General features: G+C 37.7%; 3 protein-coding genes across 3 annotated transcripts; 2 read left to right on the top strand and 1 right to left on the bottom strand.

Annotated features, from left to right (window-relative positions):
* The first annotated feature begins 1,401 nt into the window (after positions 1–1,401).
* LOC132559798 (uncharacterized) lies at positions 1,402–9,340 on the top strand. The gene is given in 7 exon segments (XM_060224425.1): positions 1,402–2,083; positions 2,917–3,498; positions 3,985–4,127; positions 4,351–4,774; positions 4,916–8,339; positions 8,749–8,965; positions 9,161–9,340. Coding segments are annotated over 7 exon segments (5,652 nt in total).
* A 1,483-nt stretch (positions 9,341–10,823) lies between these two features.
* LOC132559802 (DDB1- and CUL4-associated factor 13-like) lies at positions 10,824–24,649 on the top strand. Its single transcript, XM_060224429.1, has 12 exons — positions 10,824–10,945; positions 11,251–11,450; positions 11,695–11,802; positions 12,479–12,565; positions 16,841–16,996; positions 19,772–19,849; positions 20,489–20,571; positions 21,366–21,433; positions 21,856–21,952; positions 23,031–23,166; positions 23,711–23,874; positions 24,424–24,649. The coding sequence occupies exons 1-12, from the start codon at positions 10,864–10,866 to the stop codon at positions 24,509–24,511; spliced, it is 1,347 nt and encodes a 448-aa protein (XP_060080412.1). The 5' UTR covers positions 10,824–10,863; the 3' UTR covers positions 24,512–24,649.
* Positions 24,650–27,358: 2,709 nt separating this feature from the next.
* On the bottom strand, positions 27,359–40,946 carry LOC132559797 (RING finger protein 32-like). The gene is made up of 10 exons (XM_060224424.1): positions 40,935–40,946; positions 40,111–40,170; positions 39,190–39,364; positions 33,816–33,902; positions 32,985–33,127; positions 30,904–30,936; positions 30,399–30,523; positions 29,611–29,719; positions 28,196–28,360; positions 27,359–27,849 (listed from the first exon to the last, which is right to left on the bottom strand). The coding sequence occupies exons 1-10, from the start codon at positions 40,944–40,946 to the stop codon at positions 27,463–27,465; spliced, it is 1,296 nt and encodes a 431-aa protein (XP_060080407.1). The 3' UTR covers positions 27,359–27,462.
* Between the last annotated feature and the right edge of the window lie 18,681 nt (positions 40,947–59,627).

Raw genomic sequence — 59,627 nt, 5'->3', positions numbered from 1 at the left:
GATGAGAAACGTGGTCAGGTAATGCTACCCAAATTGGAACACTTTTTGAGGAAAATTGTTAAAAAAAAAAAAAAAAAACTGTACCTATCCGAAGCCATTTCATGAATATTACATAATTGTTCCCTACCTCTGTTGTTCAGTCAGATCACCAGTAAGGCCTATAATCTATTGTTTAATTAAGATATCAATACCATGTTTGGTTCGTTCGTATCCTTAATTTTCCAAGAAATATTGAAAGTGAAAATGCTATCGCATTTCTGGCATCCAAGAAGTACAAGCAATGGGCGATAGACACAAGTTTATTTCGTCACGAAACATTAGTTTCTGGTATCTTTGGAAGTTCGTTGTACAAAAATGTATATTTCTAGAGGATCTGTTCAGTTTTGGTTATTGCTATGTTTGAAGAAATGCAGTTGCGTTCGCTGATTCTGTGCGTCACTTTCGATTATATGGACAATTGTGATGTTCTGACCCAATCTCGGCATGTTTTCAGTACCTGTTAAGAACAGGAAAATTGTTTGTTGTAAATTGATGGTCTGATAAAAGTTAGAAATACAAGTGAATCGTACCAGTCCTAGTGTGGTAGACAGGATCGTCTCCACCAGTTCCCTTTCAGTATATAGGTCGGTAAGGAAGCCTCCTCCAGTCGTTGATTTGTATTAGTTGTCCCTCCCATTCCAATTTGATAGGCAGGCTTTTCTCCTCAAGCCCCTTTCGGTAGGTATGTTGGTGAGTTTGTATCCAGCCCCTTTTGTATTGGTTGTCCCATCTAAGCCAATTTGATAGGCAGGTTTTTCTCCTCCAGCCCCTTTCGGTAGGCATGTTGGTGAGTTTGTATCCAGCCCCTTTTGTATTGGTTGTCCCATCTAAGCCAATTTGATAGGCAGGTTTTTCTCCTCCAGCCCCTTTCGGTAGGCATGTTGGTGAGTTTGTATCCAGCCCCTTTTGTATTGGTTGTCTGCTTTAGCCCAATTTGGTAGGCAGGGTTTCCTCCTGTTTTTTGGTGGTAGGATCGTATCTTCCTGTCACGTACATGGTTTAGATGAAATACGTTTACACGTCTCACGGACTGTCAAGTACAAAACGGCAGAGAAAAATCCAAAGGTATAAGATGTCCATGTTACTAATTTTCTAACTCATTTGTCTTACTGGCCGAGACGTTGATAGTAGTTCATAATTTAAACGTGGTTAAATCAGCATAAACATGTTTGCAAGTTTATCACACGATTTATTCTATTTTAAGAGTTGTCTAATTTTTCACAGATATTCTTGTATTTTTAGGTGTCCGGATTTTTTCACAGACAGTTATGTATTACATGAAGACAGCAAGATTCGGTAATGTCTCCTAAGGACGTAATTTGCGCACATGCTTGTTGAAATTTTGTGACCAGGAAAATGAACATGGAATGTAAAAAGAAACCACCAGACAGAATTGTTCCAAAAAAACCATCACAGCACAAATCAACACCATCCAACCGCGGAAAAGAATTCAGGAATAATATCTTATCACAACAAGAACCGACATTATCCAATCGAGATAAAGCATGCAGGAATAAGATCATATCATCGCAAAAACCGACGTCATTCAACCGAGACCAAGAATGCAGGAATAGTCTCGTATCACAGCAAAAACCAACGTTGTCCAACAGAGACCAAAAATTCAGAAATAACCTGGCATCGAAATATATCGATCACATGCCCTATGTCAATGACTCTAATACTCGACTTTCGGCCTGGTGCGATATTAAGGAGGTCCTCTTTCCGTCCTGCTCCGATCCTAACTGTGACATTGTGCTAAACGCTCTCAAGGTCGTGAGTAGATATCCGTGGGAAGGGAGCAAAATGCAACCATGCACTCCCAAACAGCAAATGATCTTTCTCAGGAATTTCCGGTTGGTGCCTTCCGGTACACTTCTTGTGGATCTCCAGTTTGTAAAGGACAACATCAATGACCTTTGGGAGATGGTCTGGCTCAAACACGGTACTTCACTCGACGCCTGTAGCAGGAGATGCCATTATGCAACTACACAGTTGATGCGCCCCGCCGACAATGATCAGACTTTCTTCGACAAGAGTATGCAGTGTAACATAGTATAAACATAGAATTTATTAATATGGCTGTAAAAAGTTCCAGAATAGTTTATCCTATATTAAACATGATGTTACAGGTTCTAATGTTAAGTGCGTTAGACAGTAAGTCTTCTGCATTTGGTTAATTCATACCGGCCTGTATATTACCCTAAACATATTCGAAAGTCGGTTATAATTATTGTGACGTCTTTGCAATTGCAATTTCTTTATCATATCAACTTTAACATAAAGGTAGTGAAATGTAGTCTCTAGTAAGAATGTACAAAACACACACGTGAATAGCATCTTTAAATAATTTAGATACAGTAGAGCCAAACAATGAAACGGCATCATACACCCGTCTCGTCAATGTAAGACTCGTCAGTGATGCTAAAGTTTAAAGGCGACATTTTGGAAAATCAAAAGCTATCAAATAAAAAGTCAAAATCTATATGGGGAGGTTCAGCAGCATCATGATTAAATAAATTTCGTAATTTTCATACATCAGATAATTTTAGAACAGCGTCAATGTGTATCTCCTGAACCGTGCCGCTATTCACATGAATTAAGGCCGTGCGTAATTTATCTCTTTAACATTCTTGTCTTAATTACAGATAAATAATTAAAGAATACACCATATGAAAAATTTGTTTCAATTTGCGCTGCCATTTTATCAAAAAACATTTTCATAATGCTATGAGAACTATAACATTTTTTGCCATTTGGTACCATGTTTTATAAGTAGTAACCCCAACAATACAACTGTCGCAGCAGGCTTCATGCAATATGCTAAAAACTAAAAGATGGCTCATAATTTGGTTGACTCTATTTAACTTTTGTTTACAGAGAAACAAAATAATACCCAAGCATGTAAAACCAGCTTGAACGGATCTGATGTTAAAGTAGAGGAATCTTACACTGAGACATCGAAATTCCTGGATAATGAATGCAGTACTCAAGGAGATACCACCAATACAGATGTTCATCAGATAAATAATGTCAATATGAAACAGAGCCTATATCAATTGGACAACGATTGCCTCACTGACAACAGGACACAGCAAACTTCGACTGAAGCAAAATCTAAGATGGACAAATCATTTCCAGAATATCGGTATCCAACTATAGAGACATTGAAATTAATACCAAGGAGAGTTGACACGTCCAACAGCATATCTATAAATACCAAACATGTGGGATACACGGTAATACCTGTTGTGAAGTCCTGTGACAAGGATACTGACGACCTTTCATTTTGCTCAGGTGCAGAAGTTTCGGCTACATTCCCTCAGCTTCATGATTACCTAGACAGACTCTCTAGTGAATTTGTAGCTGGTCATACTGACTCTGCCAAAAACAAAATCAGGCGGAGTACAAATATTGAAGGACGATGCTTTACGAACTGGAAGATCAGAAGACATGGATGGAGTAAGTACTACTGTAGGGGTTATCTCAAGTTAAAACACGAGAATGTCCAGGTTTAAAGACTGTACATGGTTGTATCATAATAGTTGGTGGGCAAAACATTGAATTTGTAAATGTCAAATACCATGGGCGCCATGGTAGCCTTGATAACATTACAACTTTATATAGTAAAACATTCATACATCACCCAAGAATTATCCTTCTGATGTTTATAGAATATTCCTACCTAGAAGATAATAAAAGGTCTACAGTGTTTCTGTGTTGTGGACGACATTCACGGGACATTCTAGACCATACTAGTAGTAATGGTTGCTTAAATTGGATAGTTAGAGTTCTATAGCAACGCTAGGTCATCCACGACTACAAATCACATGATGAACGATGTACATATGAAAACGTGGAAATGGCGAATAATGTATATCGCGTTTCATTGGAAAAATGTGATTACTATGCTGTTAAAAACAAATGTGTCTTTTGGTACTTTTTCAGACGTGCCTTGGCAACACATGACATCAAAAGACATTGTCGTTGCTTGGAATTCAGTGGTAAACGAGCTTCAACGTCTCGCGGGAAAGGCAGTTGATGGAAATGACATTTTACCTGTGCCAAATTCCGGTCCGATTAATTACAAGGTGATACATTCCTTTTTGCCTGTGCCTAGCAACATACATTGTAGATAAAGCACGATTTAATAAGATGATATAATTTCTACATCATCTTTACATTTTTCAGAAAAAGTCCTGATGTATTAATTTTCTGCTACAAATTTCAAAGAGCGCGTGAATATTCCAGTAAATGTGTTGACGATAATGTTTTTAAATTATAATTAGTTAAATTACAGACCTTTAATTGCAGGAAAATTTTTCACATCTGGTTTGCGACAGGAATTTTTCAAATTGGATGTCAACGAGCAATTGTCGAAAGCAAGTTTACCCTCCAAATAAAGAGAATCATGTACACAATATCACACTTGCGAAACAGAAGCCAGATCAATCGATAAATCCAAAGACATTGTACGAACTTTGTCAGGGGCAGGTAAAGAGAAATGGTGAACGGAAATACGTCATCCCAGGGGAAAAACCTAATGGTATGGAAAGGAAGTCTTTTCCTAATGTTAACAGACGTGTTCAAGAAAGAAGAAATGCAGACCTTATCATTTCTATGAAAGTTCGAGATAGTTCTGAAGCTGCCACAACGGTGAAGGAAGTCATGCCAGTGAATCAGATTACATGTGTTACAGAAAATGGGAACAAATTTGATAGTGTCTGCAAGAAACCGGGTGTAATCGGCCCCCACGCAGAACAGCGATTTGATAGGTTACAAATATATATTGGAAAGTACAAACAAAATGCACATAATAGGTTACCCGGAGGCACGGACACCAGCACCCAAACAGGAAAATATATAGCAACAAACGTAGGAAATGTTGATAAAACAACACATCCAAAGAAAAGACAAAGAGTGAAAAGTCCAACAGAAGCACTGACGCTGGACGCTATAAAAAGCGTAGATGTTAGTCTTAACAAAAACCAGAACGCATTGGATAGTAGTGATAAGGATGGTCCAACACTGGCACAATTGCTGTCACATCAAACCCCGATACAGAGATTACCAACTACTTCATGTTTATCGTATATAAATGACGAACATAGCTCCATAAACCAAAACGCATTACATCGCAACAAAGATGATGTACCACAGTTATCAAATGTATATATTGGTAGGGTGTCAGAGTTATCTCAACAACCTGCACAACGGTCTAGACTATTTCAATACCCAACTTCCCTATCAATGGATCCTTTTGACAGAACCAAGTGCCAGACTGAAAATTCAACAAATGATCAGACTTTTCACCACTTGCGAAAATGTGAATCATTTCCAAAGAAAACCTTTGAAAAGTACAGCGGTATTTGGAATAGAATAGCAGATGCTTCAAATGAGCAGTTGGCCGGCAGGCTCCAAAATACATCATCTCATCCAACAAATACATCCAAAGGGACCACTGCCTCTACGTCCATGTTAAAGTCCAAACCACAGTGGAACATCGATCAAATTATCAAAGACCATCCTCGACAAATAAAAGGCGACTCATTGTATGGAATCAGTATTAATAAAACACAAGCTCACTACGCATCACAACTACGTAACACTTCCAACAAATCCGGCGCCAAAACGCAGCAGAGCAAGCCGCACTCTGGATGTTTTCAAAGACAAAGTACCAATGAAGTACTTCCAAGTGTAGTAAAGGCAAAAGGTTTGATGCTATCAACGCCTTCCGGCAAACCGACAGACACTAAGAAATATCACCAGAAGAAGAAAGAAATATGGTATAGAAATGAGTCGATCAGCAAGCCCAAGTGCAATATACATGCAAACAATCTGCTTGAAATGGTGTCAGCCAATCCGTTCAATCAGACTATCGAATCCATGATCGCTCTTCGACGATTTAACTGTGACTTTGATGCTGTAAATGGAAGCCTTCCTAATGCGACCATTGGACCAAGGATGTCTCCGTTGCCAAAGATCGATCCAGGCAAAGTATCTACGTCTCAAAGAGTCAGATCTGGGAAACTTGATAACAGTTTGCACCATCAGGATAACCTGATCTGTGATCACCCTATCTCAATGACTAGTGAATCGGAAAAAACTGAATCATCTTCATCAACGAAAAGCCAGATAAGTAAAAAGGGTACAAGAACCTCATTTTTCATTCAGAATGAAGAGAAATACTTTCCTGCCAAACCAAAAACAGTCAGGTCCGTAAAAGAAGACGGAATGGAAAACAAACGAATTCATTCAAAGCATCAGAAAACCATAGCAGTCGAGAAAAGCTCACTACAGGAAGAAAAGACTGTAACTGAAATAGGCACTAGAAATCATTCAGATGAACTGCCAAAGTTGTCAAAAAGTGAAAACTGCCTCAAATCAAAGGATTTTTACAAAGAAAATACATCTGTTTTCAAAAGTGCATCATCTCCAGGTCTCCTATCAAATAAGTACAAAGTCGAGGTGAACGATTTAACCTTGAGGTTTATACGGTTAAAAGGAAAGGAAGATATGGAAAAGAAAATGCCTTGTCAAAATCAAAAACAAGCTACTGAAAAAGTTCAGGCAAAATCTGTTCAATGTGGAAAAGAGTCTCAGGCTGAGAGCAAGACTGTAGATAGTGAGGAAACCTGTATACCTGGAGTCATAAATACAACAAAAGCAGCAAAAATTGGTTTTCAAAATCAAGAGACGGTTCCGGTGGAAGACAAACGAAAAAACGTATATAATGATCACCCTGTCGGCAGAAATTCTAGCGAAAAAACGAAGTCGTGTTGTCAAAGTAACAGATGTCATTGCCAAATGATTAACGTGGATGATATGAACGCAATGAAATCAAACATCAATATTGAGGCTAGGATGGACAATGGCGTTGGAAATTCCAGTAGACCTGTTCAGTATTTGCATAATAAAAAACGATGGTTGATTGAATACAATCAGAACACCGGCAGTACAATTGATGAAATCAACGAAAAAAATCCATCGACTCAACTTTCAAAGGTTGATACCATGCTTGGTTCATTTTCCGATAAACATCCTGAAAGCACGGAGTCGGAGTCAGATTTCCAAAACGTAAATGTACTCCCAAGTGGCAGTTCAGAGGATGGAAATGAAATCCTGTCGGAAAATGAAGAAAAGATCCTTTCATGTATACCACCATTGGATGAAGAAAGTCACACATACATAGTGTTAGACAATCTGGATGATGCATGGTGTATTTCTAGGGATACTACGCATTCTGAAGTAACTGATATTTCTATTCCAACAATATCTGACGAAATTCTACTCGTTGATGAGAATGAACTAGGATTGGTGGAAGAGGTCGTTGATCATGTCGATCATGTTTCGGTGACCGATGTCTTGAAACCTAAAGACCACACACAATCAACTATAGACGAGAAAAATGAAAAACATCATCAGAACCAAAATGGTGTAAATATGAAGAAGACGATAGAGACGAGTGTTAAAGCGTCTAGTGTTGGGAGTGATACCGAAACTCCATTTGAAGGCTCGGTGTATGTTTTTGATGATAGTAAGAAAAACGGTTCCAGAAAAGGTTCAAAGAGTGGTGTGAATATAATTCGTAGGAGTGTTCGACAACATCTCAGCCCAAGGAAATCCATGGCAGAGGTTTCAGAGAAGTCAATATATAGTGGGTCAGAAAGGACAGCGTCTAAGAATGCGAAAAAGACAAAGGGCAATAAGTCCGCGAAAACAAAATCTGCTTCAAAGCTGAAAACACAGACTTCAAGAGAAGATTCAGCAAAGAATTCGACAGAGAACAAAGGCCAATCGTCTGTCTGTAGATCGTATTTTGACGCAGAGAGCTTCCCCAGAAGCAAAGTTATAAGTGATACTGCAGTCACAGATGCAGATAAATGCTTGGAGGACTTTGATACTAACCTTGATACTGTTTTCATGGATAAAAATAAAGTTTCACCAGACACACTTGCAGACACAAATACAGCTGTAAAGAGTACAGGTAGAATCAAGGACGATACAATAGAGAAAATAGAAGATATTGCATCATCTTCAATTTCTTGCACGGAGAGAAAATGTTCTGGACATACAAGAATTAGCGTCAAATGTCCAAATAAAGTAAAGCAGAAAAACATCACTCAACACGACATGAATACTGCCAACAAAACCATACAACACTTGGCTGCAGAACAGAGAAGAATGCTAGACATCATCAAACAGTCTTCATCGTCGCGATCATTACCGTCGCCTGCCGCTTACCCGCCACGAACAACAACAAATCAAACGGACAGTTTGACCATCGGTTCTTCCTCATTCAGGTTAGTGACATAGAACATTGGCATTGTAATCCAGTATTCTTCTAAATTTTAATGACCTCATATTATAAAGAAAAGACGATATTTTAGCTATTTTGATAAAACTGTTTTATATGTAAGGGGAGTATAGTGTTACCTAAATCCGTCCGTCCTGTCCTCTCGAATCAGTTTCATATCTTGATAACCATTTAACAGATTTAATTCATATTTACCCGATAGTGTCATAGCATCAACTATCAAGGTGAAAATGTCAAATTAATTTGCCAACTTCTGTATCATTATCAAACATTGATATTTATATGTCTGGGAGGTGAGGTTATCTGTTAATTAAAATTATAAATTCGTGGTAGAATGTGACATTTAGTGATTCATAGTTTCTCTAATACACGAAGGAAATGTTGTTTTCTTGTAGTTTTGTCCCTGTGTACATGAAAGACCAGGCATGTAAAGGAGGATATGCTCACATGGAAGGTGTGACATGTCCGTACGTCATCATGGACGGCTATAAATTTGTTGCTTTCCAAGATGTCCTTCAAATGTTCCCCAAATGTGACAAGGCTTGTAAAGTGATAAGAAATGTCCTCACCCAACACAGGAGTTTGTCACGTACTTTCTGCGACTGGGACCAGGTAGGATAGAGAATACATGTACATAGCGATTGTCTCAGATATCAGCTGTAACTACGAGACTAGGTTGTGTAATCATTTTTTATGTAATTGACATTAGTATGCGGTCCTAGTTATCATTTAATTCATTTGCATGAGAAAAATGTGACTTATTTTCATTGGATAGATAACCTTACAATCTTTCTGGATCTGTTTCAGGTTTACCTGCTGGACCAATTGTTTATTCAGAAGGGTAGATCTGTGACGACGGGGGATACATTGATTAGGGTCGACTCCCTCGTCAAACACCTCCCGTCCATCAGGGATAGCATCAGGGAGGAGCATTTCAAACTCCATCGAAAAGGAAGGACTAATCTACAGTGTGTTCGGCAATATTGAATGTTCGCTGTCCATCCTACCTACCTTTCAGTGTAGAATTCCACGAAACAGAAGACAACAACGAATTTCATTAACATAATGATTACTTGTAAATAAAGTTTTTTTTATAGTTGTTGACATTCACGTCATTATTACAGAAAAGGGCGGTGTTGACCTTCACGTCATCATTACAGTAAAGGGCGGTGTTGACCTTCACGTCATCATTACAGTAAAGTGTGGTGTTGACCTTCACGTCATCATTACAGTAAAGGGCGGTGTTGACCTTCACGTCATCATTACAGTAAAGTGTGGTGTTGACTTTCACGTCATCATTACAGTAGAGGGTGGTGTTGACCTCCATGTCATCATTAAAGTAAAGGGTGGCGTTGATCTACACGTCATCATTACAGTAAAGGGTGGTGTTGATCTTCACGTCATCATTACAGTAAAGGGCGGTGTTGACCTTCATGTCATCACAGTAAAGGGCGGTGTTGACCGTCACGTCATCATTACAGTAAAGGCTGGTGTTGACCTTCACGTCATCATTACAGTAAAGAGCGGTGTTGACCTTCACGTCATCATTACAGTAAATGGCGGTGTTGTCCTTCACGTCATCATTACAGTAAAGAATAGTGTTATTCACTAACTTTTACTGTCCATCCCTTACTATTTACTGTAAGGATTGATTTTCTAATTAGTTCGGGATATCGCATGCGATGAACGCTGATACATGGAATGATTGTATATTTTATAACTATTACCAGGGACGTATATAATATGTATTATACGTCCCTGTTATTACAATTGTGATTGGTATTACAAAAGATACAGAATTACAACGAAACTGTAGATATGTATTGAAATATCGGGCGTAATTTCACAGTGTTTTTTTTTATATTTCATTAGTATATTATACAATGGGAGAAAACAATAATTCTAAGGAATACACGTTCATAGTATGTTTACAAGAGAAAATCTTTGTCAGTATATAAATAAGCACACAAGGCGGAGATGAACAGACAACCCCAGTGAATTAGACTTGGTGGTAACAAATGAAGAACATATTATTGAAAACTGGATGACTACTGGAATGGGCAGGAAATAAAGCACGACGACTACAAGCAAAAATACGTATAACAACCGGAAGTGAAAATCTAAAATTACAATAACAATTTTTATGAGTCCAGCGAAGAGGATCCTTAACGAACCTGTGCTGGAAAATATCATTAAGCATTATTAAGTATTCTATTACACGGGATAAGACGTTTAGCGTTGTTCCTGCTAATGGATAGAAATAGTTATATCTCATGGAAAACCACAACACAAACTCCCATTGTGTAACCATACGGCTCCTAATGTAAAGATCATAGGGATTTTTCTGAAACCTCACATAGCCTACATGAGAAAATTGAAGTGACGTTCTCCATTAATCTGAATTCGTTTCCGCTATCATCACGAGTTATGTCCCTTTAAAAATGGCTGCTCCCATGTGTGAACACGCGATGTTTTTAGTATGACAATGAATGTCCCGATAACGAGGAAAGATGAGCTCAAAATTGAAAATCAAAGTTCTTTCTAGAAATCCAGATGAATACATAAGGGAGACAAAGCGAGATATTCATAAAGGTAAGTGTTATATTTCATCTATAAAAATACACGGCTTGTGGAATAGCCGAAACGTAAACAAATGGCATAGGCCTATATGGTATAGTTATCATTCCATCGGCAATCCTCGTGATGAAATAATATGTATGTATCAGCATTTATAACATCGGAAGGGGCAAGACCTTATATATAATTCTAAACATTGAGGTGATCGCACCACAAGATTCGACGTTCTATATAGAACATCCTGAGATCACATACAAAAATTAAGTAAAGCCATATGTGTTCAGTGTAAAGCATGTTTAAATGTTATTTTAATATTTCAGTTCCAAGAAACTACGACCCAAGTCTTCATCCATTTGAAAATCCGCGTGAATATGTACGTGCATTGAATGCGACCAAGCTTGAACGGGTATTTGCTAAGCCATTTGTTGGTGCCCTTGATGGCCATAAAGACGGTCTGAACACCTTATGCAAGCACCCAACCAGTTTGAGTCATTTGTTGTCTGGCGCCTGTGATGGAGAGGTATGTTAAGCTCCTTAACTGTTGATGTATAATCATAGGAAACAGAGGTATTGTATGTAACCATAGAAATGATACTGAAATAACAACGGAGTCCTACATTTAAAAGTTCAAAGATATACAGGAATCCTGCTCTTTGAGTAACATAACTGTTATTTCACACATGGAAACGTCCTTTTCTATGGCTTAATTCTCACTGTTTTTGATTCAATTTTAGTCAGTCATAATATTTCACACTGATTTGTAGGTACGTGTCTGGAATCTAGCTCGCCGACAGTGTGTGAGTGACATCCAAGCTCACGATGGCATGGTGCAGGGCCTGACCTTTCATCCAACAGGAAAAACCTTCCTCACAGTATGTACAACAGGACATATTGATTAGAATAATTTATCTTTTTGAGTCAGTGAGTCTTTAATTTTTTTTTTAACAAATGTTTTCAGCAAAAAGAGAGTGATTTTCAGTGAAATTATAAAACAAATACAGATTTCTGTATTAAATTTTTTTCTCAATGTGTTATCGGTTTTTAACAATTGTTTAATTCTGACAAAAAGCGAATAATACAGAACACCTTAAAAATAACAACATGTAAAGTTTGTGTTTTTTTTTTTTGCTGGTTACAGGTTTTCCATCTCCTTGGCTGGCCTTATTTATTTGTAGACAATGTCTCACCAACAAACGTCAGTGTTCTGATGATGTTGATAGTATGTTCTACCATGGTTACATACTAGTCTGTGATTCTACGTGATACAATTTTGATTTGAATAATAGTTGTCTCCCTTATCCACTTTACCTTTGATCTGTTACAGAATATTTTTATTGATTCTTTCTACCAATTGCGACTGAGGAGCATTACCAACAAATACTATTTAAATATGTTCATCCTCTGGCTTTGTATTCCTGATATTCTTTAAATGTGTTTCAACACACGCCCTCCCTTTTCTGTGTTTTGTTTTTGTTTCTTTGCTATATTAATGATTACCACATGACACAGTAATACACCATACTTGAACTAATGTGCTTTTTACTTCAGTGTGGTAGTGACAAAGTAATAAAACAATGGATCATAGATGAAGAAGGTCAGATAGAAAAAGAACCAAGGACTACCATCCTTGGCAAGGTATAATGATTTTAGTTTGACTAAACTAATCCTGTAACAAACATTTTTTCCCAGATTTAGTGATGTTTTATTTTAACTCTCAAAAACAAGTTTCACAAACCTTAAAAAAAAAAGAAAAGATGGCAAAATTCTCTTTACTAAAGATTACTGAGGTACATTGTAAGGTGTCATAAATATTCCCGAAAAGTGAACGAAGTTACAAGTGTATAATTTGAAGTGGCCATGTACTGTTATTTATTTTTACAAATGTGAAAATTTGAAATGGCCATATATTGGTATTTAATTTCGCATTTTGTCATAAATACTTCAATAAATACAACTGATGGGAAAAAACAGAGTCCTTACAATTTTACAAACCTTATTAACACTTTGACCAGACAGGATTTCTCCTTGTGACCTTAACACTTTGACCAGACAGGATTTCTCCTTGTGACTTTAACACTTTGACCAGACAGGATTTCTCCTCGTGACCTTAACACTTTGACCAGACAGGATTTCTCCTTGTGACCTTAACACTTTGACCAGACAGGATTTCTCCCCCTGACCTTAACACTTTGACCAGACAGGATTTCTCCTCGTGACCTTAACACTTTGACCAGACAGGATTTCTCCTTGTGACTTTAACACTTTGACCAGACAGGATTTCTCCTCATGACCTTAACACTTTGACCAGACAGGATTTCTCCTCATGACCTTAACACTTTGACCAGACAGGATTTCTCCTTGTGACCTTAACACTTTGACCAGACAGGATTTCTCCCCCTGACCTTTACACTTTGACCAGACAGGATTTCTCCTCATGACCTTAACACTTTGACCAGACAGGATTTCTCCTCATGACCTTAACACTTTGATCAGACAGGATTTCTCCTCATGACCTTAACTCATTGACCAGACAGGATTTCTCCTCATGACCTTTACACTTTGACCAGACAGGATTTCTCCTCATGACCTTAACACTTTGACCAGACAGGATTTCTCCTCATGACCTTAACACTTTGACCAGACAGGATTTCTCCTCATGACCTTAACACTTTGACCAGACAGGATTTCTCCTCATGACCTTAACACATTGACCAGACAGGATTTCTCCTCATGACCTTAACACATTGACCAGACAGGATTTCTCCTCATGACCTTAACACTTTGACCAGACAGGATTTCTCCTCATGACCTTAACACTTTGACCAGACAGGATTTCTCCTTGTGACCTTAACACTTTGACCAGACAGGATTTCTCCTCGTGACCTTAACACTTTGACCAGACAGGATTTCTCGTGACTTTAACACTTTGACCAGACAGGATTTCTCCTCATGACCTTAACACTTTGACCAGACAGGATTTCTCCTCATGACCTTAACACTTTGACCAGACAGGATTTCTCCTCATGACCTTAACACTTTGATCAGACAGGATTTCTCCTTGTGACCTTAACACTTTGACCAGACAGGATTTCTCCTCATGACCTTAACACTTTGACCAGACAGGATTTCTCCTCATGACCTTAACACTTTGACCAGACAGGATTTCTCTTCATGACCTTAACACTTTGACCAGACAGGATTTCTTCATGACCTTAACACTTTGACCAGACAGGATTTCTCCTCCCTTAACACTGACCTTAACACACTTTGACCAGACAGGATTTCTCCTCATGACCTTAACACTTTGACCAGACAGGATTTCTCCTCATGACCTTAACACTTTGACCAGACAGGATTTCTCTTCATGACCTTAACACTTTGACCAGACAGGATTTCTCCTCATGACCTTAACACTTTGACCAGACAGGATTTCTCCTCATGACCTTAACACTTTGACCAGACAGGATTTCTCCTCATGACCTTAACACTTTGACCAGACAGGATTTCTCCTTAACACTGACCTTAACACACTTTGACCAGACAGGATTTCTCCTCATGACCTTAACACTTTGACCAGACAGGATTTCTCCCCCTGACCTTTACACTTTGACCAGACAGGATTTCTCCTCATGACCTTAACACTTTGACCAGACAGGATTTCTCCTCATGACCTTAACACTTTGACCAGACAGGATTTCTCCTCATGACCTTAACACTTTGACCAGACAGGATTTCTCTTCATGACCTTAACACTTTGACCAGACAGGATTTCTTCATGACCTTAACACTTTGACCAGACAGGATTTCTCCTTGTGACCTTAACACTTTTACCAGACAGGATTTCTCCTCATGACCTTAACACTTTGACCAGACAGGATTTCTCCTCATGACCTTAACACTTTGACCAGACAGGATTTCTCCTCATGACCTTAACACTTTGACCAGACAGGATTTCTCCCCCTGACCTTTACACTTTGACCAGACAGGATTTCTCCTCGTGACCTTAACACTTTGACCAGACAGGATTTCTCCTCCTGACCTGACCTTAACACTTTCTCCTCACCTTAACACTTTGACCAGACAGGATTTCTCCTCATGACCTTTACACTTTGACCAGACAGGATTTCTCCTCATGACCTTAACACTTTGACCAGACAGGATTTCTCTTCATGACCTTAACACTTTGACCAGACAGGATTTCTTCATGACCTTAACACTTTGACCAGACAGATTTTCCTCATGACCTTAACACTTTGACCAGACAGGATTTCTCCTCATGACCTTAACACTTTGACCAGACAGGATTTCTCCTCATGACCTTAACACTTTGACTCCTCATGACCTTAACACTTTGACCAGACAGGATTTCTCCTCATGACCTTAACACTTTGACCAGACAGGATTTCTCCTCATGACCTTAACACTTTGACCAGACAGGATTTCTCCTCAAGACCTTAACACATTGACCAGACAGGATTTCTCCTCATGACCTTAACACTTTGACCAGACAGGATAGCAGACCAGACAGGATTTCTCCCCCTGACCTTAACACTTTGACCAGACAGGATTTCTCCTTGTGACCTTAACACTTTGACCAGTCAGGATTTCTCCCCCTGACCTTTACACTTTGACCAGACAGGATTTCTCCTCATGACCTTAACACTTTGACCAGACAGGATTTCTCCTCATGACCTTAACACTTTGACCAGACAGGATTTCTCCTCATGACCTTAACACTTTGACCAGACAGGATTTCTCCTCATGACCTTTACACTTTGACCAGACAGGATTTCTCCCCCAGACCTTTACACTTTGACTAGACAGGATTTCTCCTCATGACCTTAACACTTTGATCAGACAGGATTTCTCCTCATGACCTTAACACTTTGACCAGACAGGATTTCTCCTCATGACCTTAACACTTTGACCAGACAGGATTTCTCCTCATGACCTTAACACTTTGACAGACAGGATTTCTCCTCATGACCTTAACCCTTTGACCAGACTGGATTTCTCTTCATGACCTTTACACTTTGACCAGACAGGATTTCTCCTCATGACCTTAACACTTTGATCAGACAGGATTTCTCCTCATGACCTTAACACTTTGACCAGTCAGGATTTCTCCCCCTGACCTTTACACTTTGACCAGACAGGATTTCTCCTCATGACCTTAACACTTTTACCAGACAGGATTTCTTGTGACTTTAACACTTTGACCAGACAGGATTTCTCCTCATGACCTTAACACTTTGACCAGACAGGATTTCTCCTCATGACCTTAACACTTTTACCAGACAGGATTTCTCCTCATGACCTTAACACTTTGACCAGACAGGATTTCTCCTCATGACCTTAACACTTTGACCAGACAGGATTTCTCCTCATGACCTTAACACTTTGACCAGACAGGATTTCTCCTCATGACCTTAACACTTTTACCAGACAGGATTTCTCCTCATGACCTTAACACTTTGATCAGACAGGATTTCTCCTCATGACCTTAACACATTGACCAGACAGGATTTCTCCTCATGACCTTAACACTTTGACCAGACAGGATTTCTCCCCCTGACCTTAACACTTTTACCAGACAGGATTTCTCCTCATGACCTTAACACTTTGATCAGACAGGATTTCTCCTCATGACCTTAACACTTTGATCAGTCAGGATTTCTCCCCCTGACCTTAACACTTTGATCAGACAGGATTTCTCCTCATGACCTTTACACTTTGATCAGACAGGATTTTTCCTCGTGACCTTAATACTTTGATCAGACAGGATTTCTCCTTATGACCTTTACACTTTGACCAGACAGGATTTTTCCTCATGACCTTAAGACTTTGACCTGGCCTGATATCTCCTCATGACCTTAAGATTTTGACCAGACAGGATTTCTCCTCTAACAGACAGTGTTCCAGTCCATTAGTCACCATGGTGCAAAGAACATATTTGCCACATCTGGAGAACAGGTAGATATCTGGGACTCCACACGGACAGAGCCACTTCGCAGCTTTACCTGGGGCGTTGATAGCCAGCAGTTTGTCAAGTTCAACCCAGTAGAGGTAAGGGTTCTATGCAAATGATGCATGCTGGTGTTAGTTGTAAACTTGGGTATTATTCATTTTTTGCCAAACTGCCCCTGCAGCCTGTGCTTGCATTAATAATGACAATAAATTTGTTTATTCTGGTAAAAACAATAAAATATCTTAATAACTTTTTGTCTTTGTAAAAAAAACATGTGACTTCACTACAGATCGTAATGCAGGGCTGAAATCTTTCACACATTCAGAGAGTTAAACCAACATCTGTTGTACATTTCAGAGATAAACCAACACCTGTTGTACATTTCAGAGATAAACCAACATCTGTTGTACATTTCAGAGATAAACCAACACCTGTTGTACATTTCAGAGATAAACCAACATCTGTTGTACATTTCAAAGATAAACCAATATCTGTTGTACATTTCAGAGATAAACCAACATCTGTTGTACATTTCAGAGAGATAAACCAACATCTGTTGTACATTTCAGAGATAAACCAACACCTGTTGTACATTTCAGAGATAAACCAACATCTGTTGTACATTTCAGAGATAAACCAACACCTGTTGTACATTTAAGAGATAAAACAACATCTGTTGTACATTTCAGAGAGATAAACCAACATCTGTTGTACATTTCAGAGATAAACCAACATCTGTTGTACATTTCAGAGATAAACCAACATCTGTTGTACATTTCAGAGATAAACCAACTCCTGTTGTACATTTCAGAGATAAACCAACATCTGTTGTACATTTCAGAGATAAACCAACACCTGTTGTACATTTCAGAGATAAACCAACATCTGTTGTACATTTCAGAGATAAACCAACATCTGTTGTACATTTCAGAGATAAACCAACACCTGTTGTACATTTCAGAGATAAACCAACATCTGTTGTACATTTCAAAGATAAACCAATATCTGTTGTACATTTCAAAGATAAACCAACATCTGTTGTACATTTCAGAGATAAACCAACATCTGTTGTACATTTCAGAGATAAACCAACACCTGTTGTACATTTCAGAGATAAACCAACATCTGTTGTACATTTCAGAGATAAACCAACATCTGTTGTACATTTCAGAGATAAACCAACACCTGTTGTACATTTCAGAGATAAACCAACATCTGTTGTACATTTCAGAGATAAACCAACACCTGTTGTACATTTCAGAGATAAACCAACATCTGTTGTACATTTCAAAGATAAACCAATATCTGTTGTACATTTCAGAGATAAACCAACATCTGTTGTACATTTCAGAGAGATAAACCAACATCTGTTGTACATTTCAGAGAGATAAACCAACATCTGTTGTACATTTCAGAGATAAACCAACATCTGTTGTACATTTCAGAGATAAACCAACTCCTGTTGTACATTTCAGAGATAAACCAACATCTGTTGTACATTTCAGAGATAAACCAACACCTGTTGTACATTTCAGAGATAAACCAACATCTGTTGTACATTTCAAAGATAAACCAACATCTGTTGTACATTTCAAAGATAAACCAACATCTGTTGTACATTTCAGAGAGATAAACCAACATCTGTTGTACATTTCAGAGAGTTAAACCAACATCTGTTGTACATTTCAGAGATAAACCAACACCTGTTGTACATTTCAGAGATAAACCAACATCTGTTGTACATTTCAGAGAGATAAACCAACATCTGTTGTACATTTCAGAGATAAACCAACACCTGTTGTACATTTCAGAGATAAACCAACACCTGTTGTACATTTCAGAGATAAACCAACACCTGTTGTACATTTCAGAGATAAACCAACACCTGTTGTACATTTCAGATAGGTAAACCAACATCTGTTGTACATTTCAGAGATAAACCAACATCTGTTGTACATTTCAGAGAGTTAAACCAACACCTGTTGTACATCTCAGAGAGATAAACCAACATCTGTTGTACATTTCAGAGATAAACCAACATCTGTTGTACATTTCAGAGATAAACCAACATCTGTTGTACATTTCAGAGATAAACCAACATCTGTTGTACATTTCAGAGATAAACCAACATCTGTTGTACATTTCAGAGATAAACCAACATCTGTTGTACATTTCAGAGATAAACCAACATCTGTTGTACATTTCAGAGATAAACCAACATCTGTTGTACATTTCAGAGATAAACCAACATCTGTTGTACATTTCAGAGATAAACCAACATCTGTTGTACATTTCAGAGATAAACCAACACCTGTTGTACATTTCAGAGATAAACCAACACCTGTTGTACATTTCAGAGATAAACCAACACCTGTTGTACATTTCAAAGATAAACCAACATCTGTTGTACATTTCAGAGATAAACCAACATCTGTTGTACATTTCAGAGATAAACCAACATCTGTTGTACATTTCAGAGAGATAAACCAACATCTGTTGTACATTTCAGAGATAAACCAACACCTGTTGTACATTTCAGAGATAAACCAACATCTGTTGTACATTTCAGAGATAAACCAACATCTGTTGTACATTTCAGAGATAAACCAACATCTGTTGTACATTTCAGAGATAAACCAACATCTGTTGTACATTTCAGAGATAAACCAACACCTGTTGTACATTTCAGAGATAAACCAACATCTGTTGTACATTTCAAAGATAAACCAACATCTGTTGTACATTTCAGAGAGATAAACCAACATCTGTTGTACATTTCAGAGATAAACCAACATCTGTTGTACATTTCAGAGAGTTAAACCAACATCTGTTGTACATTTCAGAGATAAACCAACATCTGTTGTACATTTCAGAGAGATATACTTGCCAGCTGTGCTTCAGACAGAAGTATCATCTTGTATGACATGAGAGGTTCCTCGCCCCTCAGAAAGGTAAGACCTATATCAAAACTTTAAAAAGGAAAAAACTCAACTTGTATCAGTTCCTGTTAAAAAAATGTTTCCCCAAGGTTGTAGAATTTAATTCTTTATTTATGAATACATTGTATATCTGAAGAAGTGACATAGGTCCCCCATCATGTTGTGAAGTTTGTAGCTCTGTAAACAATATGTAAATATCAGGTGTGATACACCTCGGCCCATATTCATGAAACCATTCTCATGCTCAAGCATAGATTTTGTGCCCAAGCAAACTTTTTTATAATTCACCTAAATCATATAAAATAATACAAATGTCAAATTTAAACCTTGAATGTGGCTTTGACTTGATGTCCTGTCAAAATTGTTTTCAAATCTTCGGCAAAATCAGCCTTATTTATTAATTTTTAACTTAAACAAGACATAAGGCTTGAGCACAAAATTCATGCTTGAACACCAGAATGTTTTCATGAATACTGGTCCTGATGACTATACATTAACACTACTAGCTACATGGGTTAAATCTTTATTGTAATTATCCGATTATTGTCGCTAACTATGGTGTGGTAGGTAGAATGATGAGTATTATCGTTATATTTTCTACAGACTATCTTAACATGACCTTATGGTAATATACATGTTATTTCACTTCAGGTGATACTGAAACTAAGCTCCAATGCTCTAGCATGGAACCCAATGGAGGCCTTCAATTTCACTGTGGCTAATGAAGACTACAAGTAGGTTACACAAATCCATGCTCATTATTGGGTTTCCTCTTTAGCTAGACATGGCCTTTTGGCCTTTTGTTAGGTCACCTTGGACAAAATCTCATGATGACCTGTTGCGATCACCTTTGTCCAGCATCATGCATCCGTAAACCATTTTACATTTTTGACTTCTTCTCAAAAAACCCTAGACCGATTTCAATGAAATTTTGCAGAAACCTTCCCTGGCCTAAGATGAACCAAATAGTGAATTATACAGTTCCCACCCCACAAGGACCTGAGGGGCAGGGCCAAAAGTGGCCCGGTTGACTCAAATTTCAAGTCTTCTTCTCAACATGTGGATATGGTAGATTCAAATACTTTTCATGGATGGAAGTATCTTTAGGTGCTCTACCAGAATTGTGAATTTCATGGCCCAAGAATCTTACATAATTTACATAGGAAAAGTAGATTTTGAGCATAATTTGTTTAATTTCCATTGGAAATATTTCAAACCTGGTTAGAATTATGAGTGAAGGACAACAGCTTGATGATATGCCAATATTGCTCCTAGCTGACCACCAGTGACTGATGGGCGAGGCCAAAAGGGTTCAAATTGATTCAGATTTCAAACATCTTTTCAACAACCAGATGCTCTCTCTTCATGGATGGAAGCATCTTAAGGTGCTTTGATTACTAAAATGGGTCTCACATTTCTTCCTCCAGAGGAAGTGTACTGTAATTTTAATAGAAAACTGCATTTTTGAACTGAACATTGTTTAACATTGTTTATTTCCAGTTTCATTGATACCCTTGTCTAATTGCAGTTTGTACACATTTGACATGAGGAAGTTGTCCATTCCTATGAATATACATATGGATCATGTGTCTGCTGGTGAGATATTATCTACTAATACTCTTATTGGTGAACTTTGAAAACAGTATTCTGTAAAGAAATATAATTAGTTTCTCTTAGATATGTGTCAAATTTAACTTAACATACACCTGTAACCTGCTGTCCAGGTCTTAAACTTCAGGCCAGCGACCTCTCAGACTGTTTGCTATACAGGTTTAAAATTTTTTGTCGTTTATCAATTTGAGAAGTCATTGACATTTGACATTCTGTATTATTATTTTTTGTCAGATTTAGATTTTAGTTTAAAAAAAAAAGTTTAGTATGGATGTGTATTGCTGTTTTACTTCCATTAGTTAGTATCTTTTTTAAGTCGTAACATTACATTTTACGATTTCGTATAACGTAAAATTTTCAGGTATTATTTATTTTGTAGTATACTGTGAATGTTTTTGTTGTTTCAGTGATGGATGTGGACTACAGTCCTACAGGCAAGGAGTTTGTTAGCGGCAGTTATGACAAATGTCTCCGCATCTTCCCCGTCACTAAAGGTCACAGCAGGTCAGATTTCAGCATATATTAGGATAAAAATAGACTAAAGTATTCATAGATTAATAAACTAACACTAAAAGACATCCATAGAAACTGGAAATAAGGCAATTTTGATTAAATACAAAATTAGCTTTAAGAAAGTCTTCTCTATTTTGTAATGTTGGAGAGGATGTATAAATGTAGATGTTTCCCATTTTTACATGTAACCTGTAATTTCTCCAATGGGACAGACAACACATTACCTCAAACACAAAGTCTGGGGATGGACTTACATGACTGTGAAATAACACTACAAGTTAACAATATATGTTGACTTGTTACCATACACAGGTTAATTGGCAGATAAATTATGTAGCAAAGCGACTTTCACAAGGTTAAAAGGTGCTGTGTTTTGATTTCACACAGATGAATTATGAAGTAGAGTGACTCTCACAAGGTTACAAGGTGCTGTGTTTTGATTTCACACAGATAAATTATGTAGCAGAGTGACTTTCACAATGTTACAAGGTGCTGTGTTTTGATTTCACACAGATAACCTTTGTAGCAGAGTGACTTTCACAAGGTTACAAGGTGCTGTGTTTTGATTTCACACAGATAAATTATGTAGCAGAGTGACTTTCACAATGTTACAAGGTGCTGTGTTTTGATTTCACACAGATAACCTTTGTAGCAGAGTGACTTTCACAAGGTTACAAGGTGCTGTGTTTTGATTTCACACAGATAAATTATGTAGTAGAGTGACTTTCACAAGGTTACAAGGTGCTGTGTTTTGATTTCACACAGATAAATTATGTAGTAGAGTGACTTTCACAAGGTTACAAGGTGCTGTGTTTTGATTTCACACAGATAACCTTTGTAGCAGAGTGACTTTCACAAGTGTTGTGTTTTGATTTCACACAGATAAATTATGTAGTAGAGTGACTTTCACAATGTTACAAGGTGCTGTGTTTTGATTTCACACAGATAAATTATGTAGCAGAGTGATTTTCACAAGGTTAAAAGGTGCTGTGTTTTGATTTCACACAGATAAATTATGAAGTAGAGTGACTCTCACAAAGTTACAAGGTGCTGTGTTTTTATTTTACAGGGAGATTTACCACACAAAGAGAATGCAGAAGGTGCGCACAGTACAATGGACACTTGATAACAAATATATTCTGTCTGGATCTGATGAAATGAACATTCGCATCTGGAAGGCCCGAGCTCATGAAAAAATGGGTGTGGTAAGATCATTTGTCTTTCTGCTTTTGTTATCAGTTGTCTGATTTAAGTTTTGGAGATGTGATTCTGTTGCACATTTGGTAGAGCTGTGTATAGTTACATCAGAAACATGGCGATGGGTTTCAGTTTACTTCATAACGCATCTTAGCATGATGACTTCATAAAGTTATGCATTACCATCTTGTAAAATTGAAGTGTACTTTATATAGATTTATCAAGTGATTTATTGAAAAATGGCATAAAGTCTAAAGACATATACACACACCTGCGTTTAGATCAAGATTTTCACTCCATGGTGTTTAACTACATATTTATAAACATACATGTACACAAACTGTTAGGTTTGGACAATGTGTCTGTGTATGCGTTTTTTATTTTCAGTGATTTTAATCAAAGTAGAAGTACTTATATTTTTTTTGCAGGCATTGTCATTAACAAAAGAAAGGATTTTTAAGGGGAAATTTATTGGTATCAGCACAGCCCAATCATTATTTTGGGTCTATAGATTAATAAGATAATGGGTGTTTTTGTAAATTTGTGTTCTAGTTACGACCTCGTGAGAAAACAGCATTAGAATATGGTGAGAAATTAAAGGAAAAGTTTGCCGACCATCCTCTGGTAAAGAGGATCTCAAGACACAGACATATACCACATGTAGTGTACCAGTCAGCCAAGGAACACAGAATAATGAAAGATTCTCAGAGACGCAAGTATGTAGTATCCAGGATATCTATGTTTAAGTTGTTATCATTACATTTTTAGTTGAGTCTTTTTTATGACAGCCACTAAAGGGGACAGAGTAGTATCCAGGATATCCTGGAAATTTTCAGGGCAGCATAAAGTCGCTGACCTTTGTTGAAATTTTATGTGTGAAGCATTACTTTGCCTACATTAAATTTCAGATATTGATACGTGATGTATACATTTGTCATACAAAGTCAAGGTGCAGTGTAGCAAAGTCAGGGCCTGTTACTCCTCAGTACAGAGTTATTTCCCTTGGTTAAAATTTTGTGTCAAAGCTTCGATTGCATTAAAACTAGAATACCATGAGATTTGGTGTATACATTGATTATACTTAGAGAATGTGCAGTATACCAAATTCAGCTCCTGCAAACCCTTTATTATAGAATTCAGGCAGTTTGGTAAAAATTTTCATCCAATAAAGTAATTTTTGGGGAGCATTCATCAGTTTCGCTGATACTCTTGTTTGGTTTCATCTACAGCCAATAAAATGATGAACATTGACTTTGCTTTTGCAGAGAGGCTAATCGCAGAGCACACAGCAAACCTGGAAAAGTACCATATATATCTGAACGCGAGAAACGTGTACTTGGTGAGGTGGAGTGAAATTCGTGTCTTTGGAGACAACACATCAATACATGGTTCTTAACTAACATTTTTTTGATACATGACTCAATGGAACATACATTTATCATGAATTTTTATTAAAATTGTTTTAAGAATTAAAGGTATTCCAGATATGTACCTTGGATTTGACCCCATTTTTGTCTACATATGTGCCACCTATATATTACAAAATGCTCATTAGTTTTAACACTTTGCTTCAAAATAAGGTAAACGAACTGTGTTAGTGAAATTTTATGTGTTGATGAAATGACAGATGTTGAAGTAATTCAACAGTAGGTGTTAGAATACCATTTCATAAATCTAAATTCACAATTCTGGTCGGCGTAACTTATACCTTTCCTGGTCCCCATTTTTTGGTGTTTCCGATGTCTGTTATTTTTTGGACCCCATATTTTTGGTGTGTGCAGCTGTCATGTTTGTTTTGTTGCCAGTTCAGTTGCAGTGTTTGATTGTTCCCTCTTTTTTCCTGAACCAAGTTGGGTACCGTTATTGTGAATATCTTATTGGTGGAATGATGCTGAAATTCATCAAAATGTTCAGTATTTGCAGCCAGATGATAGACCATAGTAACCAAAAGATGGACCATAGTAACCAAAAGATAGACCATAGTAACCAAAAGATAGACCATAGTAACCAAAAGATAGACCATAGTAACCAAAAGATGGACCATAGTAACCAAAAGATAGACCATAGTAACCAAAAGATAGACCATAGTAACCAAATGATGGACCATAGTAACCAAAAGATAGACCATAGTAACAAAAAGATAGATAATGTTACCTGGTAACCAAAAGATGGACCATACTAACCAAAAGATAGACCATAGTAACCAAAAGATAGACCATAGTAACCAAAAGATGGACCATAGTAACAAAAAGATAGATAATGTTACCTGGTAACCAAAAGATGTACCATACTAACCAAAAGATAGACCATAGTAACCAAAAGATAGACCATAGTAACAAAAAGATAGATAATGTTACCTGGTAACCAAAAGATGGACCATAGAAACCAAAAGATAGACCATGTTACCTGGTAACGAAAAAGTTGATGTATTAAACAAAAGATAGACCATAGTAACCAAAAGATGGACCATAGCAACCAAAAGATAGACCATAGTAATAAAAAGATAGACCAACGTAACCGAAAGATGGAGAATAGTAACCAAAAGATGGACCATAGCAACCAAAAGATAGACCATAGTAACCAAAAGATGGACCATAGTAACAAAAAGATAGATAATGTTACCTTGTAACGAAAAAGTGGATGTATTAAACAAAAGATAGACCATAGAAACTAAAAGGTGGAAGATAGAAACCAAAATATAGACCATGTTACCTGGTAACCAAAATATAGACCATGTTACCTGGTAACCAAAATATAGACCATGTTACCTGGTAACCAAAATATAGACCATGTTACCTGGTAATCAAAATTTAGACCATGTTACCTTGTAACCAAAATATAGACCATGTTACCTGGTAACCAAAATATAGACCATGTTACCTGGTAACCAAAATATAGACCATGTTACCTGGTAACCAAAATATAGACCATGTTACCTGTTAACCAAAATATAGACCATGTTACCTGGTAATCAAAATATAGACCATGTTGCCTTGTAACCAAAATATAGATCATGTTACCTGGTAATCAAAATATAGACCATGTTACTTGGTAACCAAAATATAGACCATGTTACCTGGTAACCAAAAGTGGACTATATTAACTAAAAAATAAGCCATAGTAACCAAAAGAAAAGTCAGAGTAGCCAAAAACTAGAACATAGAAACCAAATGGTAGGGCCAATACTTGGGAAAAGCTTGCAAGTGTGGCAATAAACAAGGGATTACGAATGTGTTTGCTGCAGTACTATTATTGTGAGAAACTTCTAAATTCTATTTCTTAGTATCCATTATAAATTTGAAAATTACAGTTCCAGCGAGTCCAAAGTAATAAAATCTCTAAAAGTCAAATTCCACAGAATGAGCCAAACACTTTTTAACATGTTAAATGAAAGGTGTGCACAAAATTTCAAGTCATTTTTAGTATATTTTTAGGACCCAAATTTCATATTTTTCACCTGAAAAGATGAACCATAGTAAATAAGTAGTTCTAATTTCTGTCTAAGTCTAGATAACAGAAATGGATTTTGTTGTGGACGACCACAGAAAACTTTTGTCTTGCTAGGGACATGTAACAGAGGGAGAATGCCTATACATACAGCAAAGAAACTGGACTAAACCAAACCTCCGGTGTTTGTGGACCATTTTCCTCAGTACATAATCTTTTCAAAATTATCAGTAATAGAAAACTGAATGATTTTCAAATTAGACATGCTAACTTTGGTGACAAATTATTTAAACATATTCAAGTTATTTATTTTTAACAGCTTCAGCCTTTTATTGTTTACCACTTTTAAATAAGTTGAAAATCGTTTTTAAATCAATAAAACATATAACCTTTGTACCAATTTAAAACAATTTTGTTATTACTTATCTGTATTGATATTTTTGTTAAATGAAAAAGAATTTAACTTCTCATTGACTGACAAAGTAGCTTTGGTCCCTGGGTCAGAGCCAAGTTGTTACAAGATAAAGTCTAGAGATAAATGGGGCACAGTTTGATAATATTATAGATAGTGACTGTGCATGTGAGGAGAAATGGTTTTGATGACTTCACAGATCAGTGAACAAATGGAGAAACACCAGATCAGCCTGCACTGGGCCTTGTTTCCTGTTCCTTGCAACTGTTGTAGCAAGACAACAAAATTAATGGAAAAAAATTTTGTTGTATAATCTTTTATTAACACAGAAGATCTTGGCATCAAAGTATAAATACATGTATGTGCAGGAATAAGACACAATTAAATAATTTTTCTTTTTTACAACCTTAAAATGTTGATATATCACTGGTACTCTGATGAACTTTTAAACAGAAATATGCTTCTTTTGATATACAGATCTACAGACAGGGCATATATGCCTACCATCTTGTATTGAAAGTTCCTCAAAAGTTTGTAAACACTGTTCATGAAACACATGAGAACATGACAGCAGAACAGTTTTTCTCCTTTTAGATGTTCCAGGTTCAGGTATTTCTGTATCAGATTTTGGTTTTGGCTTTGCTGAACCTGCAAAAGATTGTTTACTTGTGGGGGTTTTCTTTCTGTTTGAAGGGATCTGTTTAATGTTTGAATATGTAGTTCTTTCTGCAACAGATTCCAAGCTTTTGTCCAAACAGGATGGATGAACGTAGCTCTGTGTTAATAGACTTGTCAAACATATTGGGCAATCTTGAGCCTCTCGCTCTACCGCCTGTAAAAAGGACAGGATCAGAAAAATTCAAATTAATACATATATCAAGTTTTTTATCATTGAAATACTGTACAGTTTCTTGAATTCTGGGGGTCCAATATTTTGCTTTTATCTATGTTTCAGGTGTTTTAGATTATCAAATTTCATGCATGTCTGACAATGGTACATGTATACACAGATAATTAGAATTATCGCTTGGATCTAATTTCATGCTAGCAAAATTAAATCCCCCTCGAAATCACCAACTAATTAGTACCATGTTAATGGATTGATTTTTGTTCAATTTTAATTAACCACCAGACCATTATCAACACTGACCACGTAGCAGATATTTTGGAAATGATACCTTTAGTTGTATTGCTTCCCATTCATCATCGCTTATCACATGAAAGGTCTCGTCAAATCGTCGGAAGATGTCTCGACTGGCCTGTAGACTCTGGTCAATCTCCGTGAGGAAAGTGTTTACATTAAAATCACATGACCGTACAATCCTGTCGGTGATGGTGGACAACTGTTAAGAACAATACAAAAGAGTTACACTTTCAATTAGAAATAAACAGGGTGAACTTTTAAATACATCTTTCTAACAAGAAATTTATCTCATTTGAAATAATCATTGATGGTTCAAATTTTCAAATATAAAAAAAATAACAAGTAAAACATCAAATTTTTCAAAAGCAAATAAATGGGCCACAAACACAGAATAGAATCATTAATATACAATTGTACATCTAAACAGAAACTTTATTGCTGGGAAATCCAACATCAGTGTACAGAGTGCAGTTCTGTGGTGCTCAGCACACAGATTCCACAAAGATTTCAACAATCAAAGGGACAAAAAATTACCATAACAATGTGGCACCGGGTTGATTGACTTTAATCAAGAATGTTGACTAGTTTCCATAATTAAGATGTCTCTTTTCTGATCTTGACACATCTAATGTGTCAAAACTATTCAACGCTTGATGAAAGACGTTCAATCCAGTGCGATGTTGTTATGGTCATCTTTTGCCCAAAATTTTGTTGTTAGGAACAATGTACATGTGTAGATACACTGTACAGAAGATATATCTTATTATTTGGTAATATGTTCAGGCCCCACTTGTCAAGATTTTCCTCAGCTGATATCTCCTCAAAAACGGCTTGTATAAAATTTTCTCAAGGAACAGGAGGAAGGCATCGGCTAGGATGTCCTGAAATTCCTTGAGGAATTTTCATACAAGATATTTTCAAGGAGATATTAGCTGAGGAAAATCTGGGCTTGAGGAAATCTCAAGTTGAAATGTTTTATACAAGTGGGGCCAGGCCTGGTAATAAGCCCACCCATATCTTTTAATTCTGAAAGAAAGTCATGAAATACTCCTTTTTTCTACAAATGTCCTTTCCGCCACTTTTGAGTCGGAGAATATGTGTTAGCCCAAATAGCTATTTCATATGTAAATGGCCAGATACTGAAATTGAAATACACCAGTTCCCATTGATACATAGATGTGATGCTAAGGATCAAGGCTGTAAATATCTAGAAAGTGCATAAAAAACACTGTAATGAATATCAACTGCAACATATGTTGAGATATCAACTGGAAGATACACCAACTCAAAATAGTTCAATAAATTTTTTACTTTTTTTTTCAATATTATATACTATATATAGACCCTATCTAAATCTACAGCATTGTCATATCAGGTCTGATCTGGTGGGCTCAGTATGTACCATAGGTTTCTTTTAAAAAGTTATCACGACATAATGCTTTGGCTAACCTTCTCCTCATAGAACTTCTGTCGTAGTTTGGGGTCCTTGGGAGGAACAGTTTCCCGAAGTTTTCTATACCAACTTTTCACAACGTATCCTCTCCATGCAGCTTGTATTCTGAAACAAGAAAAATTGTGTCTGATTGTGAGGGAATGAAAAGCTGTCAATACAAACAATTATTTAGGACATATTAGCTAGTTGTACTAGTTTAATTATCTGACTAAGGCTGTCAGCTCTTTTAGTTTATGAGATTACAACAATAGAGAATAATATGAACTCTAAAAAATTTTAGAACAATTATGGGACAATTGGTAACTGACAGTGAAACAATTATGGGACAATTGGTAACTGACAGTGAAACAATTATGGGACAATTGGTAACTGACAGTGAAACAATTATGGGACAATTGGTAACTGACAGTGAAACAATTATGGGACAATTGGTAACTGACAGTGAAACAATTATGGGACAATTGGTAACTGACAGTGAAACAATTATGGGACAATTGGTAACTGACAGTGAAACAATTATGGGACAATTGGTAACTGACAGTGAAACAATTATGGGACAATTGGTAACTGACAGTGAAACAATTATGACACAATGATATCAAACTTTATTTAGGTAACTTTTTAATTAATACCATCATTTAATCAAAAGTTAAATACAGTGTTTAGCTCTGTGTGTAGAAACAATATGATTATAAAATATATATTGTGATCATTACAAGGGTTAAAGAAATTAAAATGGCTGAAATTTTCCTGTTAGAGTAACATAATGGCAGCAGTAGGATACCTTGTTGCACACACAATCCTGTATTCCTTAGCTCCCTCATGTATGACCCTCGTCTGATACTCTGCCTTCCGACACATAGGGCACGTCTTACGTCCTGTGAATCTCTCAAATGCCTGAAGGCACGCCTGCAATGGTCAACCATGTACAGTTCAAAGTTAGTGCACCATGAGAACCAAGAGGTTTTCCATTTTAGATTTAGTTTCATTAATAATTAATGATAATGTTATCTGTCATATTCCCCCTCACTTCCATCTGCTGCTTTTTTTACATTTAATTGTGTTGGAATAATTTTTGACAGGGAATTTAAGTGCTATATACCAGAAAAACAATTACCATGATTATTTCCCTTTAAACAAATTTATTGATATCTACATACTGATTGGAATTGTTATTAATTCATAGAGCAAATTTTTACACAAGCTTTTATATTACAGCTTTAACTTGAAAATACACTAAATTTAAGGAAAAGAAAAAAACAAAATCAGAGTACAATTGATGAACTTACCTTATGAAAGACATGAGTACACGACAGGAGAACCTGTAAATAACAACATCAATTAAAATAAAAACAATCTGGAAATAAAAGACACATGGTAAATATAATGTTAACAAAGATATGTCACCCCATCAAACTTTCTCAAAGTAAGTCACCCCATTATACCTTCTAAAGATATATTGTTCCATTAAACTATCAATATGGACATCACATTATACCTTACAAATATCTGTCAGCCACTCAAACTTCTTAAGATGTGTCACTACATTTAACCTTCAATGTTTATTGATCTGTGGAAGTTTTGTATCTGTCAAACAAATGGCACAATTGACCAGCATCGCTCACCTGGCTATTTCAGCTATTAGTCATTTGACTTAACATTTGCTGTTACTTGTTTGAGTCAGGGGAGCAATTAAAAGTATTGGTTAATGTAGCATTTGTAGCACAACCTAGATGTATAATTCATTTGCATGTTTAAATCATGTAGCACTTACAGTTTTCCTGATATGACATTGAGCAAGAGATTTCAAAGCATACTGAAAGACTTAATATTATGACACACACAAGTTCATATATCTAACAACGATACAAATAACTAAAGAAAGTATCCGGAAATTGGATTTTTATTTTCGACAAATAAATAATAATAATAATAGGCAAGAATGCTTCAGATAAATTTGGGCAAAATCCAATCAATCCTAAAGTGGAGTAGAATTTTAAAGGGTTTGTTCTTACCCCTACAGAGCCAATAATACTAAATTGATTCCCCTTCACCCAAGAATTCTTTAGACCAAATTTGGGTGAAATTCCTTCAGGAGGAGTAGGATTTTAGGAAGTAGGATTTTAAAGGGTTTGTTCTTACCCCTACAGAGCCAATAATACTAAATTGATTCCCCTTCACCCAAGAATTCTTTAGACCAAATTTGGGTGAAATTCCTTCAGGAGGAGTAGGATTTTAAAGGGTTTGTTCTTACCCCTACAGAGCCAATAATACTAAATTGATTCCCCTTCACCCAAGAATTCTTTAGACCAAATTTGGGTGAAATTCCTTCAGGAGGAGTAGGATTTTAAAGGGTTTGTTCTTACCCCTACAGAGCCAATAATACTAAATTGATTCCCACCCAAGAATTCTTTAGACCAAATTTGGGTGAAATTCCTTCAGGAGGAGTAGGATTTTAAAGGGTTTGTTCTTACCCCTACAGAGCCAATAATACTAAATTGATTCCCCTTCACCCAAGAATTCTTTAGACCAAATTTGGGTGAAATTCCTTCAGGAGGAGTAGGATTTTAAAGGGTTTGTTCTTACCCCTACAGAGCCAATAATACTAAATTGATTCCCCTTCACCCAAGAATTCTTTTGACCAAATTTGGGTGAAATTCCTTCAGGAGGAGTAGGATTTTAAAGGGTTTGTTCTTACCCCTACAGAGCCAATAATACTAAATTGATTCCCCTTCACCCAAGAATTCTTTAGACCAAATTTGGGTGAAATTCCTTCAGGAGGAGTAGGATTTTAAAGGGTTTGTTCTTACCCCTACAGAGCCAATAATACTAAATTGATTCCCCTTCACCCAAGAATTCTTTAGACCAAATTTGGGTGAAATTCCTTCAGGAGGAGTAGGATTTTAAAGGGTTTGTTCTTACCCCTACAGAGCCAATAATACTAAATTGATTCCCCTTCACCCAAGAATTCTTTAGACCAAATTTGGGTGAAATTCCTTCAGGAGGAGTAGGATTTTAAAGGGTTTGTTCTTACCCCTACAGAGCCAATAATACTAAATTGATTCCCCTTCACCCAAGAATTCTTTAGACCAAATTTGGGTGAAATTCCTTCAGGAGGAGTAGGATTTTAAAGAGTTTCCCTTTTTGGGCCTGATCCCAGGGGCCAACACCCATCAATCATACAAAAAATTTTCCCCTTCTCTCAAGAATGCTTCTGACTAAATCTGTTCAAAATCCACTCAGTCATTCATAACCATTAGTAATTATAAGAAAAAGTTTTTAGGTGGGCATTATGAAATGCTATTCCAGCTGGAAAATTGCATCACTTATAGCATATGCTAACGGCCTTTGAATGATTTTATCATGATACCTGCTCCTGTGTGCCGAAATCTTCCTTACAAATGACACAAGGTTGTTTGGAATCATCTCTCTTGTTGGATTTTTCTTTTACTGACTTCCATTCCTGCTCTGTAAGCGGCAACTCTGGGGCTTCAACGAGGCCCATCTTCTGGGCTAATTTAACACAAAGAAATTATAAAACAAGAAAATATGGAAGTAAAGCAAGAAGTTAGAAATTCAGGGATGTTAAGATTGGCAAATACCAATATAGTTTAGTGTCTCAACTTTTCAATTATGATGAGCTACATTACACTGTAAGAACTGTTCAAAAAGTATTTTCTAACAATATCAGCCAAAGTGGTCATCTTGGATTTCTTCACAGTCAACACTGTTCTTATGTTTTCATTTAAGATTTGACAGTGCTTAAAATGGAACTGAAATGTATTGAATTGAAAAATAAGTGAGACCATGTCATTCTATTGTTCAATATAATCAAACATTAATCCTTTTTGTGCACCCATTTCTGATGAAAATTATCAAAGAAAACCTGAATTTTAAACATCCTATTACCTAATGTTGTGTGTTTAACCACATTCTCTAGATGAAAGACATCCAACTCTAAACTAGTAAAAACTCGAGCCTTCTAGTCAGTTTCAGTATTTCATTGACTGATTTCACCTTTTTTTAATTACTATTTTTCATTTCTCATTTTCTTCCACTGATAACTAGAAACTAATAAGTCATTTTTCATTGGTCTTTTAAGTGAATCCAAGAATCCTTTTTAAATATCCAAGTTTAGGAAAATCTTAATTTGCCAATACACATTATGTTCAGAAGCAATTCCTAACAAACTGAGCCTTACCAAGAGACAACTTTGGAATTTTCTGTGGTTCCAGTACATATTCTTCTGCTTCTTCTTTCTTCTTTGGTTTTGTTTTTTGAAATCTGTCTATAAAAGATAAATAAAGCATCAACACATAACAGGACAGAATATTCTGAGGACAGGTGTATAAGAGACAGAATATTCTGAGGACAGGTGTATAACAGACAGAATATTCAGGGGACAGGTGTATAACAGGACAGAATATTCAGGGGACAGGTGTATAACAGACAGAATATTCTGAGGACAGGTGTATAACAGACAGAATATTCTGAGGACAGGTGTATAACAGACAGAATATTCTGAGGACAGGTGTATAACAGACAGAATATTCAGGGGACAGGTGTATAACAGGACAGAATATTCTGAGGACAGGTGTATAACAGAGAGAATATTCTGAGGACAGGTGTATAGGACAGAATATTCTGAGGACAGGTGTATAACAGACAGAATATTCTGAGGACAGGTGTATAACAGACAGAATATTCTGGGGACAGGTGTATAACAGGACAGAATATTCTGAGGACAGGTGTATAATAGAGGACAGGTGTATAACAGACAGAATATTCTGGGGACAGGTGTATAACAGGACAGAATATTCTGGGGACAGGTGTATAACAGACAGAATATTCTGGGAACAGGTGTATAACAGACAGAATATTCTGAGAACAGGTGTATAACAGACAGAATATTCTGAGGACAGGTGTATAACAGACAGAATATTCTGAGGACAGGTGTATAACAGACGGAATATTCTGAGGACAGGTGTATAACAGGTGTATAACAGGTGTATAACAGACAGAATATTCTGTAGGACAGGTGTATAACAGACAGAATATTCTGGGACAGGTGTATATATTCTGAGGACAGGTGTATAACAGACAGAATATTCTGACAGGTGTATAACAGGTATATATAACAGGACAGAATATTCTGAGGACAGGTGTATAACAGACATATTCTGAGGACAGGTGTATAACAGACAGAATATTCTGAGGACAGGTGTATAACAGACAGAATATTCTGACAGGTGTATAACAGACAGTATTCTGTGTATAACAGACAGAATATTCTGAGGACAGGTGTATAACAGACAGAATATTCTGACAGGTATAATAGACAGGTGTATAACAGACAGAATATTCTGAGGACAGGTGTATAACAGACAGAATATTCTGAGGACAGGTGTATAACAGACAGAATATTCTGAGGACAGGTGTATAACAGACAGAATATTCTGAGGACAGGTGTATAACAGGACAGAATATTCTGAGGACAGGTGTATAAGAGACAGAATATTCTGGGGACAGGTGTATAACAGACAGAATATTCTGGGGACAGGTGTATAACAGACAGAATATTCTGAGGACAGGTGTATAACAGACAGAATATTCTGAGGACAGGTGTATAACAGGACAGAATATTCTGAGGACAGGTGTATAACAGACAGAATATTCTGAGGACAGGTGTATAACAGGACAGAATATTCTGAGGACAGGTGTATAAGAGACAGAATATTCTGAGGACAGGTGTATAACAGACAGAATATTCTGAGAACAGGTGTATAACAGACAGAATATTCTGAGGACAGGTGTATAACAGACAGAATATTCTGAGGACAGGTGTATAACAGACAGAATATTCTGAGGACAGGTGTATAACAGACAGAATATTCTGAGGACAGGTGTATAACAGACAGAATATTCTGGGGACAGGTGTATAACAGACAGAATATTCTGAGGACAGGTGTATAACAGACAGAATATTCTGGGGACAGGTGTATAACAGACAGAATATTCTGAGGACAGGTGTATAACAGACAGAATATTCTGAGGACAGGTGTATAACAGACAGAATATTCTGAGGACAGCTGTATAACAGACAGAATATTCTGAGGACAGGTGTATAACAGACAGAATATTCTGAGGACAGGTGTATAACAGGACAGAATATTCAGGGGACAGGTGTATAATAGAGGACAGGTGTATAACAGACAGAATATTCTGAGGACAGGTGTATAACAGACAGAATATTCTGAGGACAGGTGTATAACAGGACAGAATATTCTGAGGACAGGTGTATAACAGACAGAATATTCTGAGAACAGGTATATAACAGACAGAATATTCTGAGGACAGGTGTATAACAGACAGAATAGAATATAACAGACAGAATATTCTGAGGACAGGTGTATAACAGACAGAATATTCTGAGGACAGGTGTATAACAGGACAGAATATTCTGGGGACAGGTGTATAACAGACAGAATATTCTGAGGACAGGTGTATAATAGAGGACAGGTGTATAACAGGACAGAATATTCTGGGAACAGGTGTATAACAGACAGAATATTCTGGGGACAGGTGTATAACAGGACAGAATATTCTGGGGACAGGTGTATAACAGACAGAATATTCTGGGAACAGGTGTATAACAGACAGAATATTCTGAGAACAGGTATATAACAGACAGAATATTCTGAGGACAGGTGTATAACAGGACAGAATATTCTGAGGACAGGTGTATAACAGACAGAATATTCTGAGGACAGGTGTATAACAGACAGAATATTCAAGGGACATGTGTATAACAGACAGAATATTCTGGGGACAGGTGTATAACAGGACAGAATATTCAAGGGACAGGTGTATAACAGGACAGAATATTCTGTGGACAGGTGTATAATAGAGGACAGGTGTACAGACATATTCTGAGGACAGGTGTATAACAGACAGAATATTCTGTATAACAGGTGAATATTCAGAGGTGTATAACAGGTATATGTATACAGACAGAATATTCTGAGGACAGGTGTATAACAGGACAGAATATTCTGGGGACAGGTGTATAACGGGCCAGAATATAACAGGGGACAGAATATTCAGGGGACAGGTGTATAACAGACAGAATATTCTGAGGACAGGTGTATAACAGACAGAATATTCTGAGGACAGGTGTATAACAGGACAGAATATTCTGAGGACAGGTGTATAACAGGACAGAATATTCAGGGGACAGGTGTATAATAGAGGACAGGTGTATAACAGACAGAATATTCAGGGGACAGGTGTATAACAGACAGAATATTCTGAGGACAGGTGTATAACAGACAGGATATTCTGGGGACATGTGTATAACAGACAGAATATTCTGAGGACAGGTGTATAACAGATGACAGGTGCATAACAGACAGAATATTCTGAGGACAGGTGTATAACAGGACAGAATATTCTGGGGACAGGTGTATAACGGGACAGAATATTCTGGGGACAGGTGTATCACAGACAGAATATTCTGAGGACAGGTGTATAACAGACAGAATATTCTGAGGACAGGTGTATAACAGACAGAATATTCAGGGGACAGGTGTATAACAGACAGAATATTCTGGGGACAGGTGTATAACAGGACAGAATATTCAGGGGATAGAATGGAGGTATATTTAATGTTGATAAAACATGTGAATTAAAAATGATAATGAATTTGAACTTGTTCATACAATGTACTTAATAAAGAAAACAGGCATGTTTGAAGTGTTTCTAAATTGTACAGATGACGATGATGTACTCCTTTTATGTTTGACCTGAGTAAGACTAAGTTCAATAACAAAGGAATTCTGACATAATACATTAGATTTTTGTTGTCTCAATAATTTCAACATCTTCTGGTTGCTAAGGTACTTTTCTTGAGTGTAGAACTTCCGCGGGCTTTGATAGATTCACTTTAATTTTGTATGTATTATCACCATAAATCACAGATTTCAAATTCGTGAGTCCTAATTTGGTGAACCCTTTCCCAGATTTTTAGGACTCAAAAAACAAATACCTACATGTAATTCAGTTTGTTTCTTGATCTTGGAAAATCTGACTATTTGTGTGAAAATTGCAAATATCAAACCACATTGATTTCCATTTTTTAAGTCATTAAAAGTATCAAAAGAAAATTTCAATATCCAAACAAAAGTCTTTAAAAAAGTTTAATACTAGAACATAATCAAATAAAGGATTTAAGGTATCTTGGAACATTTTCATTTCTTGGTTACTAGGCAATTTAAAGCTTGTTAGCAAATGAGAACTTAGAATTTTCACATTATTTTCTTTTATCAAAGTATCATACTCTTACCTTTTAAATAAAGACACAAAAAAATATTTTCAAAAAAAAGGCTGCTGTGAAAATAACAGAAAGAATGTCTGTTATTAAGAAAAAAACATGTGTGAAAAAGAAATATTTCCTGCCACATATATTCTGACACCTGTACTGGAAAAAATATTGCAGCAACATAATGATTTTTTGCTTATAATCTATTTTCTAAAATCAAACCTTTCAAAAAATTATCATCAGGAAAAAAGTTTAACACTGGTTTTTTCTTCTTCACAGAGGAGTACATCCCTAAGGGCTTTATGGTTAACTCATATTGCAATTAGAAAAACATGACATCATGATAAATTTCTTTAACATGATAATCACAAATCCAAAATGAACAGCTTACTTTAAGTTTTCAGTTTTTTTTAGCTTACTCTAAGTTTTAAGTTTTTTTTTAGCTTACTCTAAGTTTTAAGTTTTTAGCTTACTCTAAGGTTAAGTTTTTTTTAGCTTATTTGGTGATATTAAAGGAATACTATACTCTATGTATCCTTAGGAATAAAAAAAATAAAAAGACATTAATCCTGACAAAGCTTTTTTTCAGGAAACGTAAGCACAAACATATGTATTATTTGTAGGGCTTTTTGGTGCCATTGATGTCAAGATGTAAACAAGAAATACAAGGATATATTTCTTTTCAATAAACAACAATTAAGAAATCCTTAATTTTAGTTGTAAGATTACAGTAATCATTTTTTTTTTTTTTTTTTTTTTGTTGATTGACTGATTTTCCCTCATGGAAAACCCAGATGTTACAGGTTATTCTATACCACTTGACAACTGCATTCTTGTTTTCACAAGTCAAATATAAATCTATGATGTTGCCATATATCAAGTTCACTACAGTCACTTCTAGTAACTAATGACTGGAAAGTATGGCAGAAAAAAAAACAACCTTTTCATGATGGAGACAGAGGTATCACAATCCCAGTTTTAAACTTTAAAAATGTTTCCCTAAAATTCAAATAAATTTGTCTTCATCACCAAGAGTTACACAAAACAGAATCTATTACACAAAACAGAATCTATTACACAAAACAGTATCTATTACACAAAACAGAATCTATTACACAAAACAGAATCTATTACACAAAACATAATCTATTACACAAAACAGAATCTATTACACAAAACAGAATCTATAAGTCCTTGTAAATGTCAAAAATCTATAAGAATAATAGTACAAGAGTTTCTTTAGCTTTGATATACATACTTCTCCCAGTATCTACAACAGGTCTAGTTCGTGATTTGTGTTGAGCTCGAGCAGCTGGACCGAGTCCGATATTCCTCGGCCCAAATGTTTTGGTATTGCTAAAGTTTAAGTTGAGACTGCGGACTAAATGATCCTGTAAAGCTACTGCTGCTAAAGCTGTTGAATCTCCGCCTCCCTGGAACGAAAACGTGGCAATATTCAGGTCTAATTTTATATGGTACCCCACTTTTATACATATTTTTCATAGTGTTTACAACAACTCCTCTAGATTATTTCATCAGCACATTAAGACCGAAACAGATAAAAAATTCCTCTGCATGGAGATTACTGAGGTAGGATTATATAAACTTTTCAGAACTAAATGTCATTTCATTATTTCTAAGAAAGCATCTCAGTCACCAACTGCATCTTCTCTTGAAGTGAGCAACAGCAGCAAATCTGCACTATGAAGGAGTAATGGAAAACAATTGGTCCCCTGTCAGGATTTCAACAGGAACTTATAATTTTCCAGCCTGACACGCTACTGCTTAACCAAAGGGAATTCTCACTAGCTAGTAACCTGTACACCCAACTTCTACACAAAAATGCATTCACAGCAAAAACAAACTAACATCAATAACAAGCTAATGTAATCGTTTTGGGGAGTCCTCATTGGGACTCACTCATATTGGACGTTTGACAATGTCCTTCCTCTGTACCTCGTGTTTAGAGTGTCTTTTATTTCATATAAAAAATCACTTCACGAATCACTTAATTTTGCTTATCGAATCAAATCTTATTTCATTTATAACCAAAACCATATCTAATTATCTTTTCGGAAGCAGAAAGTCTCAGTTCAGTTTTAAACACGTAGACGTTGCTAACGTTAAACGATGTATTCAGCGTTATGGATTAGGTGGAATTAGGCCAACATTATGTCACCTTTAGTTTGTCATGTCTGTTTCGTGACATGTTTATACCGAGGCTCGAATCAGATTTCTTCTATAACAGCACAGTTTCTGCACAAGTACGCCATCGATTGGAATTGTGTCTCCTGGGTAGCAGTAAACAGTTAATTTGCATTTTTCCTGAAATTATTTGTCATGTTTGAGATATACAGGTATAGCAGATTGGTTATGAAAAATACATCATTACATGTATATATATTTATAAACTGTATAACAATTACATTAACAGTAGAGAGATGAAATTTGTGTAAAAAAAAAAATTCCTCTGATTTCTGACATTTGATTGTCATGGTTACCTACTGAAAAAATGCTAAAAATGCAAAAATACTGCTAATTCCAATCCAACACTACAACTTTCTAGGAGAAATTTAATTCTAATCACCTATCTTACAATCAACAACACTGTCGTGGTAACAAAGTACTTACATTTCAGCAAATTCCAACTCGGAAATTCTTCATAACATGACCACATGTAAACACTATGAAAATTTCACTTCCTGTAAAGCTAGTTTTTGGTGCGTAGACACAGATTCGAGACTGCCCAAATAGTAATCTCCAACACAAAGCTAAAATATTATCCTGAAAAAAATGAAACCCCACATTGTCCACTTTAACATGACAGGACCAATTTTAGCAAGGATTTTTTTTTCATTTTTAATTAAAACCTTTATAATGGGGTAATCTAATGAGCAAAAAAATCACCCATGGCCACACCGAGAAACTGTGTACTGCTACCCTGGCCGCCATATATAAACATTATAGTCCCGCAGTAAATACTTAAAACGATATACTACTTACCGACAAGTACATTTTCATGTCCGTCCGACACAGCCTAGAAGAGACTTAAAAATTGACGATCTGGGACCGATCCCATCTGCTGTTTGATAATTCTGTAGAGATCTATTGAAAAAGGAACAGTGTCAATATCTCTGTCTTCTGACATGTTAGAAGAAATGCACACGAGAATCTTATAAAAACAAAGTTTGATTCAGAACTGAGTTATTTTAAGAGCAAGACAGTTTTATTAAACATGGGACCGTCAGCTGTTCTTGTTTTACTGTCATTTTCGGTGATAACCCAAACAAGGGTACTTCACACTGTACATGTTTTATCAGTTGTTAAGGCTGGCGAATCGTATGGGACTTTAAAAGCATCATTCTCATCATTATTTCAAGAGATAACTGACATAAATGAAAAGGGTATTATAAAGATATCTGGAGAATATGTCAAAATCGAAGTAATCTGTGGCGGAGACATCAATTTTTTTTTACAAATTCTCTGTGGTATTTTAGGCCCACTCAGCAATTACCCTGTCCTTGGTGCAAATGTTACAAAAATGATCGATACGTCGAAATCGTGGGATTTTTATCGCTCGGACACGGCGAAACGCACTGTTTCCGGGGTTTCTTTTTCTGAAAAGTTCGATGTAAAAACACACCCCTTCTAAAATACGTATAGGAACAAATTGTTCCGGATTAGCTACATTTGATGACGAAGATTGGTGAAATCATTTGACGTAATTTGATAGAGGACGCCTAGGAGGGAGGTGATGAGGCAGAGGTGGCAGGAAAATCTTGTGAGTGAGTAGACACACTTGTACAACAAATCAGAGAGTGTGCTGTATCTTTCCAAGTGTAACGTGCACCGTTATGGTAGCGTGCGTGCACGCCGGACTCTCAATTTATACGGAGCTACCTGCTCCAGGGGCGATCGGGATACCTCGGCTACCTGGCCGAACAGTTGAACAAAATAACACAAACAATATATCAATATACACTACAATAGGAGGGACAGTACCCCTGTCCTCCCTACACCGTCGCCTAGACGTAGATCACACCACAAGGCTACAACACACAACAGCCTGCCAGCACCACGACACTGTCACTACTACAGGCACGTTGCCGTGCTGACCACCGTACAGCTCCGACGCCGCCTGCCAGTGTCCTGCTGTTACAAAGTACTAAGGTAAGGTGTCAGTTTTTGTATCAGCAGCCAGGCGTACCAGAGCAGCCTTTGCAGGCGACTCCTTATCCAGGAGCTTCTGGCGTACCTGACTCGTCAACTTACTGGCACCAACCACACGTACACTGTTACCCGAATAGCCTTATTCAGGCAACCCCTTATGCAGGAGCTTCTGGTAACAGCATGCAGCCAATGTTCACCTTATCGTTTACGCTGTACACTCTGTGTGTCTTCAGAACTTCCAGCCCACAGTACTGGTTTCAATTAGCCTTTACATAAAATTTGGTGTAACATTATGGGTGTCATTATTTTGCAGTTTAACAAAGCACCAAAAGCTATCTCATAATCCAAAATACGTAAGACGTATATATTTATTCACTTATAAAGTATGATTACATATATAGAAAACACCAGTTTCTTTACAAATCACTCAATCATTGTTAATTACATTAATTAGGTATATTACATGAAGGGAGATAACTCAAACTGAATAAAATCATCACATTTCCCCCTCCTTAAGTCAATGCGTCCCGCATGACAAATGCAATACTTATAAACTTATGCAAAACACATGGTAACAACAACAGTCTTTCACATTTAATAAACGTATAGCTTTCAGTAGGTCCAAAGGACACAAACACTTCCGCCCACACTTATTTAACTGTCCAGTTTTGTAGCACCGCAGACACCACAGAAGGTCTCCGTCTCCTGCATTTCCACCAGTTCGATTTCCTTATCTCCCTCGGTGTACCTTGTCGTTTTCCAGACCACATACCTCTGTACAACAGGTTTTGTCTGCGTAGACACACTCGCCACTGCTTTTAACACCTTAGGAACTTGATGGAGATTAGTAGGAGGCCTCTCTACCCTTGGGAGTTTCTGTGGGATACAATTCCTGGGATCCTTGGGACTCAGTTTCTCTGGCGCCCGTTTAAGGGTGAACACTTTATCTGGCCGTGAAGTCTTCCTCACAGTAGTATCGGGAATGGCCTCTACATCAGGTTCCACGCCAGCAGAATCATTATTGTGTTCTCCATTGTCCGACACATCACCTAGGATGCTAGCAAGATCACCAGGGTCATTGTCTTTCCACGACTTTTCATCCTCTCTTTCAGTCGACAGGCTGCCTCCTTCGTGTGAGAGTCCTGGCTGTGCCGTATCTTCTGCACTGTGCCTTCTCCTTGTGTGCCAGAGAAGATTGCTTGCTGAGGTGGTAGCAAAGGAGCATTCTTCACATACGAAGGATTTCTTTTCCATTTTCTTCAAACCACACCTGACAATATGCTCCTTCATCCTTTCAATATCCACACAAGTGAATGTACACATGGGACATCGCTGTTCCTTCCTTGGAGTGGTCTTTGTCTTCACCATCTCAGATTCCTGGGGGATGTTGAGAGTATTGGCAACAGCCACACGATAATACCCTATATTCACCATACTTAGCAACTCAACCTCCTGCTGTCCAATTGTAAGTTTCTGCTGTGTTACATCGACAAAACACTTTTCATCTTTCATAAAATCCAACCCAAGAACTCCATCAACTGATAGCTTGGCTACCGCCAGTCCCTTCATGTACAAGTGGTTATCAAGTAATAATGGTAAAACTGTATGGCCACTTACTGCCAGTGGTTCTCCGTTCGCTGACAAGATGTCGCGGGACACTTTCGTCAAGGGGTGCTGGTACCCATCTCTACTGCATATTGCTTTAAACACATAGTCAGATACGAGCGACACAGTCGCTCCCGTGTCCACTAGAAAGTTTCCTTTTACTCCCTGAATCTCCACATTGACATAGATTCCTGGCTCTCCAGCTTGTCTATTCACGCCAACTTGTTCTTTCTTTGTCGCGGAGTTGGCTTTTCCTTTTTTATTACCTTGCTGGTTATCCTTTCTCTCTTCTGGACAATTCCTCTGAAAATGACCCTTTTCACCACAGTAAAAACATTTACCGCCGGTACCTCTGCTGCGGAATTTAGATGTCGGCCGCCAATTGCGGTGTCTAGACTCCAAGTCCGCTACTTCAGTTTTTAAACCGGCCAGGGATTCTTGTACCTCGGTCATAGCTTCAGTCAAAGCTTTTATTCCCTGGTCAGTCTCTTGGGCATTAGTCTCCTTCTGCGCTATAGGCCTTAAGAACCCTTGCGACTCCCTGTGCTTCTGGTCTGACTTAATGAAGGCCTCTAATTCAACGGCCTGGCGTATAGCTTCATTGAGACTAGCCGGCCTGGCTTGTTTAATCCGCAATCTCATGTCCAAGTCTATCAAAGCGTCAATGAACTGCTCTTTTGTAAGCACCTCTATGACATCGGACGGTGCAGTCGGGTACGCTTGGTTTGCTAACCTCCTTATGCTTTGCCCTAGCTCTGGTAGTCACTCGGTTGCCTTCTGTCGCTTTTCTCTTAACCGAGCACGATAGAGTTCGGTCTGGTTGGGTGGAGCAAACCGTTCACTGAGAACACATACCAGGTCCTTATATTTCTTTAGTGGTCCCCCTGGGAGGTTACCAAGCACTCCTTGTGCCTGGCCCCTGATGGAAAGTGCTAGGTACAAACCCTTCTCATCCTCGGTCCAGTTAGCCAGCGCAGCACATGATTCAAAATGCGCCTTGTAATCCAACCAGGAACCACTGCCGTCGTAGGTTGCAGGCTTGATATTAAATGTTGGTATACGCCTGGTCTTTGTGTCGTCTGTATTCGGGCGCTTGCTGCGAGGTTGGGATGTACTGTCATCATACTGGTACTCCGGTCGAGCCAGTGGATCACTAGATAAAGATTCGTGTCTGTAGTAATCAGACACGGGACCTGGTTGCTCCTGTAACAACCTATCGCCAGTATTATTTCTGTATCTCTCCTTGTCTGGTGTCTGCGGGGTAAACTGTACAAACTTAGTACGTAGGTCAGCATCCTTCGACGTCTGCCCCAAACCAGCACCGGAATCAACATCTGAACTGCGCACAGTCACTATTCCGGAGTCACCTATGTTCTCCAGGTCTAAGGTCACTGTGTTAGTACACCTCGGAGTCGAGTGCCTGGCTGGACCACCTCTTGATCTCTGCCCTACACCATAGGACGCGATACGGGCCTCTAGCTCCTCAATGGTCTTGTTTATATCATCCATTGCAAATTAATACATACAACAAATACAGCTACGTTCAACTATGATCCCACCGCTGCCACCATTAAAATGTAACGGGCACCCTTATGATAGCGTGCGTGCACGCCGGGCTCTCAATTTATACGGAGCTATCTGCTCCAGGGGCGATCGGGATACCTCGGCTACCTGGCCGAACAGTTGAACAAAATAACACAAACAATATATCAATATACACTACAATAGGAGGGACAGTACCCCTGTCCTCCCTACACCGTCGCCTAGACGTAGATCACACCACAAGGCTACAACACACAACAGCCTGCCAGCACCACGACACTGTCACTACTACAGGCACGTTGCCGAGCTGACCACCGTACAGCTCCGACGTCGCCTGCCAGTGTCCTGCTGTTACAAAGTACTAAGGTAAGGTGTCAGTTTTTGTATCAGCAGCCAGGCGTACCAGAGCAGCCTTTGCAGGCGACTCCTTATCCAGGAGCTTCTGGCGTTCCTGACTCGTCAACTTCCTGGCACCAGAGACGTATATAACACAGAGATAGGAAACTCTCTCTATGGCTTACCATAATGCTATAGTACCGGAAGTAGACAATCGACGCCAACTCGTCGCCATATTGTTTTAACGCTTCGAAGTCATCAAAGATACGCTGCTTTTTCAAGACAAATTTTGTGGTGAAAAGGACGAAAATTAAACGTAAGTTGTATTGTTATTATCTGGACTGGTGTTATAAAACGCCTCTGTATATATTTTGTGTTATTGCACGAACATTTTAAGTATAATATGCGTTATCAAAGATAAACAAAATGTCACGTGGAGAGGAAAGCACATGGTGCGAGTTGATATAGACACACTCGCTGGTCACAATAATGCAAACAACTTTGTTTTCACTAGTATACATATATTTAATCAGATGATTATTGTATTTTCTTTGATATCTTTTGCTGAAATCCTATTAATATCAAGTCGATCAAACACATGGAAAGTTTTTTATTTTACAACAGAATATAGGTAGTTTACGTGGAGGGGAACTCAAAAGATACGAGGATATTAACACAAAATCATTACCAGTGCTCCACAATAATGCAAACAACTGTGTTTTAACTAGTATATTGAATTTTAATCAAATGATTGTTTTAATTTTATTGATATCTTTTGATGAAACCCTATTAATATCAAGTCGATCAAACCCATGGAAAGCTTTTATTTTACAAACAGAAAATTCACTAGATTATGAGGTAAACATGACACTGAGGTCCATGATGACTAATGATTATACAAAAGATACACAAGAAGCAATAACAATTGTTTTTATTTTTAAAGTCACTACATGCTTCACTTTGAAATGTCAGTTCAATCAGACTTTTCAAAAGATAAACCCAATTTTATTATCCAAAAGTGTTCATTGTATTTGTCGACTATTTTCTTACTTTGTTCTCCTATACATATTATAAGAATTGATGAGTTCTATAAATTTATATGCTTGTCATAAATCAATTTATTACCTCTTAATCAGATTTGGGCTATTTTTGTAATGGCCAGTCAAAGTTGGATGGTTTGTAATTTCCTTATGGCATTTCATGAAGTAAGTTTAAAAGTTGTTATATTTCCAAGCTTTGGCTAGCAGAAATTCAACCTTTGAAAGAATGAATTGGAAATCAATTTTGATAACTCCTATCATATTTAGTGATTTCCTCAAAAGAATTACATTTTCATAGGTTTTAAAGGGAAACTATAGAAGGTAAAAGCAAACAGATCCAGCCATTTTCAATGCATGTCATTGTCCAACTTTAACATCACAGTCAGTGAAGAAAATGCCCCAGTAATGAAGGTCAAGACAAAGGTCTTGTTCATAATTTCTGGTACGTTTCAAACTGTTTTTTTAACAAGACTCGCAAGCTTCAGCTTTCTTTTCTTGGTTAAAGGTTTTTTTAATGCGTAACACTAACTAGATAATTTTAGAAATTTTGCAGGCGACTCCTTATCCAGGAACTTCTGGCGTACCTGACTCGTCAACTTACTGGCACCAACCACACGTACACTGTTACCCGAATAGCCTTATTCAGGCAACCCCTTATGCAGGAGCTTCTGGTAACAGCATGCAGCCAATGCTCACCTTATCGTTTACGCTGTACACTCTGTGTGTCTTCAGAACTTCCAGCCCACAGTACTGGTTTCAATTAGCCTTTACATAAAATTTGGTGTAACATTATGGGTGTCATTATTTTGCAGTTTAACAAAGCACCAAAAGCTATCTCATAATCCAAAATACGTAAGACGTATATATTTATTCACTTATAAAGTATGATTACATATATAGAAAACACCAGCTTCTTTACAAATCACTCAATCATTGTTAATTACATTAATTAGGTATATTACATGAAAGGAGATAACTCAAACTGAATAAAATCATCACACAAGTATGGAAAAGGAAAAAAACGGGGAATTACACTGGTCAGCATTTACAGGTGTTGACTTAAAAAAAATCATAAGATGTTTTACCAGAAAAGCTGTTTTTTTCTTATTCACGACAATACCCATGGTTCTGTTGTTGAGCTCAGGAAATATTTCAAACAGTTTCATGTGTACCTTTGTAGACTGTGTGAACAGAGTAGCACATTACGAGTATTCCTCAATATATAGACCTGACTTTGCCTGTCCACGTGCGTATGTTTACGTCACAGCTGAGTGAGAACGTAGAATGTATGGGAATGGAGCACCTGTGACTATGCTCTTTTGAGAGAACAACACCTGCGTGTAATAAATTAAGATCGGGTACGATGGCACTTATACGTTCTGGGGCTCATTCTTGTGCTCTTAACCCCCTTACTGTAACAAAAATTAATAAAACTTAAAGTGTATCCATCCGCTCTATATGGATGTGAGCTCTGGAATTTAACAAAAACTGAGATATTAATGATGGAAAGAGCACAACATTTCATCGTTAAATCTATACAGGGGTTTTGATAAAAGAATAAGAACGGATATGTGTACATCTCTACTTGGTTGGACCTCTATTGAGGCATATATTGTTTTTGGTAGATTGTGAAGAATGAATACAATGTCGCTAGTTTATAATATCTTTATTACAAGAATCTTTTTGTTTGAATTAGGTAGACCGTACCAGTAGGGATTTATTCCTGACATAGTAAGGATACTGAGAAAATATTCATTGTATCACTATCTTAGCGATTTTGTTGAGACTGGAGGATTTCCAAAGAAATGTACTAAATTTATTATGCCACGTGACCATAAAGTGAGGTACACACACAAAATCAAAATGGCGTCGTCCACTTCGGGTGAGTTTTGCTTACCGCCAGTATTAAAATACAATGATACATATGTCGCAACAGCACCAGTAAGTAGGGACGTAGTAATCTTTATTGAGACAGGAAACAGAGAAGCAACGACTAATAGCATGGGGCGGATACCGGGTAGCGGGATCCGGAAGAAATGTCACATGGCCATCACTGGCGCTACCCTTTTTCTTTGCAAACCAAAAATACCTTTTACAAATCTTCAGATGACACTTTAGACGACACTGAACAAGTCTGACTTCCTGTCATTAAAAGACAAAAACCAAGTCAAATTTTCAAACATCAATACAAAACATAGTCTTCAAATGCTGTAGATGCCCGTTTTGCACGCCTCGACCGACGTACAGCATTGTCACTGGACTGCGAAACCATGTCCTCAACTGCTGCAGGAGTATCAAGTAATGGTACTGGGTTGACTGGAATGTCCGTGATAACTGATGGAATATCGGGCTCTGGCGGTGGATCTAGCACTATTGTAGACTGCGGGACTGGAATGTCCGTGATAACTGATGGAATATCGGACTCTGGCGGTAGATCTAGCACTATTGTAGATTGCGGAGTGTCACCGTCCTCGTCTTCAGATTCCTCACCATGTAAGAGTGGCTGGGGAAAGCCGTCTTGTCCCATTACCTTAAAACAATCAGAAAGGCGTACTCGGTAGGATCCTTTTCTAAGCTGGTTACCTGCAAACTTTCGGATATTACACCACGAGCCCTCAATGTTTGCGACTAAGTATCGGTCTCTAGATTTGGCTTTATTGCGATCACCGTGGAGGTAGACTAAGTCTCCAGGCACTACTGCAGATGGCAGTTGGGTGCGGCCAGATGGCGTCTTGCACTTTTCGCTGTGAGGGTGGTTTTTCAATCGAGCGGAATTCTGTTGGAGAATGATATCCTGATCTGCTAGAGGGATTTGTTTGTTGAAAAACTGATCTCTTTGTGTCATCATTTCACGAGCAGATAATCCTCGCCCACGTATGCGTGTGTTTAGACGAGCTGTAGCCAAAGACAGAAGAAGAGGAGTCACAGCACGACATCCTGGCTCTAAACGTAATATCACTTCCTCCAGCTCCTGAATAGCCCTGTCTGCGATGGGGTTTTTGTTGATGTTTTTAGCATTACCCAGTTCTATTGCAAGACGATATTTTTCCAGAGATTCATCATTGATCAATGCTTTAAATCCTGGAGCAGGGTCGGTTCTTATGACGGCAAACGGGCCGTCAAGCGGATGGTGCTCAATACATAGCCTAATCAAACCATCACGCAGAGTATCCTTGCGTTCGTTGTCAAGGAGCAACGTAGATGTGAAGGACGTTACACACTCTCGTACCACCAGTATTAACTGTCTGGCACGTTTGATGATGTCAGCCGCAAATTGGCATCCCACCGAATCTGATGGTGGGCCCGTTGTCTGTTCCTGCAGAAATTTAGGTGTCTTCTTTAAGGCTGCACATTGATGACAAGAGTCCGATACGCGATGTAGCGCAATGTCCATATCCAGGGCATAGAAAGAACGACCGACGGTTGCTCGCAGCTGATGAAACGTCGGGTGATCGAGCTTGATATGCAGGGAGGTTAGTAGGCCATCAAGGGCATGCCTAGGTACAACGATACAATCAGTTGATTTCGCCAAAGGCGTGTGGCGTCGTACAATTAAGAGGCCGTCTTTAGAGAGCGTAGCTGCGTTGATGTATCGTTTCACATCACGTATGTCAGTTTGTTTCGATGGACGTGTTCCCTGACGAAGGTGGGCTTTTGTTCGACGTAGGTCTGCACATTCAGACTGAATGGATAACCATGCTGCATGGCTGGCAAAGGGTACGCCTGAGGAACTGTCCAGAGTATCTGTTGGTGATACACTACGGACAACAGAGTCAATCGAACAATTGACAAACGTGCAAATTTGGCAAGTGGGCTCCTTACACTCTGGTGCATTGCGACTCGCAAAATCCGAGGGAAGAATTGCAGAACCAGCGACATGTCTTATACTAACCTGGTATCTGCTAGCAGTGGATAGGAAGGTGGTCACACGCGGACTAGCAGAGAACTCGCCCCGACACAACTTCCCGAATGCCTGTACACACGGCTTGCTGTCCGTTAAGACACACACAGTGTGACAACTCTGAACGATGTAAGGACTGAAGTGCTTAATGGCGGCTGCAATGGAAAGTGCCTCAATCTCCCATGGAAGCCATGTGCTCTGGTTTTTCCTCAGCTTAGCAATGAAGAAGCCTGCAGTGCATTGGACCAAGCAACAACCTCTTTCGAATCACGGCCTGCAACAGCATCATCCAGCGGGGCGAGGAGACAGGCGGTACTTTTCAGGACTCGCGCAAGAACTTTGTAAGCACCGATGAAGGAGCGGAGTCCCGCGACATTTGATGGCTAAGCAAAAGTGGACAGGGCAGCTATGCGATGAGGACTAGTTTGTATGCAACCAAGACGCCAGATCCAACCAAGGATGGTTGTTTGCCGAGGGGCAATGACTGTCTTGTGGGCCGACAGGCGCAGGTTGCAATGCCGCAACGATCTCAAAACGCTCTCCCAGATAGTAAGCAGATCTTCCAATGTATTTGCCCCACAATACAAATCGTCAGCTACTTTAGCAACCTTACCCTGTTGGACAAGATCTCCTAGAACACGGCAGGTGAGCGCTTCTAGGGCTGTTTCGGAGCCAGGCATACCCATTGCTGTACGTGTGTACACTCGTACACCCTTGAAAGGCGTAACAACTCCACAGTACTTCATTGAGTCACGGCTCAGCGGTATTTGGTAAAATGCCTGGCTCAAGTCAGTGGTGATAATATACTGCCACTGGGCTATTTGTCGAAGAGTAGAATCAACATCAGGCAACAATGATGGTTGGGGTTACCAGACGAAAGCCACCTTTCAGTTTCCTGACCAAAAATGAAGGATTAACATACTCCACCGCAATGTTAATGTCCTCAGGACGTGCAAAAACACCAAGAGACTCAAGTTCGTCAAACTTTGCTTGTAATTCCTGTAACTGACTTCTTGCACACTGGGGTACCCTGCCCTTGCGTTGAGGTGGTTGAACTGGTCCCATATTCACGCGACTCTGGAAGGGGCCAACCGCACCATTGTAGCCCGGGAAAAAAGGGTCGAAAACCTCATCATACTCACGAAGAATGGCAGTGAACTTGTTACGCATTTCAAATGACATGATATTACCTGGGTCAAGAATAACAGCGTGCGAATGAAGAGAACTAACTCCTTGGCGACGACGCACTGGCACAGAGTTGGGGGATTGAACGACGTCATCCGGAACGACAGTATAGCGGACCTCACATATGTGGTCATTTTTCCGTACATAAAGCGGATCACGGGTCAGGTTAGGTACTCGGATCTTGCTTGCAACTGTCTGTACGATTGCGGGATCAGGCCACATTTGAGGCTTGTTAGTAAGATAGTCAGCGTGAGGTTCGATGGCAACCTCTTGACACGTAAACTCCTCCGGTAGGTCAAGTTCAATGAATTCACCTGGCCAAATCACTGCCTTTTCCGTTGCGCGTATGACGCAGGCCCTACGCAATTCATGACGATCTACTGTAGTTTGGTTGGACCCATACGTGTAGGTGTCCGAATTCTTTAGGATCACTTCCTGCCTGGCTGGTCGTACGGCCACATCATTACGTTCCATGATTGGTATTCCTGCCAATACCTCTGTGTCAAGGTTTTCTACGACTAGTCCCTCGAAGAATAAATTTTGACCATCACGGGAAAAGTATGTTCGCGTTTCACCAACCACAATAGTGATGAGCCGTCAGCCTGGTGGGCGGACTAGGTACTTCTGGTAACCGTAACTCCTAGACGTGTAGCACACGTAGACTTTATCATATTGCCAGTCGCGCCGCTGTCGATTGTGAGTCTGACTGGATTATGCCCATGAAATGTATCTAGGTAGGGGGACTGTTTGATCATAACCCGTTGTATGAGGCTAGGCTCTTCTGTAATCTCTGGAACCTCATTAAGGTTGTCATCGATGTCGTAGTCTGAACTGAGGACCTGCCGGGCTTTGGCAAAGAATGATTTGTCTTATTGGGGTAAAAAGGGACACTTGCTGAGGAAATGGCTGTCTGGACGACGCGCTCCTTTGCAGCGAGGACAAACTCGCCTATTTCTCACGGTTGTAGGTGTCGGATTAGGATACCTTTTTGGAGTGTGCACGGCTGCTCTCATCGATGAAATGAGCACCAGCTGATTGGAAGCCGTATAGAAGGCGAATAGATTGCCAAATCTGGTCAGTAGATGTAGAGTTTTTAACAATTGTGTTACGTGAAATCACAGGGCAGTAGTTTGCTATCTGGCCCAGCATCAACTCCAGCATGTTTACTTTCTGTTCACGTGTACGACGATTCGCCGCGGCGACAGTATCGTCATCATCCACGAAACACCGATATGGCGATGTACGGGACTTTTTTCCCAGCGGGCGCCATCGACTAGGAATGGTGCAAAGTTTGTGTCCAAAGACAATGTATACAATAAATTCTGTCTCCAGTTCTCAAAAGAATTCACTGACTCAATTTTGCACAAACACCACTGCTTTAGCGCCCTATGTGTAGTCGCCATGATTACGATCACGTCCCTGTGTGTACCGGAGCTATCCACAGTAGACTTCACTACGATGTGACACTGTGTAACAGTTTAGAATGGGTAAGCGATTCACTTAAGCTTGAGTAACTGCACTTTTCAGTAGGCTTGTGAGTCCGTAATCGCTGCCACCTCGCCAGTATTAAAATACAATGATACATATGTCGCAACAGCACCAGTAAGTAGGGACGTAGTAACCTTTATTGAGACAGGAAACAGAGAAGCAACGATTAATAGCATGGGGCGGATACCGGGTAGCGGGATCCGGAAGAAATGTCACATGGCCATCACTGGCGTACATTATTCAGGTACTCTACTTCCTTTTTAATTGGAACAAAGAAGACTAGAATGAAAGTATATTTGACGGAGAAAACCATTTACGACGTTATTGTGTAGTTTTCTAGTTAAGCCCGATCAACTGATCTTCCGGGTCGACCGTCAGTATGATAGCGTACACAATATTATAACGAAATTGATCAGCGGGCTCTTTACTAGTAAGATATATGGACAAGAACTCGCTAATGTAACCCTAAGTGTGAAACTGCAAGAAAAAAAACTAAAATATTCATAAGCCTACAAATTTTGTTTGAAGTATAAGTATATTAGGTTTGTTTATCTCAAAACAATGTCCATCATCTCGTCTTAAAAAATTGCATTTTTAAAATTTATCATGTATTTCAGAAATTCTGAGGAAAACAGGGTTCCTCTTTTTGTTGTGTCAATGTTACATGCAATTATTAAGAGATAAATATAATCAGAATTATGTTCTTGGTAAACAAGAAAAGTCATTTTTAGGCTAAACGTACTCAGTACGTACAGCCTATTGCGACGGCCTTTCAGACAAAATTTACCGATCCTGGCCTTCTCATTGGCTGAAATATCGAAAAGAGTTAGAGCCCTCTAACGGCAATTTTCTGCGTAAATAATGCCGCGATCTTTTAAATCGCTATTTTAAAAGCATCCACAATAAGTTTATGTTTTTAATAACAATACGATTACTATATATTTCAAAAAAGAAGCACAGTGTGGTTGAACTATTGATAAATTTTGAACAATATATTTTACGGAATTTGCTTACGGACATCCCCGACCTGTGCTGTTGAAGAAGATCGAGCTGACGTGATTCTTATCGCCTGCTGTGAATATTTCTAGAAAACAGCCATATTAACCGTAAGTAGAGATACGTCTCTGCCGTAAGTAAGGAAAAAAACGGTTTCTTGTATCTTCAAAGTTTATTGTAACTGCGTGACTTGATTTACAGTGTATTTGCTGTATGGCGGCTTATGAATCCTTCTCGACATGACGTAAAGCGTACAGACCACTGTACGTGCGAGTTTGCGCCATGGTAAGAAGCTAGTCTAGGGGCTTGGTTTGAATTATTAACTAACAACACTTATAAACAAACAAAACTTACAAACAGAACATCAATTTTGCTTTAATCCTTTTCGTTGTGGCAAGATCGTCTTAATATATAACATCACTTTACCTCATAAGACGACACAAAATTGGACTGTTCGTCCCACGCGCATACCCGCCGATATGACACTTTTTCAGGTTTTTCACACCCAGCGCCATGACACTTTTTCAAGTTTTTTGTAGATAAAAAGTTTGCGCTTCGTAGGCAAGGTACAATTGGTGCTCATGATTTATGAATAATATATTTTTGATACTGTACTGATCATGATGATGACTTTGTTATAACCAGAGACGTATATATCACATATACGTCTCTGTTATAACTTATATTTTTTGTCTTTTAGTTTTATTTGATGAAGGTTGATTGTGCTGATTTCTCTAGGTTTGATAATGTGTATCAAAGTTCCTTGAAATGAAAATATTTCTTCAAACAAAGCGCGTATAAAAACCCCCCAAAATATTCATGTTTATAATTATCAATTAACTAAAACGAAATATTTCCATAACATATTTATTCATTTAGCGTGTCATGGTGACATTACCTAATGCATTGGAGATCAAAATTAGTAGTAGCTATAGTGAAAATATTGTAAATTTTATGTATATATGGAAGTCTAGTTTAATCTCATAGAACTACGTCTTTATAGATATAATTACTGGAATAAAAATCTAACCATGATACTTCAAGGAAGATAGGCATGTAAATACATTTAATGTAATTATTTACACTTTTATCTATCTGAAATGCTGTGTACACCTTATCTACTTTCCTCAACTATAAATTTAATTATAATAAGTAAGGACTATTACTTTGCAATACATTTAAAATAGAGAAGTAGGTATAAAGTCCTTTCGATTTGTTTATATCCTCATATTGATAGGATAGTAATTGCAACATCTTGGGGATTTCAAAGGTTTTATTTAGTCAACTTCATCATAGAGCTATATATCATTTGGCTTGTTGGCGATAAATATATGGTTGTGTGTATTATTCATATTATTGTCGTCAAATTTGAAATAAGAATTAAAGAAGATATAAAATCGCTGAAAAGTAAGGAAAATAGCCTCTGGTTCTCTTATTTTAGTAATTTTTGCATTCCAAAGTGTAGGAGTATGGGGAAAGTAATATAACTTAGCGGTTATTTGTGAACATTTTTCAATACTTTTAGCCTCTCAGTACTTTCAGTGCTTTGATTTGTCATTGTGTTACTGTCGTATAAAGAAAATTATATCAATATTTTTGCAACCTTCTCATTTCAGTAATAAAGTAGTTATACATATGTTGCATGTTTGATTTAGTGACATATTTTTTTGTATCAATATATACATTGGGATTGGGCACAAGTTGGCCAACTTATATTAAGCTTTTAATGTTGCATGTAACATGGACATAAAAAATATGAATCATAAAGCATGCCAGAAATGCTATTAAAACATATAAAAAGCCCCACAATACACTATCTGTATGTAAATTATAATTATATTCCCACATATCTCAAATATAATATCGTTTAAGTAGTCGCATGTAACATTGACACCAAAAACGTGCAACTATTTATTTTCGGGTCAAGGATACGTACGGAAATCGTTCCCACCAAAAAATCGCTATCTTGAGGTCAAACCTGTTTCAAATACCAGATCTACTGCTTTTTGTTGTTGAAAAATACAAAAAAAAATCACACAACATTATCAAATATCATATTTTACTCCGAATGTGTGCGTAACACTTCGTTACGTGATCAAAATTACCAGATTCCGTAGTCTCCTCGAGTTCATCTACACCGATAGACGCTATTTTGGAAAACTGCATAGTCACGTGTTAACGTTACTGGGAGCGGGTCGAAATATCGCAAAAAACATTAGCGTTACGCGATCTACAACTGTTCCAAAGAGAGGGGGGTATTTTAGGGTAGTTTGGACACGAAAATTAATTATATTTTATTACCTGATATATTTACCGAACTCCAGTTGATTGATGAAAATTACGACAATCATATCGTACCTTGTGTTAACACTTCGTAAATTTGCAAATGCCGTGTCGACAATGCGTTTACCGAGGGAAACGTGCACGTAACGTTTATTGACGCGAAGAGTTACGTACATTGGTCTATTTTCAATCCTATTTTTTTTGCAGCATTAATCAAATCCTGTACAAAACAAGCGTTTTTATCGATAGTCCGATCATTTTGCAGTTGATTAACAACTTTTACAGCACCACAATTCTTCAGACATTTAATAAATACGACTCGGAGTTTCACTACTGCAGAAATGTCACACTTTTTGCCTATAATCTATCCACTGGAGGCGTACAACTTGTGCTGCTTCTTTGTTATTAAATCAATTAGATCAATTTGTTTTTTCATATGACGATAAAAATAAACCAACTTTAATATCTAAACAATGTTTAGTCTTCATACTTGCATGATTTTGTTTGTTTTTATTGGATAAACTACTTTGACACTAAAATTTCATTAGCGAATTCTTGCCCATATACTATAATCACATCCCTAATTGTTAATATTGTGATATCATTTAATTTCATAACCCAATTGTGTGAAAAGACCGCTTAATTTAAAATATTCAAATATTATTGTAAAAATCGTATCATACGCAATGGTTTTCTTTCCAGTATCGTACACAATATTTTATCGGGAAACGATGTATTATCCATAACTTGAAATCATGGCTGTTTTGATGTAGTACATAGCACAAACTTCTATCTGAAACTTTTTCAGATGAACAGAAAGGTGTACATACTAATTCATCCTTATCCTCTATCTGTTACTATTGATTTGCTTGGACATACACGAAAATCCTGGGTCTGGTGTGTATTCCAATGACTTAACAATTTTCTATTTAAACATATGTACTTTTAGAAATAAATCGACTCACCTTAAGAAAATCGTAGATGAATTTCCTGTAGTGTGCATTACCGAGTCCCACTTAAATAACAATATCTCTGATGAAAAAATTACAATTCCTGGTTTCAGTATTACTTCCTTCCGAAAAGACCGCGAACATGCACATGGTGGAGGTGTTGCAGTTTATGTTGCCCATTTGCAAGAATGGCGATAAACAACGTCCCAGTAATTATAAACCTCTAGCGTTATTAAGCACGGCAGGAAAGGTATTTGAAAAAGTTGTCACTAAATTTCTAAATAATTATTTAATATACAATTCATTGATATATAAATACCAATTCGGATTCCAGCCAGGTCATTCAGCAGTACACCAACTAATTGAATTTTATCATAATGTATGTAAACATTTAGGAAAACGTAAACACACCTGCCTCGTTTTTTGTGCCATCTCAAAAGCATTTGATCGTGTTTGGCATGCTGGTCTGGTACATAAATTAAAAAGATATGGAATTACTGGGACTCTCTCAAACTGGTTACGTTCATAATCGTTCTCAACAAGTCTTTATTCACAATGTAACTTCTCATATTAAAACAACAAATGCTGGTGTACCACAGGGTTCTGTCTTAAGTCCACTTTTTTTTCTTTGTATAAAAATGATATAACGGATAATCTTGACAGTCTTTCCCGCCTATTTGCTGATGATAATGCCCTTTCTGTTTCTTCCCAATCTCTAAACTCAAAAAAATGGTATGGAATAAATAGTTTCAATTTAATGCATTATGTTTCTTTAAGTGTGTTTATTTATGCTATCACGAGTTGATGTACCTTGCAACTGCAGATGGATTAAAACGATACTCATTAAAAACTAAAAGCTTTTAAAGGTTGACTGTCCGCATCGATGATTTGACAAATCACTCAGCCATATCAGGGCTTGTTGAGACTCAAGTTCTATCTGTGTGCTCTCTCGCTGAGGGTGATAAGCGGTTCTTGTACCTGCTCTCGCCTACGCATCGATAAGCGCTTTTACAAATATCAGCCTGGTTTTCTTCATGGCCATTCTACAGTGTATCAAATCATTGATATTTACCGCCAAATTTGTATGTGAAACTCGATGCCTGGCCAATAGAGTTTGCAGTACTGGATATAGAATATTTAGAAACAGTAACCTGCGGATCATACCAGTTTAAAGTAGCACCCACATATATTGCTGAGCATCTGACTCCTGCTAGAGACTTTGAAGTTTGGGTCTATCAGCATGATGAAAATCTTCTCCGAGGCCAAATCCATTCAAGGGACAAATCGGTCAAAATACAATGTTTGGATTGCGTTTGACAGAAATGATCAAGATGACCCTGTCAAAGATTACTACTGTGTCCAGCGGGGAAGCGAACCGTTGGAATATGTATACATGTTGCGTGCTTTTTTTTTTTTTATTTCTAGGGCCATGTTCAGCATCAAGATCAAACTAACCCAGTCAATGCAACACTCAAGTTCAAACAACCAACTACTTGAGCAGTTCTGCTATATTAAAACGCAATGTAATGTGCTGCAAACTGCTACTGTTCTATCTCTTATTAGCTTCTCAAAGTGCCACAAATGATGGATCAGGACTGACAAAGGCAAACCCCGTCACTATTACTGTACATAATCTATCTAATAATGTCATTTTATTAAGACCTTCATCAAAAGATTTGCACAAAGTTGCTAACTAAATCTTCAAATTGTGAAACTTGCACAAAAATGTCTTTATTTTAACAAATCTCATTTGTGTGAAGGTCGGCAATATTAACCAAACTGATACAAATTGACATGAACAATCACCTTGTCAAATAGCAAGACCTACAGACTTTTGGTTATTAAGCTGTCACTATTTAACGAAAATGAAAAAAATATCATTGTTTCTTTTTTAAATAAATGTGTATAATGACAAATTTACCGGTTTTGGTTTCGGAAGTAGGAAAATCGAAGTGTCCAAATAGTACTTTTCTCATAAGTAATGGCTTTTTGTATGAATTTTGGCTGCATTTCCAACATAAAAGAAAAAATAAAATAGTATAATATGTGGTATCAAAATGTTGGCTGGTACATTAATGACATAGTTTTATCGCAATTGCTTCAAAATAATGCACTAGAAGTAATTACATAATAACTACTTTAACATCCACCAATTTGTTAATCAAGGAGCTCCCATTTTATAAGAAATAAAGACTAACTT

Source organism: Ylistrum balloti, unplaced genomic scaffold (genome assembly GCF_031769215.1).
Source record: "Ylistrum balloti isolate Yb309-2 unplaced genomic scaffold, AGI_CSIRO_Ybal_v1 Utg370966, whole genome shotgun sequence".
Lineage (NCBI taxonomy): Eukaryota > Metazoa > Mollusca > Bivalvia > Pectinida > Pectinidae > Ylistrum > Ylistrum balloti.
The sequence above is the reverse complement of the archived record's forward strand: the minus strand, read 5'-3'. Positions and strand labels throughout refer to the sequence as shown.

Excerpts from the sequence above, each read along its gene's own strand:
- LOC132559797 (XM_060224424.1), bottom strand. Across the intron at positions 33,128-33,815 it reads AATTCCAAAGTTGTCTCTTG|CCCAGAAGATGGGCCTCGTT; the intron begins GTAAGGCTCAGT and ends GTGTTAAATTAG. Across the intron at positions 27,850-28,195 it reads GGGAAGCAATACAACTAAAG|GCGGTAGAGCGAGAGGCTCA; the intron begins GTATCATTTCCA and ends TCCTTTTTACAG.
- LOC132559802 (XM_060224429.1), top strand. The coding sequence starts at position 10,864 with ATGAGCTCAAAATTGAAAATCAAAGTTCTTTCTAGAAATCCAGATGAA. Across the intron at positions 21,434-21,855 it reads TATGGATCATGTGTCTGCTG|TGATGGATGTGGACTACAGT; the intron begins GTGAGATATTAT and ends TTGTTGTTTCAG. Across the intron at positions 21,953-23,030 it reads GTCACTAAAGGTCACAGCAG|GGAGATTTACCACACAAAGA; the intron begins GTCAGATTTCAG and ends TTTATTTTACAG.